The sequence below is a fragment of the Oncorhynchus kisutch genome, linkage group LG2 (genome assembly GCF_002021735.2).
Source record: "Oncorhynchus kisutch isolate 150728-3 linkage group LG2, Okis_V2, whole genome shotgun sequence".
In the NCBI taxonomy this organism is placed as follows: Eukaryota; Metazoa; Chordata; class Actinopteri; order Salmoniformes; family Salmonidae; genus Oncorhynchus; species Oncorhynchus kisutch.
Window position 1 is genome coordinate 28,730,370 of NC_034175.2, and position 55,684 is coordinate 28,786,053.

The following is a 55,684-nucleotide window of genomic DNA, read 5'->3' on the forward strand; positions in this document are numbered from 1 at the left end:
TTAAACATCACACAATGTATAAACCTATTACAGTTGTAGCAGGCCAACCCTGCTTGAGATCTGCTGGGTGTGCAGGGTTCTGTTTTAGACCAGCAATAAAACACCTGATTCAATTCATCAAACCTAAAGAGTTTTATAATCAAGTGTGCTATTGCTGGGGTGGAACATAAGTCTGCTCCTTATTGTCCCTAGAATTTCTAAGCAAACAGTTGGAGGCAGAGCTTTCTCCTATAGAGCTACATTTTTATGGAATGGTCTGCCTATCAATGTGAGAGACTCGTTGTCCTGTTAGGGTGCAAAGGTGAAAGGCAAGGCACTGGAGTGACAAACCACCCTTGCTGTCTCTGGCTGGCTGGCGCCCCTCTCTCCACTGGGATTCTCTGCCTCTGACCCCATTACAGGGCATAGTCACTGGCTTACTAGTGCTCTTCCATGCCGTCCCTAGGAGGGGTGCGTCACTTCAGTGGGTTGAGTCACTGATGTGATCTTCCTGTCTGGTATTGCGACCCATCGGGCTCGTGCGGTGGAGATCTTTGTGGGCTATTCTCAGCCTCGTCTCAGGTAGTAGTCTGTTGATATCACTCTAGTGGTATGGGGGCTGTGCTTTGGCAAAGTGGGTGGGGTTATATCATGCCTGGTTGGCCCTTTCCGGGGGTATCGTCGGGATAGCGCCACAGTGTCCCCCTCCCCCCGTCTCAGACACCGTCTCAGCCACCAGTATCTATGCTGCAATAGTTTATGTGCCGGGGGGCTAGAGTCAGTCTGTTATTTCTGGTGTAATTCTCCTATCTTATCTGGTGTCCTGTGTAAATTTAAGTATGCTCCCTTGAATTCTCTCTCTCTCCTCTCTCCCTCTCTCCCTCTCTCCCTCCACTCCCGGAGGTCCTGAGACCTAGGACCATGCCTCGTGAATACCTGGCCTGATGACTCCTGGCTGTCACCAGTCCACCCGTTTGTGCTGCTGCTCCAGTTTCAATTGTCTGCCTGCGGCTATGGAACCCTGACCTGTTCACCAGACGTGCTACCTTGTCCCTGACCTGCTGTTTTCGACTCGCTCTCTCTCTCTCTCTCTACCGTACCTGCTGTCTCGACCATCTTTAATGCTCGGCTATGAAAAGCCAACTAAGGTACTGACCTGTTGCATCCTCTACAACTACTGTGATTATTAATTGACCCTGCTGGTCATCTATTAACCTTCTGAACATATTGAAGAATAATCTGGAATTAATGGCTATGTACTCTTTTAAATCTCTACCCGGCACAGCCAGAAGAGGACTGGCCACCCCTCAGAGCCTGGTTCCTCTCTAGGCTTCTTCCTAGGTTCCTGTCTTTCTAGGGAGTTTTTTCTAGCCACCGTGTTTCTACATCTGCATTGCTTTCTGTTTGGGTTTTAGGCTGGGATTCTGTAAAGCACTTTGTGACATCTACTGATGTGAACAAGAATTTGTTCTTAACTGACTTGCCTAGTTAATTAAAGGTTAAATTAAAAAATATATTTAAAAAATGGCTTTATAAATACATTTGACTGATTGATTGATTGCTCACCCAGTAGATCAGGCATCAGTAGAGCAAGGTTGGACACTGCTGGTATGGAGTTTTTTTTGTTCACCTAAAACGATGCTTTAGTAATACTAGCCTTGCTTACTACACATCTTTACATACACTACCATTCAAAAGTTTAGGGTCACTTAGAAATGTCTATCACGGATCCCTCCGGAACTGTGTCATTACGCACACCTGGTCCCCATTCCCACTGAATGTATTTGCATAAATGTGCCCTTTGTTTCACCATTGGGTTATCGATTATTGTTCCAATGCCCGTTGGTTGTGTGAGTACCGGTGCTGTGTTGTTTTGGCTTTCGTGCCAAGTGTATTGCGCAGATGATTACGGGTCTCGTCTTAGTATTGAGGGAGAGAGTCTCCTAATCTCCAAAAATGGGAGAATTAAACAATATTTCTATTTTTGAGAATGTGGGAACGGTCTGTAGACACTTAAGGGACAGTCATGTCGAGTGAGTTTCATTTGGTGATCTCATGAAGGACAGGAAACACACATAACTATATCTCTTAATGTGTACATTTCCCAGCTGTCAGGTGTTTCCTCCAGCACCTTCACAAGGTCCTTTGCTGTTGTTCTGGGATTGATTTGCACTTTTCGCACCAAAGTACATTCATCTCTAGGAGACAGAACACATCTCCTTCCTGAGCGTTATGATGGCTGCGTCGTCCCATAGTGTTTATACTTGCGTACTATTGTTTGTACAGATGAACGTGGTACCTTCAGGCATTTGGAAATTGCTCCCAAGGATGAACCAGACTTGTGGAGGTCTACAATTTTTTGTCTGAGGTCTTGGCTGATTTATTTTGATTTTCCCATGATGTCAAGCAAAGAGGCACTGAGTTTGAAGGTAGGCCTTGAACTACATCCACAGGTACACCTCCAATTGACTCAAATTATGTCAGTTAGCCTATCAGAAGCTCATAAAGCCATGACATAATTTTCTGGAATTTTCCAAGATGTTTAAAGGTACAATCAACTTAGTGTATGTAAACTTCTGACCCACTGGAATTGTGATACAGTGAATTGTAAGTGAAATAATCTGTCTGTAAACAATTGTTCAAATAATTACTAACCGACCTGCCAAAATTATAGTTTGTTAACAAGAAATTTGTGGAGTGTTTAAAAAACGAGTTTTAATGACTACAATCTAACTGTATGTAAACTTCCGACTTCAACTGTATCGGCTATGAGTTTCCCGCTCTTGAGTGGTCCACACCCCCTTTCCTTTGTCTTCATATCAGTCATATCAGTCATATCAGTTTTGTCCGCTACGGGACTTTTTCTTTGCGTCATGTTAAGTTAACCATGTATGAACTAATTGTGTGTGTTTTAAGTAATTCCGTGATTGATTAAGTTAGTTAGAAAATAAATAAATGAGGCCAATTTGTTTTTTGCTGGTTCATGATTTTATGCTAGGGTTCGTGCAGATATCCAAGGGTTTGCGACGTTCAGTAATGACACTGATGAGGTAATACAATTCATTAATAAGCAACTGTTTTGATAAGATAAGAACATCTGAAGAGTTATATTTTGGGAAATTGTCACTATATGTGACAATTATGTGCCCCGACTTCCTAGTTAATAAAAGTTACATGTTTAGTTTAATGGCGTAATTAAAATACACATTGATTATTGATTTGATAATATACAGTCTTCACATCCCAGATATGACAAGATCATTGGCCATTTTAATAAATGGACCACTAGTCACTTTAATAATGCTACTTTAAAGAACATTTACATATCTCACATTACTCATCTCATATGCATATACTGTATCCTTCACTATCTATTGCATCTTAGCCGCTCTATCACTGCGCATCCATATATTTTATACAATATGTATTCTCATCCCAGACCCCGTTCTGGTGCAGTGATCGTCTCCGGACTCCGTCGCTGGAGGCTCTTGACTGGGGACCGTCGCTGGAAGCTCCGGACTGGGGACCGTCGCTGGGGGCTCCAGACTGGGGACCATCGCTGCAGGCTCCGGACTGGGGACCGTCGCTGGCGGCTTCTTTCCCTGGCTCATCACTGCAGGCTCCGTGCCATGGATCATCACTGCAGGCTCCGTGCCATGGATCATCACTGCAGGCTCCGGGCCATGGATCATCACTGGAGGCTTTGTGCCATGGATCATCACTGGAGGCTTTGTGCCATGGATCATCACTGGAGGCTTCGTGCCATGGATCATCACTGGAGGCTTCGTACGTGGAGCCGGAACAAGTCTCACCGGACTGAGAAGACGTACTGGAAGCCTGGTACGTGGAGCTGCCACAACGCATCCTGGCTGGATATTCACTTTAGCTCGGTGAGTGTGGAGAGCTGTCAAAGGACGCACTGGGCTATGAAGGCGCACTGGAGGCATAGTGCTTAGAGCCGGCGCAGGATATACTGGGCCGTGGAGGTGCACTGGAGGTCTGGAGCATAGAGCTGGCACAACCCGTCCTGGCTGAATACCCCCTGTAGCACGGCAAGTGCGGGGAGCTGGCACAGGCCGCACTGGGTTGTGCTGGCGAACTGGGGATACCGTGCATAGAGTTGGTGCAGGATATCCTGGGCTGAAGAGACACATCGGAGACCAGGAGCGCTGAGCCGGCACAATCCGTCCTGGCTGAATGCCCACTCTAGCACGGCAACAGCGGGGAGCTGGCACTCCTCCTGGCCACGCTGCTTGGTCCGTTTTTGGTGGGATCTTCTGTAACGGCTCTCGTTGGTGGTAGAATGAGTATACCAAGGGGCAGCGTGGAAAGTGTTCATGATTTTAATATCCAAAAACACTCAAACAAAATAACAAAAGTGAAAATGAAAGCGCACAGTTCTGTCAGGTGAAAAACACTAAACAGAAAACAAGATCCCACAAAACCCAAAAGGAAAATAACAACTTATATATATGATCTCCAATCAGAGACAACGATAGGCAGCTGCCTCTGATTGGGAACCATAATCGGCCAAAAACAAAGAAATAGAACACATAGACTTTCCCACCCGAGTCACACCCTGATCTAACCAAACAGAGAATAATAAGGATCTTACCTGTTAGATACTGCTGCACTGTCAGATCTTGAAGCATAAGCATTTCACTCCACTCACAATAGCATCTGCTAACTATTTGCATGTGACAAATAAAATGTTATTTGAATTAACAGGTGTACCGTGTTAAAGGTTCATTTGTGGAATTTCTTTCCTTCTTAATGCGTTTGACTTGTGTTGCGAGAAGGTAGGGGTGGTATACAGAAGATATCCCTATTTGGTAAAAGACCAAGTCCATATTATGGCAAGAACAGCTCAAATAAGCAAATTGAAACGACAGCCCATCATTACTTTAAGACATGAAAGTCAGTCAATCCGGAAGATTTCAAGAACTTGAAAGTTTCTTCAAGTTCAGTCGCATCGTCTTGTGAGGATGACCACAGGAAAAGGAAGACCCCGAGTTACCTCTGGTGCAGAGGATAAGTCCGTTAGAGTTACCAGCCTCAGAAATTACAGCCCAAATAAATGCTTCACGGAGTTCAAGTAACAGACACATCTCAACATCAACTGTTCGGAGGAGACAGGGGGAATCAGTCCTTCATGGGCGAATTGCTGCAAAGAAGTAACTACTAAAGGACACCAATAATAAGAAGAGACTTGCTTGGGCAACGAAACACAAAGAATGGACATTAAACAGGGGAAAAATCTGTCCTTTGGTCTGATGAGTCCATGAATCCACATGATTTGAATGGCACACACCTGTCTATATAAGGTCACTCAGTTGACAGTGCATGTCAGAGCAAAACCCAAACAAAGAGGTCGAAGGAATTGTCAATTTTTTTCCCACAAAATGTGGAAAAATTCAAGGGGTCTGAATACTTTCCGAAAGACACTGTATATATTGTTTTGTTTCTCTGTAATACTACTAGCCACCTAGCAATTTTATGAAGTTGGCTTTCGCTAACTCAGATAGGTTCCCAAATAAGCATGCCCCGTAAAAAAAATTTAGAACTAGGAAAAAGATATAGCCCTTGGTTCACCCCAGACTTGACTGCCCTTGACCAGCACAAAAACATCCTGTGGCATTCTGCATTAGCATTGAATAGCCCCCGCGATATGCAACTTTTCAGGGAAGTCAGGAACCAATATACTCAGTCAGTTGGGAAAGCAAAGGCTAGCTTTTTCAAACAGAAATTTGCTTCCTGTAGCACTAATTCCAAAAGGTTTTGGGGCACTGTAAAGTCCATGGAGAATAAGAGCACCTCCGCCCAGCTGCCCACTGCACTGAGGATAGGAAACACTGTCACCACCGATAAATCTATGATAATTGATCATTTCAATAAGCATTTTTCCACGGCCGGCCATGCTTTCCACCTGGCTACCCTGGCCAACATCTCATCACCCCCCCCCCCCTGGACTGTCTCTTTCTGAAATTATCTGCCAAAATTGTTGCAACCCTAATACTAGCCTATTCAACCTCTCATATCGTCTGAGATGCCCAAAGATTGGAGTCTGCCGCGGTCATCTGCCTCTTCGAAGGGGGAGACACTCTAGACCCAAACTGTTGTAGACCTATATCCATCCTGCTCTGCCTTTCTAAAATCTTCTAAACCCAAGTTAATAAACAGATCACCGACCATTTCGAATCCCACCATACCTTCTCCACTATGCAATCTGGTTTCCAAGCTGGTCATGGGTGCACCTCAGCCACGCTCAAAGTCCTAAACAATATCATAACCACCATCGATAAAAGACAGCACTGTGCTGTTGTCTTCATCGACCTAGCCAAAGCTTTCGACTCTGTCAATCACCGCATTCTTATCGGCAGACTCAACAGCCTTGGCTTCTCAAATGACTGCCTCACCTGGTTCACCAACCACTTCTCAGATAGAGTTCAGTGTGTCAAATCGGAAGCCTGTTGCCCGGACCTCTAGCAGTCTCTATGGGGGTGCCACAGGGTTCAATTCTCGGGCCGACTCTTTTCTTTGTATATAAATATGATGTTGCTCTTGCTGCTGGTGATTCTCTGATCCACCTCTATGCAGACGACACCATTCTGTATACATCTGGCCCTTCTTTGGACACTGTGTTAACAAACCTCCAAATGAGCTTCAACACCATACAACACTCCTTCCGTGGCCTCCAACTGCTTTTAAATGCTAAAACTAAGTGCATGCTCTTCAACCGATTGCTGCCCACACCCTCCCGCCCGACTAGCATCACTACTCTGGACTGTTCTGACCTAGAATATGTGGACAGCTACAAATACCTAGGTGTCTGGTTAGACTGTTAACTCTCCTTCCAGACTCACATTAAGCATCTCCAATCCAAAGTTAAATCTAGAATCGGTTTCCTATTTTGCAACAAAGTCTCCTTCACTCATGCTGCCAAACATACCCTCGTAAAACTGACTATCCTACCTATCCTTGACTTCGGCAATGTCATTTACAATATAGCCCCCAACACTCTACTCAGCAAACTGGAAGTAGTCTATCACAGTGCCATCTGTTTTATCACCAAAGCCCCATATATTACCCACCACTGCGACCTGTATGCTCTCGTTGGCTGGCCCTCACTACATGTCCGTCACCAAACCCACTGGCTCCAGGTCATCTATGTCTTTGCTAGGTAAAGCCCCGCCTTATCTCAGCTCACTGGTCACCATAGCAACACCCACCCGTAGCACTCACTCCAAAAGGTATAATGCACTGGTCATCCCCAAAGCCAACGCTTCCTTTGGCCTCCTTTCCTTCCAGTTCTCTGCTGCCAATGACTGGAACGAATTGCAAAAATCTCTGAAGCTGGAGTCTTATATCTCCCCCTCTAATTTTAAGCATTAGCTGTCTGAGCAGCTTACCGATCACTGTACCTGTACACAGCTTATCTGTAAATAGCACAACCGACTACCTCATCCCCATATTATTACTTACCCTCTTGCACCCCAGTATCTCTACTTGCACATCATCTGCACATACATCACTCCAGTATTAATGCTAAATTGTAATTATTTTGCCTCTAGGGCCTATTTATTGCCTACCTCCCTGCTCTTATACATTTGCACACACTGTAGATCGATTTTTCTATTTTTTTATTTTGTGTTATTGACTGTATGTTTGTTGTTTATGTGTAACTCTGTGTTGTTGTGTGTCAAACTGCTTTGCTTTATCTTGGCCAGTTCGCAGTTGCAAATGAGAACTTGTTCTCAACCAGCCTACCTGGTTAAATAAAGGTGAAATAAAATTAAATTAAAAATTAAAATTAAATCCAACCATATGTAAACAAATCCAAAGTGCAGGTGTTGCCATTAAAGTAACAACACTAAATATATAAACAAATCAAATGAACAGCACTGATTGTATGTCCGTTCTCTCCTTCATAAAGAAACAAGGTGCTGCTGGCCTAACATCCTGTATGGATGCATCTTTGTTCACTTGAGATATAAATGTAAAAATGTCATCATCAAGTAGTGATCTGCGAGGCGAGACAATGTGCCTGCTGGCATTGAACACTCTCTCTGATGGCACGCTGGGATGCACAAAAGCTTCCTGGCAACCCTGGCAAGGTGAGGCAGCTCTGATACATGGCCCCTCCACCACACCAGTGGATCCTCTTCTGCTGGAATGGGAGGCAGAGACAGGTAGACCTTGTCTCTTCTTTCACTCTGTCTTCTGGGGTGGTCGGAATCTGACCCTCTTCACCTCTCTGCTGCCTTGTTGGGGTCATCTTTCTCAACAACCCAGCCAGGCCTTTCCCTTCCGATGCCGCTGTGGGGGTGTTGGTGGTGGAGGTGCTGCTGGTGCTTTGTGGTTCTTCCCTGACTTGTGCAGCTACCAGCTTCAAGGCCTCCTGGACACAGCTGTCAGTTAATTATATTTTTTTTACCTAGGTTGAGCAAAACTAAACATGGCGGTGTTCGCCTTAGCAATCTCACTAGGATAAAGACCTCCTCCATTCCTGCCATTATTGAAAGAGATCGTGATACCTCACACCTCAAAATAGGGCTACTTAATGTTAGATCCCTCACTTCAAAGGCAGTTATAGTCAATGAACTAATCACTGATCATAATCTTGATGTGATTGGCCTGACTGAAACATGGCTTAAGCCTGATGAATTTACTGTGTTAAATGAGGCCTCACCTCCTGGTTACACTAGTGACCATATCCCCCGTGCATCCCGCAAAGGCGAAGGTGTTGCTAACATTTACGATAGCAGATTTCAATTTACAAAAAAAATATGTTTTCGTCTTTTGAGCTTCTAGTCATGAAATCTATGCAGCCTACGCAATCACTTTTTATAGCTACTGTTTACAGTCCTCCTGGTCCATATACAGCATTCCTCACTGAGTTGCATGAAATCCTATCGGACCTTGTAGTCATAGCAGATAATAGTCAAATTTTTGGTGATTTTTTTTATATTCACATGGAAAAGTCCACAGACTCACTCCAAAAGGCTTTTGGAACCATTATCGACTCAGTGGGTCTTGTCCAACATGTCTCTGGACCTACTCACTGTCACAGTCATACTCTGGACCTAGTTTTGTCCCATGGAATGAATGTTGTGGATCTTAAAGTTTTTCCTCATAATCCTGGACTATCGGACCACCATTTTATTACGATTTCAATCGCAACAAATAATCTGCTCAGACCCCAACCAAGTGCTATAAATTCTCAGGCAACACAAAGATTCCTTGATGCCCTTCCAGACTCCCTCTGCCTACCCAAGGAAGTCAGAGGACAAAAATCAGTTAACCACCTAACTGAGGAACTCAATTTAACCTTGCGCAATACCCTGTGCTTGGCCCTCCTATGTTGAACATAATAAAAGTCTCTCTATCCACCGGATGTGTACCAAACTCACTAAAAGTGGCAGTAATAAAGCCTCTCTTGAAAAAGCCAAACCTTGACCTAGAAAATATAAAAGGCCGATAGTTTATGTCGAATCTTCCATTCCTTTCAAATGTTTTTGAAAAAGCTGTTGCGCAGCAACTCACTGCCTTCCTGAAGACAAACAATGTATACGAAATGCTTCCGTCTGGTTTTAGACCCCATCATAGCACTGAGACTGCACTTGTGAAGGTGGTAAATTACCTTTTTAATGGCGTCAGACAGAGGCTCTGCATCTGTCCTCGTGCTCCTAGACCTTAATGCTGCTTTTGATACCATCGATCACCACATTCTTTTGGAGAGATTGGAAACTCAAATTGGTCTACACGGACAAGTTCTGGCCTGGTTTAGATCTCATCTGTCTGAAAGATATCAGTTTGTCTCTGTGAATGGTTTGTCCTCTGACAAATCAACTGTAAATTTTGGTGTTCCTCAAGGTTCTGTTTTAGGACCACTATTGTTTTCACTATATATTTTAACTCTTGTGGATGTCATTCGAAAACATAACATTAACTTTCACTGCTATGCGGATGACACACAGCTGTACATTTCAATGAAACATGGTGAGGCCCCAAAATTTCCCTCGCTAGAAGCCTGTGTTTCAGAGATAAGGAAGTGGATGGCTGCAAACTTTCTACTTTTAAACTCGGACAAAACAGAGATGCTTGTTTTAGGTTCCAAGAAACAAAGAGATCTTCTGTTGAATCTTACAATTAATCTTGATGGTTGTACAGTCGTCTCAAATAAAACTGTGAAGGACCTCGTCGTTACTCTGGACCCTAATCTCTCTATTGACGAACATATGAAGACTGTTTCAATGACAGCCTTTTTCCATCTACATAACATTGCAAAAATATTAAACTTTCTGTCAAAAAATGATGCAGAAAAATTAATCCATGCTTTTGTTACTTCTAGGTTAGACTACTGCAATGCTTTACTTTCCAGCTACCCAGATAAAACACTAAATAAACTTCAGTTAGAGCTAAATACGGCTGCTAGAATCCTGACTAGAACCAAAAGATTTGATCATATTACTCCAGTGCTAGCCTCCCTACACTGGCTTCCTGTTAAGGCAAGAGCTGATTTCAATGTTTTACTGCTAACCTACAAAGCATTACATGGGCTTGCTCCTACCAATCTTTCTGATTTGGTCCTGCCGTACATACCTACGCGTACACTACGGTCACAAGACGCAGGCCTCCTAATTGTCCCTCGAATTTCTAAGCAAACAGCTGGAGGCATGGCTTTCTCCTATAGAGCAAAATTTTTATGGAATAGTCTGCCTACCCATGTGAGAGACGCAGACTCGGTCTCAACCTTTAACCTCTAACCCTATTACAGGGGCTGAGTCACTGTCTTACTGGTGCTCTTCCATGCCGTCCCTGGGAGGGGTGCATCACTTGAGTGAGTTGAGTCACTGACGCGATCGACCTGTCTGGGTTGGCGCCCTCCCTTGGGTTGTGCCGTGGCAGAGATCTTTGTGGGCTATACTCGGCCTTGTCTCAGGATGGTAAGTTGGTGGTTGAAGATATCCCTCTAGTGGTGTGGGGGCTGTGCTTTGGCAAAGTGGGTGGGGTTATATCCTTCCTGTTTGGCCCTGTTCGGGGTTATCATCGGATGGGGCCACAGTGTCTCCTGACCCCTCCTGTCTCAGCCTCCAGTATTTATGCTGCAGTAGTTTGTGTCGGCCGGCTAGGGTCAGTTTGTTATATCTGGAGTACTTCTCCTGTCTTATCCGGTGTCCTGTGTGAATTTTAAGTATGCTCTCTCTAATGCTCTCTTTCTCTCTTTCTTTCTCTCTCTCGGAGGACCTGAGCCCTAGGACCATGTCTCAGGACTACCTGGCATGATGACTCCTTGCTGTCCCCAGAGCACCTGGCCGTGCTGCTGCTCCAGTTTCAACTGTTCTGCCTGCGGCTATGGAATCCTGCTACCTGTCCCAGACCTGCTGTTTTCAACTCTCTAGAGACAGCAGGAGCGGTAGAAATACTCTTAATGATCAGCCAACTGACATTTACTCCTGAGGTGCTGACTTGCTGCACCCTCGACAACTACTGTGATTATTATTATTTGACCATGCTGGTCATTTATGAACTTTTGAACATCTTGGCCATGTTCTGTTATAATCTCCACCCGGCACAGCCAGAAGAGGACTGGCCACCCCTCATAGCCTGGTTCCTCTCTAGGTTTCTTCCTAGGTTTTGGCCTTTCTATGGAGTTTTTCCTAGCCACCGTGCTTCTACACCTGCATTGCTTGCTGTTGGGGGTTTTAGGCTGGGTTTCTGTACAGCACTTTGAGATATCAGCTGATGTAAGAAGGGCTATATAAATACATTTGATTTTATTTGAATTTTTGCAGCCTCAGGCTCATCTAAAAAGCTCCTTTTGAAGTGGGGGTCAATGAAACAAGCCATGTGCATGACTCTCTTTGCCTTCTCTGTGGATCTGTTGTTAAGGTCTTCTCTCATTACCCTTTTCATCTCCTTGGTCAGGGATGGCTCCGTATCCTTTTCCACCAGAATATCACGGGTGATGTGGTCCAGGACAGGCTTGATGGCTGACAGTGTCACTCATGTCTCTGAGGCAAGTGCATCTGTAAACTTGCTCAGAGGTTCAAGGAGCTGGCACAGTTTCTCCATGACAATTATGTCGGCATCCTTGGGCATCAAGTTCCTATTTTTCCACCAAGTGTCGCACAAACTGGCTGCTGTTGGCTGAGGAAACGCTCAAGCATCTTGTGTGTAGATCCCCATCGGGTCACCACATCATGGATCAGAGCTTTCTGTGGTATGTTGAGGGCAGCTTGCTTTTCTCTCAGTTCTCTCCTTCTCTTCCAGCTCCGTGAGATGCCTTGGACCAGATGACGGCAGACCTTGACAGCTGTGTCAACTCTCTGAATTTTCAAAACCTTTGAGATGGCCAGGTTCAAATTATGGCCAACTTAAAAAATAAAGGAGAGCCGCACACTCTAGGAGCTCAGATGCAAAAATATTTATGTCCAACGTTTCGACAGACAAGCTGTCTTCATCAGGGTATAATGACAAACACTGCGGGATGACTCATTTATATAGTGTCAAAAGACACACAGGTATCTGTAATCATGGCCGGGTGTGGCCTGTATCATTGGTTAATTCTCATATATTAAAATAGCATACAAAAAACATAAATGGATAGCGTACGATCATCAAATTATGGCCAAAGCACCTAAGCCACAGATCTGGGAACTCTTCAAAAGCCTTGATCATGTTTGTTGCATTGTCTGTGGTTATGCAGACCAGGTCTTTCTTGTTGATCCCCCACTCTTCCAGCATATTCTCAAAAAACTCTCTGATGTTGTGAGCCGATTGATCTTCTGGGAAGAACTGTGTTTCCAAGCAGTTTGATTCCAGTTGCCAGTTTGGGGTGAGGAAATGGATAGTGAAGATGATGTAGGGTTGTCCACCCCTACATCAGCTTGTGGTGATGTGGGTCCATAAGCAGCCTGCCTTTTTAAATGCTTGCTGGAGTGTCTGTGTCACAACTGTAGATGAGGAGGGACCAGTAGCATCACTGGGTTTGCCTGCTGCACACAAACAAAGGAATAGCAAATGTATTATTTATTATTATTATTATTGGTGATGTTAAATTATAATTATAATTATTTCTCTCACACACACACACACAAAATATGTTGGTAGTGTGACTAAACTACATAACGTGTGCAATGGGCGAATAGAGTCTGCAGACACACGACACATACAGTACAGCATCAGAACAACGTGTGGTGTTTTTACAAGAGTAGGTAACACTGAAAGCCTTAGTTTCCATTACTGACAAGCTATTAGCAAGTAAGACAGTCAAACCATGACGTTTTCCCCCATTCCGAAGTTCCCACATCATGCCACTTACCTTGCATTCGCTATAAAGTAGTGGGTGGTGGTCACGAAGATGACTCAAGAGATTTGAATTGTTGCCCCCTTTCACAGCGATTTATTTATTTGTTATTATTTTTGTATTTTTTGCATGTTCTGCAGACAGGGTGACCATCTTCGATTAAGTTTCCCTCAGCACTCTTGTAAAACCCAAAATACGACCACATTTCAGATTTGATCCTCTCAGAAGGCTGAAAAATCTCCCGAGCGCTGTCACTGCCTTTTGCCATGTTTTCACACAAAACAAAACACACGTAGCATGCTGCGCCTGCGTCAGACTGTTGCTAACTTTGGTTGCTGCTGGACAGTATTTTTACCATGACTTTTAATGATAATTAAAATTTGAAATGGTAATACTGATCGTCGGGAATTTTTCTTTGGTTTATCTAGAAACCGGTAACTGTTTCATCCCTAGTGCCAACAGCTCAGCGCATATCTGCCTTTACTTACCCACTATGGAAAGTTCATGGAGAATCTCTCTACTCTCATCAAACCTATGACAGAGTTCTTACAGAAAGAGAGACCTTGGGTGTGATCAGAACAATGTCAGCAGGCATTTGAAAGAACAAAGACACGGCTGTCTTCCTCCCCAGTGTTAGTGCACCCCGACCCACACATGCCAGTAATATTGGCTTGTGATGCCTCACCATATGGGGTGGGTGCTGTCATCTCACACACAATGCCTGACGGTAGTGAGAGGCCTATTGCATATGTTCACGACACTCACTAAGTTGAACACGACACTCACTAAGTTCACGACACACAGAGTTGAAGTGTGCCCAAATAGGGAAGAAGGCCTTAGGGATCATATTGGGGTAATGAAGTTCTCTGACTACCTATATGGTCATAAGACCAATCCAAACTATCAAGTGTCATTTTTAGATGTACTTTCCATTTTACCTAAGGACATAGCCAGGGAAACTACCAAGGACAAGGGTTTGGCAAAAGTGAAGCACTTCGCACTTACAGAGTGGCCTAACCATTATTGGGTGAGAAGGGATGAGCTCACTGTAGAAAGAGATTGTGGGTTATGGGGTAAGAGAGCGATGGTGCTGGCTACTGAAGGAGCTACTGAAGGAGCTACATGAAAACCAATGGTCAAAATGAAAGCTCTTGCAAGGAGCCACTTTTGGTGGCCCAGGTTAGACTCAGACATAGAAGACATGGTAAGGGGATGCCAGGTGTGTCAGTCTAATAGACATATGCAGAACCTTGCACCAGTGCATCCTTGGAAGTGGCCTGAGCGGGGCCCTGGCAGCGCATCCATATATATCTTCTCAAAAGGGAAAGCACCCTGTTCTTAGTAGTTATGGATGCATGCTCACGCTGGCCAGAAGTAAAGTATATGAGTAGTACCGTAATTTCCGGACTATAAGCCGCTACTTTTTTCCCACGCTTTGAACCTCGCGGCTTATACAATGACTCGACTAATTTATGGATTTTTCCCCGCTTTCACAAGAATCATGCCGCCAAAAAACTGAGCACCGTCACATAATGTGACGTAAATCGAGCGCGCTCAAACTTCCCATCATTCAGATTACGGTAGTCATTTTGTCACCCTCATCATGGCAAAGACACTGAGAAATGCATATGATGCATCTTTCAAGTTGAAGGAGATCGATCTGGCTGTTGGAAAAGGAAATAGAGCTGCTGCCCGGGAGCTTGGCCTTAATGAGTCGATGAAAAGACGTTGGAAACAGCAGCGTGAGGAACTGACTCAGTGCAAAAAGACAACAAAAGCTTTCAGAGGGAAGAAAAACAGATGACCCGAACTAGAAAATGAGCTTGAAGACTGGGTCAACACACAGAGAGCAGACGGCCGAGGTGTTTCAACTGTGCAGATCCGACTGAAAGCCAAAACAATCGCCACCGCAATGAAGTTTGAGGATTTTAGAGGTGGATTTTCAATTCTGAGACTATTCAACTCCGACACAGAAGGAGATGACTTCAGTGGTTTCAGTGCACAGGAGGAGGAAGATAGTGACCAATGACTTTCTTGGTAGGCTACTGTTTACTGCTATTTTTTTCCATTTTTGTTACAAGCCGTGTTTCGTTAAAGCCTATTTATTTTTGTTACAAGCCGTGTTTCGTTTAAAAGCCTATTTATTTTTGTTACAAGCGGCATTTCGTTAAAAGGCCTATTAATTTTTGTAACAAGCCGTGTTTCGTTTAAAGGCTGTGTAAAGTTAATTTGTTTCGATGTACCGGTAGGCACCTGCGGCTGCACTTAATAGTCCAGAAATTACGGTACTTCAGATACACTCCGGGGAATGTTCTCAGCCTACGGGTTAGTTGAGGAGTGTGTTTCAAACAATGGGCCACAGTTGGATTCAAAAGAGATGGAGACATTCTTCCAGTTGAATGGGGTGAAACACATCCAGTAGTCTCTGTATCATGCAGCTTCAGATGGCGCCCAGTGCGACTTGTACAGAATCTAAAACAGGCTCTAGAGAAGGACAAGTCATCAGGACGGTCTGTACAGCATAGTGTGGACAACTTTCTGTTTACCTACAGGAATACGCCACATGCCACAAATGGAAAAATTCCAGCCGAGTTGTTCCTAAAACGACAGGTTAGAACAAGGTTATCACTGGTTAAACACAGTTTTTCAGCTGGCATGCAGTCGTTGGGACAAACAGTGCTTGTCCGATATTACTTGGGAGTAGAGAGAAATGGGTACCCGGGGTTGTGAAAAGGGTACTTGGTCCTGTAACCTACTTAGTGCAGACTGAGGGGAAACTGTGTAAGACGCATGTGGGTCAAATGATGATGCAACACAATGAAAGAGAAGACCTGAATGTGTCAGAGTGGAACGTTTCTGATTGGGACTTGGGAACTACGACTGTGACAGGCACACATACAGAGACACTGATTGTGCCAGGCCGTGAGCCTGAGGGCCCAGAGCGTCGAGAGGCCAAAAAGAGTAAGAAGGCCTCCGGACCAATTGGATCTGTAAACAGGTTGTATATGAGTTGATAAGTGAAAAACTGTTTTAGAAAACCCATGATGTTCATCAAGGATGTTTTCAGAGGAAGTGAGAATTTGTGGAGAAGTGTGGTGTATTGAGAAATGTGTTAATGAGTTTAGAGGAAGTCACAGTGATGCCCGTTTCGGTAAATATCCATTAAATTACTGGGAGATGACACAGTGGAGTGTGCGAATTTCTTTATTTTGATAGCTTAATGAGTTTATATGTAAAAATGGTTGCAAATAGTCAATGGGATTTGCATGCAGGGGTTGAGTTATTTGAATGAACAAATGATAATGGGGTTTCTGGTCTTGCATTGAAGTGTTTGGATTAGGAGATGAAAGGGCGGTAAAAATTCAATGATGTATTGGAGAGTTGGGCTGAAGACACTGTAGAGAGTAGTCGACTAATGTGTTAAGGAAATAAATAATTAAATCTGTTCCGTTTATTATAAGTACGCTTCGGAGTCTTCAGTAAAAGAACCCAGCATCTTAGGATGCAACAGTATTGTCCTTCAATAAACTGTAGCCTAGTGAAGCGAGTCACACCCTGAGTTGGAGGCGCGCCAGAGAGGACAGGAGAACTGAAAGTATAGCTGTCACGTCAATTTATATGGTTCCCATGACTTGCTATCAGCAGAAGTGCCTGTGAGTCCTGTGCGTCTAGAAAGATGGATATGTTCAAAACTGTTCTTAAAATTGTTCAGAAACAGCAGACTAGTCTCGGGTTTGGTTTAGTTGCGTTGTTAACTGCAGGCGGGGAACAGATATTCTCGTCAGTGGTGTTCAAATGTCCTTGCAGTGGCTGGAACTTTTCCTACGGCATGGTGTTTCTCTTAGTGCCTGCTCTGGCGCTGTTGGTGTTAGGTTACGTCATGAGCAATAAAACATGGAAATTGTTTACAGGTTTGTGTTTACGCAAATCCAAATTGTGTCGTTTTAAATATTTTTGCGCCTGTGGGGTGGTCTTCTTTCAGATCACCACAACAGCAGTCGTTGCACCTGTGAGTTGGATTTCAGTCGCTTTGCTCAATGGCAATTACTTTGAATGCGCCGTGACTGGTATCAATGTAACTGTTTTCACCAACCACCTTTGCGATGGGAAGAGTCCGCAGTGCCAGGATGAACTTTATAAATTCCCCTGTGGGAGAGCCACCCACGTGCCACAATCTGACAGCAATGATGTGCTGGCAACCCTCCACGCTGAGTCGCAGGTGAGATAATATTCACTCTAATAGAGCCAAGTTATGGTTTGATTTATCATTTTTTATCATATCTTCTTTGCCCCACTTTACACACTTCAATATGTTTTAATGGGCTATCTTTGTTTTTGTCGATGGCCTGTTGGAGTGTAGGTGATTAGACTGACAGGTATCAGGTTTCTGCTAACAGTAATTGACACCCCTGGATGTGTTCTGCCAGCTAAGGGAGTTGTATATTTTTAAACTGAGCCTCTGACATTATGAAGTACACATTTTTGCTTTGAAGGCATTTGTTGCATCACATTTCATTTGGAAATTCCAACATTACAATTCCCCAAAGCAAAAGTTCCCCAAAGCATAGGCTACTTCCATTGTTATAAAATAGCAGTTCTTCTTCAGTCTGACTCAGTTTCTGTATGACTTGTTCTCCTTAATGTACAAAACTTCCCAGTTTTTCCCCTATATTAATTTAGCAGTGGCAGGCATGGTAAAATGTTTTCAGTGTAAATTTAAAAGGCGTAAATCAGATATAAAGTATGTTGAAAAGATAATGGAGCCCCCATTGATTTCGATAGAATGTTTGAGTCACTCCGATAGCATAAGAACACGGCACAAGCCCCATGACAAAATGTGTAGAATTGCACGAAATTAGCTTTAAAACAGCAAAATTGTTTCTCTGCGGCCAAGAGGAGGGCCTCTAAAATGTATGGTCGGAGATCTCACCATTGGCCACACCAACTATCACGCCCTCTCCCCTATGCTAACTTTGCCCCTGCTGAAAAAAATCCTAAGGGAAACACTGCTTCCTATGTAAAGAGGTGATGGATGAATTGCTGACCAACACACACCTCTGAAATGAATCTACTGTTCCTTATACAGTATTTTTTTATTTTACTAGTTAAGAACAAATTATTATTCTCAATGACAGCCTAGGAACAGCAGGTTAACTGCCTGTTCAGGGTCAGAATGACAGATTTGTACCTTGGGGGTTTGAACTTGCAACCTTCTGGTTACTAGTCCAATGCTCTAACCACTAGGCTACCCTGCTGCCCCAGTATGCTTCCCAAATACATTCTCCTGCTATATTTATAGATATGGTTTGAGTTTGAGCAGAATACTGTATGTGGGCAATTATAACTGTGACATTAACTCAGGCATTCCAGGTAAGGGGTTAAGCAGAATAGTTGAATATTGTGTGGAATGTTTTGGTTTTGATTTCAGGTCCTGGGTTGGCTACTGATCGCCTCCATCATGGTCTTCAACCTCCTGCTGACCTGTGTTGCCCGGTGTAACTCCCCAGTCAGCTACCTGCAGCTGAAGTTCTGGAGGGTCTATGCCCAGCGGGAGAGCGACCTGCTGGAAAGCTACACGGCAGATCACGCCGAAAAGCTTGCAGAGAGGAACCTGAAGAGCTTCTTCCAGCAGATGCCTCCAGAGCCTGTCACGACCCCACCTAACCAGGCCTGGGAGAAGATCTCGTCCCTCTACAGGTTCAGCACCAGAGACCACTACTACAGCATCCTGCACAAGTACGTGGAGAAGTGCCAGGACCCTGCAGAGGCCAGGGACCACAGAATGTCATCTGTCAGGTCAGACGGTCCAGACACTGCTAATCCGTCTGTGCTCACCTTTGTGGATGAGGGCAAAATGTTGCTGTGAATGGGCATGCATATGATCATAGGAACAGCAGTGACAGCATCACTATCATGACCCTATCTGTAACCATCCTCATTACTTTTAGCGTCAAAGTTATGACTCATTATAGAGGATTGTTGTCATGATTATACTCTATCGCTGTGCGTCAGGGGATTTTTCAGTAGAAAGACAAATCACATCTGATTAACCACTCTCAGGTCTTTGCTTCAATAACAATGCTTCCCAATTTTATATTGTGCTCTGGAGGGATTTTTATTATTTTTTAAAATAGTTTATCGTACTTTCTTTCACTTTTCTGTTTAGTATTTTTATGCTCCTCAGACTTTGCCTACATACAGGTGGTCTGTGGCATTAGACAGGAAACGCATGGTTTGTTTCTATTAAATAAGGAGCTAGTTTGTGCACTGCAAAATACTTTCAATAAAAGCCTGTTACCAGTGTACATGTAGCATCTTTATGACGGTAACCCACAATAACATTCAGTTTGACCTTACAAGCTCGGTCTCCAAAGTATTTATGCGTTATTGTTCTTTATATTATTGCACTGTAGACCGACCATTGCCACAAGTGAACTGCGATGAACATCAGCTCTGAATTGAATGCAAACTTAGCGTAATTGTTAGATTCGTATCTCTGTGTAAAGCTTAAGTAGTACTAGTCAGAGAGATAGGCAGTATTTCTGTTGCATGTATTTGACATACATATTTCAATTACATTTGTGTATTACAGTGGGGCAAAAAAGTATTTAGTCAGCCACCAATTGTGCAAGTTCTCCCACTTAAAAAGATGAGAGGCCTGTAATTTTCATCATAGACGACATTCATCACTTCAACTATGACAGACAAAAGGAGAAAAAGAAAATCCCGAAAATCACATTGTAGGATTTTTTAATGAATTTATTTGCAAATTATGGTGGAAAATAAGTATTTGGTCAATAACAAAAGTTTATCTCAATACTTTGTTATATACCCTTTGTTGGCAATGACAGAGGTCAAACGTTTTCTGTAAGTCTTCACAAGGTTTTCAAACACTGTTGCTGGTATTTTGGCCCATTCCTCCATGCAGATCTCCTCTAGAGCAGTGATGTTTTGGGGCTGTTGCTGGCCAACACGGACTTTCAACTCCCTCCAAAGATTTTCTATGGGGTTGAGATCAGGAGACTGGCTAGGCCACTCCAGGACCTTGAAATGCTTCTTATGAAGCCACTCCTTCGTTGCCCGGCCAGTGTGTTTGGGATCATTTCATGCTGAAAGACCCAGCCACTCTCAGGATTTTTTAAATTTTATTTCACCTTTATTTAACCAGGTAGGCTAGTTGAGAACAAGTTCTTTTTGCAACTGCGACCTGGCCAAGATAAAGCATAGCAGTGTGAGCATACAACAAAGAGTTACACATGGAGTAAACAATTAACAAGTCAATAACACAGTAGAAAACAAAGGGGGGGTCTATATACAATGTGTGCAAAAGGCATGAGGAGGTAGGCAAATAATTACAATTTTGCAGATTAACACTGGAGTGATGTACAGGTAGAGATATTGGTGTGCAGAAGAGCAGAAAAGTAAATAAATAAAAACAGTATGGGGATGAGGTAGGTGAAAAGGGTGGGCTATTTACCAATAGACTATGTACAGCTGCAGCGATCGGTTAGCTGCTCAGATAGCTGATGTTTGAAGTTGGTGAGGGAGATAAAAGTCTCCAACTTCAGCGATTTTTGCAATTCGTTCCAGTCACAGGCAGCAGAGTACTGGAACGAAAGGCGGCCAAATGAGGTGTTGGCTTTAGGGATGATCAGTGAGATACACCTGCTGGAGCGCGTGCTACGGATGGGTGTTGCCATCGTGACCAGTGAGCTGAGATAAGGCGGAGCTTTACCTAGCATAGACTTGTAGATGACCTGGAGCCAGTGGGTCTGGCGACGAATATGTAGCGAGGGCCAGCCGACTAGAGCATACAAGTCGCAGTGGTGGGTGGTATAAGGTGCTTTAGTGACAAAACGGATGGCACTGTGATAGACTGCATCCAGTTTGCTGAGTAGAGTGTTGGAAGCCATTTTGTAGATGACATCGCCGAAGTCGAGGATCGGTAGGATAGTCAGTTTTACTAGGGTAAGCTTGGCGGCGTGAGTGAAGGAGGCTTTGTTGCGGAATAGAAAGCCGACTCTTGATTTGATTTTCGATTGGAGATGTTTGATATGAGTCTGGAAGGAGAGTTTGCAGTCTAGCCAGACACCTAGGTACTTATAGACGTCCACATATTCTAGGTCGGAACCATCCAGGGTGGTGATGCTAGTCGGGCATGCAGGTGCAGGCAGCGACCGGTTGAAAAGCATGCATTTGGTTTTACTAGCGTTTAAGAGCAGTTGGAGGCCACGGAAGGAGTGTTGTATAGCATTGAAGCTTGTTTGGAGGTTAGATAGCACAGTGTCCAGAGACGGGCCGAAAGTATATAGAATGGTGTCGTCTGCGTAGAGGTGGATCAGGGAATCGCTCGCAGCAAGAGCAACATCATTGATATACACAGAGAAAAGAGTCGGCCCGAGAATTGAACCCTGTGGCACCCCCATAGAGACTGCCAGAGGACCGGACAGCATGCCCTCCGATTTGACACACTGAACTCTGTCTGCAAAGTAATTGGTGAACCAGGCAAGGCAGTCATCCGAAAAACCGAGGCTACTGAGTCTGCCGATAAGAATATGGTGATTGACAGAGTCGAAAGCCTTGGCAAGGTCGATGAAGACGGCTGCACAGTACTGTCTTTTATCGATGGCGGTTATGATATCGTTTAGTACCTTGAGTGTGGCTGAGGTGCACCCATGACCGGCTCGGAAACCAGATTGCACAGCGGAGAAGGTACGGTGGGATTCGAGATGGTCAGTGACCTGTTTGTTGACTTGGCTTTCGAAGACCTTAGATAGGCAGGGCAGGATGGATATAGGTCTGTAACAGTTTGCGTCCAGGGTGTCTCCCCCTTTGAAGAGGGGGATGACTGCGGAAGCTTTCCAATCCTTGGGGATCTCAGACGAGATGAAAGAGAGGTTGAACAGGCTGGTAATAGGGGTTGCGACAATGGTGGCAGATAGTTTCAGAAATAGAGGGTCCAGATTGTCAAGGCCAGCTGATTTGTACGGGTCCAGGTTTTGCAGCGCTTTCAGAACATCTGCTATCTGGATTTGGGTAAAGGAGAACCTGAAGAGGCTTGGGCGAGGAGCTGCGGGGGGGGGCGGAGCTGTTGGCCGAGGTTGAAGTAGCCAGGCGGAAGGCATGGCCAGCCGTTGAGAAATGCTTATTGAAGTTTTCGATAATCATGGATTTATCAGTGGTGACCGTGTTACCTAGCCTCAGTGCAGTGGGCAGCTGGGAGGAGGTGCTCTTGTTCTCCATGGACTTCAGTGTCCCAGAACTTTTTGGAGTTGGAGCTACAGGATGCAAACTTCTGCCTGAAGAAGCTGGCCTTAGCTTTCCTGACTGACTGCGTGTATTGGTTCCGGACTTCCCTGAACAGTTGCATATCACGGGGACTATTCGATGCTATTGCAGTCCGCCACAGGATGTTTTTGTGCTGGTCGAGGGCAGTCAGGTCTGGGGTGAACCAAGGGCTGTATCTGTTCTTAGTTCTGCATTTTTTGAACGGAGCATGCTTATCTAAAATGGTGAGGAAGTTACTTTTAAAGAATGACCAGGCATCCTCAACTGACGGGATGAGGTCAATGTCCTTCTAGGATACCCGGGCCAGGTCGATTAGAAAGGCCTGCTCACAGAAGTGTTTTAGGGAGCGTTTGACAGTGATGAGGGGTGGTCGTTTGAATGCGGCTCCGTAGCGGATACAGGCAATGAGGCAGTGATCGCTGAGATCCTGGTTGAAGACAGCGGAGGTGTATTTGGAGGGCCAGTTGGTCAGGATGACGTCTATGAGGGTGCCCTTGTTTACAGAGTTAGGGTTGTACCTGGTGGGTTCCTTGATGATTTGTGTGAGATTGAGGGCATCTAGCTTAGATTGTAGGACTGGTGGGGTGTTAAGCATATCCCAGTTTAGGTCACCTAACAGAACAAACTCTGAGGCTAGATGGGGGGCGATCAATTCACAAATGGTGTCCAGGGCACAGCTGGGAGCTGAGGGGGGTCGGTAGCAGGCGGCAACCGTGAGAGACTTATTTCTGGAGAGAGTAATTTTCAAAATTAGTAGTTCGAACTGTTTGGGTATGGACCTGGAAAGTATGACATTACTTTGCAGGCTATCTCTGCAGTAAACTGCAACTCCTCCCCCTTTGGCAGTTCTATCTTGACGGAAGATGTTATAGTTGGGTATGGAAATCTCTGAATTTTTGGTGGCCTTCCTGAGCCAGGATTCAGACACAGCAAGGACATCAGGGTTAGCAGAGTGTGCTAAAGCAGTGAGTAAGACAAACTTAGGGAGGAGGCTTCTGATGTTGGTCAGGGTTGTTCTGGTTTTGGTCACTAGATGCCCCCATTGTGCTTTTTGACCCTTTTGTTTTCCCCTTGTTCCTTGATTGTATTTAAACCCTTGGTTTTCCTCAGTTCTTTGCTCTGTGTTTGAATGTTAGCACCCAGCCCCAGTGATGCTGTGAACGTTTGTTGCTCCAGTTGGATGCTCTTGTGGTACTCTGTTTTTGGTTATTTATTTTTGATTAGCTTTTGAGGCTTTTTTTCTGCTGTACCTACCACCTTGTGGATTTACCTTTTTGACTTGGAGGATTACCTTTGTTCTCTTGGAATTACTTTTGACGTTGTGGATTTGTATTGTTGCCTGAACTTTCCTTTTACTTTATTAAAACACCATCAAGTACTGCTGTGTCTGCCTCATCTTCTGGGTTCTGCCGACTATTCGTGGCTCAGTTTGCTAAGTGACTCTTTCTCACACTGGAGACCCAGGTTCGTAACCGGGTCCTGACAGCCACGTTTCATCTTCAATGCCCTTGCTGATGGAAGGAGGTTTTCACTCAAAATCTCACGATACATGGCCCCATTTATTCTTTCCTTTTGTCGTGGAAATGTCCTCTATTTACCAAATCATGGGAGCAAACCACACACACACACACGTCAGAGTTAGTTATAAAAGTCCATCTTTAATTTAACGTGTTTCACCCAGACGGAGATAATCCAATATGCGTTCTATAGTTACATCGTTAGGGTAAGATAACCAAAAGTGGACACACTCTAATCAGTTTCTAGAGCTCAATTTCCCAGATGTTGTAGATTATTTTAATAGTGCTTAAAAAACGTAATCTTTATCAAATTATCCATTTAAGATATCAACTCAAAACCTACGTACGTCTACGAATGGGTGGTTTAAATTGTATCTAATCATTCTCCGCATTACTTTATACACACATACCATTTATCATCATTTCAAATCATTCACAGAATCCATATAAAACTTTAAAAATCTTAGGTACTCACACGGAACTTTCAGGTTCAGATTTTCACATAGAACTTTTCAGACGTCCACACAGGGCATCGAAAGGTTTTCCCACACAGAGTCAACCCTATCCCGCTACTCACACAGAGTAGTCCTATCCCGCTCACACAGAACGGTCCGACAACTATTACATACTCACACAGAGTAATCCTAGCACATTTAAAATAATTGGAATTCACCACATCTGAGGGTCACTTAGACAAATCACACAGACGCACAGAATGAGGTCCTTCTTCCAATAGGGCTTCACCAAGTGCCGTGTTTCACCTAGAACACACAGACCCCCTGGCCCATCACCCCGACAGACCTCACCAAATCCCCACTGTGATCAATTCAGTGTCAGGAGGGCTCTTGGTCACTGGCAACCGGACAGCGCAGAGTATCTTTTGAGTCCACTAAAACCCCCAGATTACTCTCCTCTGACTCGGCCCTGCTTACGCCGCCAAGGTGCCTTCCTTACAAAGGAATTCACGCTCAGAGTATACGTAACAGGCATAATTTAAAAAAACTCGACTTCAAATCTGTGTGTGGTTCGCTCACCTTTTTCTTTAAAAAAAAACTCAGTTCGAGATGTGGAATCCACTCGGCTCGCTTCCTCTTAGATCAAAGGTTGGTCCATCTGCTTCGTTCCCGAAGTGTGGTTCTCCCTGAGATCCCAAGTTTAGGGGATCCCTCGTGCACGATTTATTTACCTAGATCGTAGGAACGGTCACCGAGTGAAGATTCACATCCCCTCCTCGTCGCCAAATGTCGTGGAAATTTCCTCTATTTACCAAATCATGGGAGCAAACCACACACACACACGTCAGCGTTAGTTATAAAAGTCCATCTTTAATTATATGAGCTCTTATCACAATCCTGTGACTCTCAGATAAATTCAGTTTCTCTCCAATGAATTCTCTGAGAGCCCCCTTACAATGCAACTGAGTTCCTTTAATAGCAAAGACACACATAGTCAGACAGCATAGACATAATTAATCGTTCAGCTTTGTCTCCTTTCCCAAACCTCAGAACCATAAACCAAATCCCCCATATCAACAGGCATATATCAAATTGTCATTTAGATACAACCAACTCAAAATACAACCTCCTGGACAAACTCACGGAGAGGAGGGTGAGGCTATAGGTTAAGATAGAAACAACACTGCAACCCTTCTTTCCCCACTAGAAAAGGTAGGGAGTAAAAGTCCGGCACTGCAGGATTTGAGTCCCTGGCGGCGTAGTGTGTTACTGATGGTAGGCTTTGTTACTTTGGTCCCAGCACTCTGCAGGTCATTGACTAGATTCCCCCCGTGTGTTTCTGGGATTTTTGCTCACCGTTCTTGTGATCATTTTGACCCCATGGGGTGAGATCTTGCGTGGAGCCCCAGATCGAGGGAGATTATCAGTGGTCTTGTATGTCTTCCATTTCCTAATAATTGCTCCCACAGTTGATTTCTTCAAACCAAGCTGCTTACCTATTGCAGATTCAGTCTTCCCAGCCTGGTGCAGGTCTATAATTTTGTTTCTGGTGTCTTTTGACAGCTCTTTGGTCTTGGCCATAGTGGAGTTTGGAGTGTGACTGTTTGAGGTTGTGGACAGGTGTCTTTTATACTGATAACAAGTTCAAACAGGTGCCATTAATACAGGTAACGAGTGGAGGACAGAGGAGCCTCTTAAAGAAGAAGTTACAGGTCTGTGAGAGCCAGAAATCTTGCTTGTTTGTAGGTGACAAAATACTTATTTTCCTCCATAATTTGCAAATAAATTCATAAAAAAATCCTACAATGTGATTTTCTGGAGAAAAAAATTCTCATTTTGTCTGTCTTGAAGTGTACCTTTGATCAAAATTACAGGCCTCTCTCATCTTTTTAAGTTGGAGAACTTGCACAATTGGTGGCTGACTAAATACTTTTTTGCCCCACTGTATATACATTTTTATTTGTAACAAGATACTTCAGAGAATGGTATTTTGTATTTTCAAAATAATAAAAATACTTTTTTCCCCCAAGAAAATGTATAGCGGTTCAGTTTTGTGGCCCAATATCACCCCAAATTTGCTGCATTGGTATCAGAAGTCTTATGGTGTGAGACCATGGGAGCTGTTGTTGGATGAGTGGAAGAACTTGAAAGAAAGTTGAAGCACAAGGATTCACTTTAAGTATGAGGATAATGCAGTGAATTTGGTCCAAAAGGGGATAGTAAAACTTGACTTTGAAAGAGAACAAACACACTATGTTATTGCCACACTGTCACTGCACTCACTCTCATTCAGGTAGTGGATCCTGTGCCTCGACTTTCTTTCACACACCTTTTCACCTCCTCCAGCACATCTGATTACGTCACGCTCACAGTATTTGAGGTAACGGGGCCACAAAGTCCCGAAGACAAACATAAACTATAAAGATAATTCTGAAAAATCCAAATAACTTCACAGATCTTCATTGTAAAGGGTTTAAACACTGTTTCCCATGCTTGTTCAATGACCCATAAACAATTAATGAACATGCACCTGTGGAACGGCCTTTAAGACACTAACAGAGTATGCAATTAAGGTCACAGTTATGAAACTTAGGACACTAAAGAGGCCTTTCTACTGACTCTGAAAAACACCAGAAGAAAGATGCCCAGGGTCCCTGCTCATCTGCGTGAACGTGCCTTAGGCATGCTGCAAGGAGGCATGAGGACTGCAGATGTGGCCAGGGCAATAAATTACAATGTCCGTACTGTGAGACGCTTAAGACAGCGCTACAGAGAGACAGGACGGACAGTTGATCGTCCTCGCAGTGGCAGATCATGTGTAACAATACCTGCACAGGATCGGTACATCCGAACATCACACCTGCGGGACAGGTACAGGATGGCAACAACGACTGCCGAGTTACACCAGGAACGCACAATCTCTCCGTCGTTGCTCAGACTGTCCGCAATGGGCTGAGAGAGGCAGGACTGAGGGATTGTAGGCCTGTTGTAAGGCAGGTCCTCACCAAACATCACCGGCAACAACATCACCTATGGGCACAAACCCACTGTCACTGGACCAGACAGGACTGGCAAAAAGTGCTCTTCACTGACGAGTCGCGGTTTTGTCTCACCAGGGGTGATGGTCGGATTAGAGTTTATCGTCGAAGGAATGAGGGTTACGCCGAGGCCTGTACTCTGGAGCGGGATCGATTTGGAGGTGCGCTGCCGTTTGCCTCCTGTGTCTGCATTTGGGTTTCGCCTTGTGCCCTTATAGCACTCAGAGGCCGTTTAGGGTGAGGAGACTATAGCTTCATCCTGTGTGAATTGTAGAGCACAGAAACTCATCACAGGCTTCTATAGGAAGTGGGAGAGGAAACCCTTCTCTTTACCAACCACTAACTCAGAACACATGTTTGATCTGCCCTTTTCTCCTTTTTCTGAAACACTAGTAGGTCTTATGCAAGTCTAATGTAATGTCTAGCTAGCTATATGATTGCCTATAAAACTGTCGTGCTCCGTGTTATATTTTTGGGTATTGCACGACACGCATCTACGTGAGCTTGCATAGCTCAGTATGAACATTTTTGCAACTGCTTATGAATGCACTGCAGCTTTTGTGCCGAAATACCACGTTGTGTGGTGTTTTGTGCATGAAAGGGAAAAAGAGGGCGAGAGAGAGCAAAGAGTGATTTCATATACTGTATAATGTTGTATCTGGGTCAAGCTGTATGTGCATTTAATACAGACAATAAATCATGGTGCTGAAATCACTGTGCTGAACTGCTCAAATAACTATCCAAGTGAATCTGGTTAAAGTTACGTTTTTGTTTTTTTGACAGACTGCATGACCCTGTGGCTGCTTGTCATATGACATCACTCTGAGAGGACAAAGGCAGCTGCATGGCCTGAAGTAAAAAACCAGATCTGCAGGATCTCAGCCAGTTTAGTCACTTTTGTTTTATTACCTACGCCTAGGAAAGGAGGGGGGAGTGGGAGAGAAGGACATTTAGAAGGAAGAATCAAGGTGGGGTTTGAGAGTTGGAGAATACAATCTCATTGGATTAAGAGTTAAAGTGAGGAAAAGAGGGAGGAGTTGGTGAGAGAGGAAGATTGAAAGAGAAAGAACAGGAGGGAGGGAAAGGGAGGGGCAGAAATAGGCTCCGAAGAGCTTCAGTGTGTTTGTGCTCAGACAGCACAGGAAGTGGAGTGCGTGTTGGAGACGCAACCCTTTCACTGCCTTATTTTTCCTCTTCTAAATCTTCATTCTCTGTGCGTTATTTTGTTTTTTGCTGAGCGTGCGTGCGTGAAAACTCCTTGTCGACACCATGGATAACTTCCAGACCGTCCTGCGCTTTTTCATGAACCAGAAGGCCACCATTGGCTACAGCTTCATGGCCCTCCTGACCATCGGGGGAGAGCGGATCTTCTCCATGGTCTCCTTCCAGTGCCCCTGCAACCACGACCAGAACTTTGCATACGGCCTGACCTTCCTGTTGGGCCCAGGCCTGGTGCTTCTGGTGCTGGGTCTTTTCTTCAGCAGCAGGCTGTGGCGCCTCTACACTGGCTGTTGCCTCAACCCCGTTAAGCTCTGCCCCGGTGGCAACTGTTTCACCTGCCTCAAGGTGTTTGTCAAAATCTTCTTCGGTGCCTGTGTGGCCCCTATCATGTGGCTGTGTGTGGCACTGTTGAACGGGACCTTCTACGAGTGTGCCGTCAGCGGGCTGGATAATAACCTGGTGCTGGATATGTTCTGTAAGAACAGGACTTTGATTTGCCGGGAGGAGCTGGCCCGTGTGCCCTGCAGCAAGTCCAAGCTGCCCAGTGACTTGAACATGGAACTGTTGCTTATGTTCCGGGCTCAGTCACAGGTGAGTGCAAGCAGCAGTCAGACCCTGTTTGTGACTTTTGTACGGTGGAATGTCATATTTTTCAATGTCATATTGTACAGCTGCAAATGCTGGTGCGAGTCGTTGATATACTTTACTATCTGTAATTCAGTTGACTGTAAGCAACACTATTGAAATTTATTATAAACAATTATTATTATTATTATTTTTAAAAACTGTTGGCATTCTTTATTCATTTTATGTGAGCGTGAGTTTTGGTTCCTGGTTGTACATCCGCAGATACTGGGCTGGTGTATCATCATCATTTCAGCCGTTCTAGGGCTCCTCGGGACCTGCTACACCAACTGCCGCTCGAAGGTGAGCTACCTGCAGCTCACCTTCTGGAAGCACTACGTAGAAAAGGAGAAGGAGCAGTTCGACACATTCTCTATGGAGTACGCATCCAAGCTGGCCGAGAGGAACCTGAAAAGCTTTTTTGAGAACCGTGAACCGGAAATATTCCCTTTCCCCAACCACAAGGCCTGGGAGGAGATCTCAGGCCTCTACACCTTCTCCAAGAGTGAGCAGTACTACAGCACCCTGCAGAGGTATGTGGAGCGTGATGACCAGAGACTACTGCCCTGACAAAAGACCAGTCATGGAGCTGGACCACGGCACAGAGATGAGCTGAGAGAGCGGTGGATAATGGCATATAAATGCATATCCATATTTCACGAACACTAGATTGGGACATTGTTTGACACTTTTTCTATTGACAGTGTATGAATGATAGTATATCCTATTTGTTTTACCTTTATAAACGACATGCAGTATATACTATAGGTTTAACTCACAGACTGAGGAGAGGTGTTGTTTCCTGCATTTCCCCCAAAGCACTGACATCTACACAGAACACCATTCAGAAGGTTACTACCAGTGGCACAGCAGTTATTACCAAAGAATGCAGCCATTGCAGATGTGGTGAAACAGCAGGGCTTCTTGTCTGATAATTTGAAAAAAGTCTCCTCTGCCTCTCTTTGACAAGCCTTTGAGGCATTTCATTCACTTTACTGGTCGATAATGGTAGGAGAGATATTGTAGTTGTATAGTTTTAATATGGAATTTTGTATGTAATATTGCACCACGATAGAGTTGTAACATGCAATTTGCTTGAAATGTTTACACAACTCAATGCTTATAGAATTTTGTCAACTTGAGCACAACCTTAAAGTGTCTTTCTATGACGGTACAAGTGAAGCAGCTCACTTTATGTTGCATGGTAATTTGATGATAACTAGTCTTGTCCAAGCAATACATTTAGGTCTGCCATTACTGCCTTTCTGTTCAGTTATTAATGTCCATAGTAGTCAGTAACTCACAAATGAAGAGGTAATAAATCATGTATGACATATGGGATATTCTCACTGGATTCTACAAAAGATTTAGTGGCCCCTGTTTTTTTTCTTCCTCTCCTGTCTAACATCTGTAAAACCATGTAATGTGTAAAAGCGCTAAATTAACCTGTACATAGAACCTTATTTGTACATGTTGCATTATGCCCGATTAAAACCATTTCAGGGTGGTGAGTTTGTGTGTAAAACCTGTCCACGTTCCACCGTGTTTGACTAAGGGGAGAATGCAGCCATATCGGTGTAGTTGAAGTGCCTTCAGAAAGTATTCATACCCCTTGACTTGTTCCACGTGTTGTGTTAAAACCTGAATAAAACATTTGTTTAACATATTTTGTTTCTCACCTGTCTACACACAATACCCCAAAATGACATGTTTTTATGCATTTTTGCAAATTTATTAAAAATGTAATATAGAAATATTCAAATTGTCATAAGTATTCATACCCCTGAGTCAAGACTTTGTAGAAGCACCTTTGGCAGCGATTACAGCTGTGACTTTATCTGGGTAAGTCTCGAAGATTTACCCACCTGGATTGTGCATCATTTGCCCATTATTTTCAAAATTCTTCAAGCTGGTTGTTGATCATTGCTAGACAACAATTTTCAGATCTTGCCATAGATTTTGAAGTAGATTTAGTAGAAAACTGTAACTTGGCCGCTCAGGAACATTCACTGTCTTCTTGGTAAGCAAGTGTAGATTTGGCCTTGTGTTTTAGGTTATTGTCTTGCTGAAAGGTGAATTAATCTGCCAGTATCTGGTGGAAAGCAGACTGAACCAGGTTTTCTTCTAGGATTTTGCCTGTGCTTAACTCCATTCTGTTTTTTTTTTTATCCTGAAAAACTCCCTAGTCGTTAATGATTACAAGCATAACCATAACATGATGCAGCCACCACTATGCTTGAAAATATGGAGAGTGGTACTCAGTAATGTGTTGTATTGGATTTTCCCCAAAGATAATACTTTGTACTCAGGACAAAGTGAATTGCTTTGCCGCATTTATTTGCAGTATTACATTAGTGCCTTGTTGTAGACAGGATGCATGTTTGGAATATTTATATTCTGTAGAAGCTTCCTTCTTTTTACTCTGTCACTTAGGCTAGTATTGTGGAGTAAATACAATGTTGTTTATACAGTACATCCTCAGTTTGATCCTATCACAGCCACAGTGACTGGGTGTATTTATACACCATACAAAGTGTAATTAACAACTTCACCATGCTCAAAGGGATATTTGTCATTTTTTTGTACCCATCTATCAATAGGTGCCCTTCTTTGCGAGGCATTGGAAAACCTCCTTGGTGTTTGTGGTTGTATCTGTGTTTGAAATTCACTGCTCAACTGAGGGACCTTACAGATAATTGTGTGTGTGGGGAACAGAAATGAGGAAGTCATTCAAAAGTATTGTTAAACTCTATTATTGCACACAGAGTGAGTCCATGCAACTTATGTGACTTGTTTAAGTACATTTTCACTCCTGAACTTATTTAGGCTTTCCATAACAAAGTGGTTGAATATTTATTGACTCGAAGACATTTCAGCTTTTCATTTTGAATTGATTTGTAAAAAATCGAATAAAAACATTATTCCGCTTTGACACTTTCCGCTTTGACACAAGTATTGTGTATAGGTCAATTCAGGCTGTAAACCAACAATGTGGAAAAAAGTCAAGGTGTGTGAAAACCTTCTGTCACGGCTGGCTGAAGGACTGGACCAAGATGCAGCATGGTAAGCGTACATTTGAACTTTAATTAAAAATGACGCCGACAAAACAAAGAACAAAAACCAAACCGTGAGGCTTTGGGCTATGTGTCCTGAACAACTACAAAGTTAATTTTCCACAAAACAGGTGTGGGAAAAGGGTACCTAAGTATGGTTCTCAATCAGAGACAACGATAGATGTCAATTAGCCTATCAGCAGCTTCTAAAGCCATGACATCATTTTCTGGAGTTTTCCAAGCTGTTTAAAGACACAGTCAACTTAGTGTATGTACACTTCTGACCCACTGGAATTGTGTTACAGTGAATTATAAATTAAATAATCTGTCTGTAAACAATTGTTGGACAAATTACTTGTGTCATGCACAAAATAGATGTCCTAACCGAAATGCCAAAACTATAGTTTGTTAACAAGAAATTTGTGGAGTGGTTGAAAAACTAGTTTTAATGACTCCAAACTATGTATATGTAAACGTCCGACTTCAACTCTATATAATCTTGGTATGAAACTCTTCATATGCTTTTTGCAGATGAGGCCGCTTTGAGATATTCTGTCCTGACATGTCTCCATTTATATACTCCATTTAGCAATGGTGAATGAGTTTATCTCAGTTTACGTTGTGTGTCCATGATGAGAATTTGATCTAGGGAGTTTTTCCTAGCCACTGTGCTTCTACACCTGCATTGCTTGCTGTTTGGGGTTTTAGGCTGGGTTTCTGTACAGCACTTTGCGATATCAGCTGATGTACGAAGGGCTATATAAATACATTTGATTTGATCTCAGATATCAATATCAGTTTCCTATCTTGAAATGTAACTCCATTTGAATATAATATGAAGCAGTGATATTATCTCTAGACATGATCTTTGTGTTTCATTCTCAGTCCAAACAAGAGTGATATTCTCGTGGCATCTTTAAGTTCTTCATGGGGTGCCATGTGTTGGTTTGGTTGTCTCATGGCCTGATTTGGTATTTTTCATCTCACTCATCATGCAATCATGTTCCCACTGGTAGCTACCTACTGGCTTGGCCTAGCTGCCAAAATACCCTTTCATTTAGTTCATCTGGTTCCTCTCACCTAGCTGGATATGGTTCGGCTGACACGTGGTCAGCTGATTATAAAACAACAGTGTGTTTTGGAGTGTTTGTTTTTGTATTTCACGTGTATTATGTGAACGTGCGAGTTACTCTTATCTTCAAGTATCTATAAGCCTACTGTAGAAGTGAAGTATAAGCCTACTGGTGAAGTGAAGGACACTGGTACTGAAGGAGCCATCTCTCTCACATTTTCACAAACCATTGAATCCATAATATGCTGTTCCTCTCTCTGTTTTTCTCCTAGTTGGAGTTGGAAAAATGAGTTGTCAATGTTTTGTGTTCAATATAACACTAGCTTCATGATTTCCCCATGTTCCAATGAGGATTAGAGTAAAGTGGCATTGACAGAGCATGGCTGCCTGTTAAATGCAGGGCTGAGTTTGCATAACTAAATAAGTCGTTGTTCCATATCATTGTCATTGACGGATAGCTGGAGTATGCTGTGTGAGCAAGGAGAGAAAAAAAGGGAGTTGACTCAGTAATGAAACAAACAGATTAAATTGGGTTTACCATTGACTTTATACATTTAGCAGATAAGTAGCTCAGTATAATAACATTTGGTTAAAAAGAAAAAGTCATTTACAAATGTACAAATGTTTTTTGCAAATAAAAAGGCATCTTCATTTCTTGTGTATAGAAATATAATAATGCCCAGCTTGTGTTCACAGCCTTCATAGACTGGCCAGGTCTGGGCTGCATGGCGCCTCTGATTCAGTGAGTCATTGTTTACTCAAATGCATAGCTAGTAGTCACATCAGTGCTCTGTAATTAATTACAGTTCTGTTCACATTACCTTTGCAATTCCTTCTAAGTATGACAATGGTACTGCTACAGTATTTAGCTATGACTAAAACATATATGTGCAGTGCTTTTTAGGGAGGCCAAATAGTGGACTGAGTTGTGTAGAACAATGTTAGTATTTAGTTCAAGGTTTATTTTATGAATGAAATGTATTTAAGCACTTTTAAACAAATCTAAAATGTTTCATATCCCTGATATTACACATGCTCAGTCGTTTCTGAGACATTAGGTTCATCAAATTAAGACACAACCCTTTGGATATGAGTAGCTCGATCTTACTTCAGGGTCAAAAGAAGTAAGGCCCCCTATCGTCCAAAAGGCTGTTGAAGTCAGCCACATACAGTAGATGCAACGCTAGAATGTATGAGTATCTTTCTTATGATTTTGAGTACTGTATTTTACACTGCACTTAAAGTAAAAACAATAAAACAATACCTGAAGTTGTCAAATACACAAGGTTTGTGAAATCACCATGCTCAACACAGAGAAAATAAAACTGAATGAGGTATAAAACATCTATGGGGTGTTACACAAAAAGGAGCAACTTGAGGTAAAATACCATGCATCCTAAAGAATCAATTCAGTGTGCTTATGTTTTAATTTTTTATACACTGAGTGAGTCCTCTTCATTTTGCTTGTTGACATTGAAACCAGATCCCTCACCTCGTTTCCAAAATGTCCGTTATCGTCCTTCCAGTCTATGTTGGGCAAAGCACTGTGGAAAAAACACAGTCTCAGCCATACTCATTAATATGTTGCCAGTTAGGCAACTACGGGAAAATACAAAGTAAGAAATAGAACAGGCTTGGGTGGAGAAAAGGGAATGAAATAGTAAAACTGGAGAAATAAAATAACCAAGTACCTGTATCTATCTAGGTTTGATCAGGAAAACAGTCTCAAGGAATCCAAACACACTTGAAACAGCAACGGCAAAAATACACAATATGCCAATACAGCCATTTAGTATTCAGTGAGCCCAGAAAGAGAAATAGGTTCCAATGGTTGTAAGAGCAGTGATTCCCAGGGAGCGTTTCAGGGGAACCCATCAGGTCCATTTGGGATCACTTGAGGATGTGAAGGGATATGCAATGCAAGGTCATGGGTCAGGGATAACTTTGTGACACCAACGGGAGCAGCAATGGGGTCTACCATACCCTAAACAGCAGCAGTGTGACAGTGGGGGGGTGAGGGGCAGTGACAGGACACAAGGGCAGGGTACGGTTACATTACACTAAAGCTCTCCCCGCAATGAGTGAACTACACTACACAGTACAGTGTCTGTGAATGTGTGCCACAAACCTCTCTGTCCACAGCTCTCACACCAGAGCTGGCAAGTACAATGCAGCGAGACATTGAACAGAAAATGAAGAATGGAGAGACATGTTTTTAAAGAAATTAAAAAGGAGATCACTCAACTGTAAATTGCCCTGTACCATACACACAAAAGAAAAGGCACAACAACTTAAACAGTAGAAAAGCCTAGCTTAAAATAGACTAAAATAGCCGGTTATCAATAACCGTTGTGCTCTTGAATTCTACAAAAATGCAGAGACAACAGTATGCCAATAACACATACCTCCCTGTAATATAGCCTACTAATGTTACAATGTACATAGAGAGAGGCTGAGTGTATTCACCTTTGAGAATGTAGTCTGTCAGAAGCCTGGGCACCTTGTCACTGTCGTCTCTCATAGCTTGCAGGACTGCAACACAAACCAATCAGAAAAATATATTTATTCCAGGAATTTATTTGACCACAGTATGTCAACCATCTATAACACCAGATAAACAACTGTACCCTGTACTTCAAGTAGCACAAATGTTTTTATTTATTCAAGACTCATTTGATGGGCGGGGGATAAATGCTCTGCACCTGAGAGGTGCTACTTTCTAAGGTGCCACTTACTTTGGGTAAGGATCTGAAGATCTTCCACCGATGGAGGGCCTCCTTTCTTCTCATATGGAATGACTGTGGTCAGATACTAAGAGAGGCCATGGGGTAGAAACAACAGAGAAAAAGAGAGAGAGTATAAGTACAGTGCCTAGTGATAGTGTAAACACCCCTTGTACACTTTTTCACATTTGTCTGCCTTAATTCAATTACACGTTATATTGTTTTCCTACTGATCTACACAGCCTATCCCACATTTTCAAAGTGAAAGAAGAATTATAGAACATTTTTCAAATGAATACCAATAAAAAAAACAGTCTTGATTGCATATGTCTTCACACCCCAGAGTTAATACTTGGTGGAACCACCATTGGCAGCCATTACAGCTGTGAATCGTTTTGAATGAGATTGAATGTGAAGACATATGCAATCAAGGCATCTTTGTTTTGTGATCTAATTAATTAAGAACATGTTCTATCATTTTCCTTTACATTGAAATTGTGTAGCAGGTTGTGTAGACTGGACGGGGAAAAAATCTAATGTAATTTGCATTTACATTTCATTTTACGGCAGAACATTTCGAAAACTGTGCAAGGGGTGTGAAAACCTTCACTGGGCACTGTACATGCTAAATACAATTTTTGAATTGCTGCTCCATGAGAGTAGAAGTGGGCAACCATTGTAGACAGGAAATTAACATAGTGATGTTTGTTAAGACTACTTCGTAACTACAGCGGGGGGGGGGGAATCAGCATTCTTAGGTGGGATTTGCGAAGCAAAAGTCCAGACTTTAAATCTTTGTCCTACTTCAGACTTTTTGTTATTATTATTTAGCACTGTTCAAGCTAGAAACGCCGTGGAAACATTACAACATGTTGACAACCTTTTTTAAATATGTTTTATACTTTTTAAGTTCTACATTTCTTTTGTCCTCCATCCACTTTCATGGCAATTTTCTCAACATTCTAAAGGCCCCATTGTGACATCTTCAATTCCAACATTCCATTCACTGTAAATTAACTTTTTACACAAATCATCTAATTTAACCTAACTTTTTTTGAGCAATGTATTTCACTGTGACCTGCTCCTGAATGTCAGACAGTGAGACAGGCTGGTCCTGAGTGACTGAGTAGTGGGGAGAGCCAGAGGGGTGTATGTATGTGTGTGTGTTGAGAGAGCACTACAGTTATTGGCTGCGTCAGGTGAGCGAGAGGAGCGAGAGCAGCACACGGGTACGTTGTGACAACTTTTCACCAGTTGTAGGTAGGCTATTTAGATTGTCATTATGGAGACACCTTTTTCCAAACATTAGAACTGATGCACATCAATAAATAATTGACTTGTCTAGGATACTGTAGACTATCTGAAATGAGATGTAGGCCTATCAGGGGCTATAAGCTACCTGCCTTTATCTCAGCAAACTATGGTAAAATTGAATTAGAATCAAAAACCCTGATTTTAGTCTAAAGCCTATGTCTATTGAAATGACAAGTCAATGACAGATTGTAGTCTTAACATCTGTCACACAATAACAGACCAATTGCCAGAAAAGAGCCTAACATTCGTTTTTTCATGTTTGTCCAAGTGTTTCTTGCTCAGAGATTTCGAGATCCTCTGTCCAACTTTCATCACTCAAACTATCCTGTAGGATTTATCTATTGTTATGCACATGCACAAAGGGGATTTATTTACAATTATAAACCTGATTCGAGTCCTGAACGCTGATTGGCTGAAAGCCGTGGTATATCAGACCATATACCAACGGTATGACAAAACATTACTTTGTACTGTTCTAATTACGTTGGTAAACAGTTTATAATGACAATATGGCCACTATACCACAGCTAACGGACTTTTCTTTTCTTTTGGCACATATTCCTATTCCTTTATTACGTCATGTCATACATAGCTTGCAATAATTATTATTTTGAGGAAACCTGGATTTTACAAGTAAGTATGATATTCCTTCTTGTCTCAATAACGTTATGGACATTTTTTTGTCTATGTATGGCAACTCCTCTCTTGCCTGATTAAAAAAAAAAATGGCTAGTTTTCAGGCCTTTTGGGCGGGTTTTGAGAGGTCATTGGGCTAGAAATTTAAGCTAGGCCTGGCAACCCTGCTTCTCATTGCACTTCTTTCAGTTTTCACATGCAACAACTGTAGTTTAGACACTGACCACAACCACACAACTACTGACCACAACTACTGCTCTTGTCTGCACTAGCTCTGGTACAGCTCTGGCCCTGGGTGTGCTCTGGTTCGCACAAGCTTTGGTCTGCACTATAAATTTGAAAAACTTAAATGAGCATAAGTTAGCATATAATACCCACCAACAATAATTGTAACTCTTGAACTGTTCAAGCTAGATACTCCAAACCAACTTTCATATTTTCAGACTATCTTAGCTTTTCAACTACCTACTTTTTCAACTATAACCAGTCACCACCATTAATACTGCAGGCACTACCACTACTATAACATATTTCAAAACCATACATACTTTAAAACAAGTTAGCAAACAAACCACATTTATTTCAGGAAATTTACTTTTAGCAATAAAGAGTTCATTTATTAGCTAGACTTAAAGCTAGCTATCAGTAGGTCTACAAACAAATCTATTCTACATACAGTGTAGGGCTGTCTCCGAATAAAACAAATCTTAGTTGACCAAGAGTCTTCTGATTAGTATAATAAAATGTACTTGTATTTTTCCACGTCCTATGTTTGAATAAAATTACCTATATGTAGGCTACTGAGCTTGTCTGATGCTTTAAGGACTGCGATTAAAAATGAAGACACATAAATTACTAAAGAGAGAGCCAGAGATCAATATAGCCTAACCAGAAGAAAAACACCTGCTCCCGACCTTCCTCCTCCCGCTGCTGCTGGCTTTCGCAGATTTGCCTCGGCTGTTAAGCTCCTGAATTTGCAGGTAATAGGCTAAACCAGCGGATGGCAACCTTTTCCATTTGGAGTGCCAAGTTATCACACCATTTCTACGGATCTGCATGTCAGTTATGATTTTCATATGCACATTTTCATGGAACAGTTTAATTTAATTTATAATAAAGCCTTCATATCTCAAAATCAATGTTATGTGGTAAATCTAAATGATATGTAAATGAAAATGATACAAATCTAAAAGTAACTTTTATTTTCATTTCCAATATGTAAAAATAGTCTCTACATAAATACATAAAGCCAAACATTTTGAACATTGCAACCTGCAGGTAGAAAATAAATATAATCTAAATCACATTGTCTATGCATGACCTGTCTGCAAGGAACTTGAAACATTGTGTCAACTATTGTATTAACTTGGTCAGGCCTGAAGCTCCTGCTAGCTAACTTGCAAATTTGTATGAAATATTCTGGGTCCTCAGAGTTTTCAGCTCCAGTGAGCTCTAGACAGACAGACAGACACAGCTGCAAGCTATTTTGCAAGGGATAAGACGTAATCAGGTAGACCTATTTTATGACGCTTCCACCGGATCAGAGCATGACATTCCTTCCCCCTTTCATGCTGAGCGTTAATCAAAAGGGAGCGAGCTGTAAAGATTTTTCAAATAGGCTCCGTTGAGGAACAACTATCATTTTCAATGGATGTAAAAACAGACTTTGTCTACTCGCTGCTTGAGGCGAAGAAAAAATAACTTTCAGAAATTCCACAGTGACAGTAAATTAAGACAATCATAAATAGTATTAGATCCTCAAATGGGCACAATTATAGGCCTACATTTGCTCGCAGACTAAGTAGACTAGTCCTACTTCTATATGCGTAATCAGTTGCGTGTCCTTTACTCAAGATTGACAGGAGTGCTCCAAACAAAAGACAATTCATAAATTGACAACTTGTAAATGGAATGAAATAAACCAAAACTTTTTTTTCTCACAGCCTAGGTTGTGTGCTCTGCAAACGTGTCAGATCCTACAGTGACAACAGTAAGACTGTAATAATAATATATTGAGTGCATTAACAGAAATTACCGTAAAACAAACAAACACTAAATGTACTACTGGAGATACTGCTGTGCCTTCCCTGCGGCCTCCGCAATGGATTAGTCCACTGGGACAAGCGTGAATCAGACAGGTGTCTTGTGTGACATAAGTTATTAATGCACGCTACATGGCCAATAGTATACGGACACCCCCTCAAATGAGTGGATTCAGCTATTTCAGCCATACCCGTTGCTGACAGGTGTATAAAATCGAGCACACAGCCATACAATCTCCATAGATAAACATTGACAGTAGAATGAAGAGCTCAGTGACTTTCAATGTGGCACCGTTATAGCATGCCACTTTTCCAACAAGTCAATTGGTCAAATTTCTGCCCTGCTAGAGCTGCCCCGGTCAACTGTAAGTGAAGTGGAAACGTCTAGGAACAACCGTGAACAAAGCCTCAGCCGAGTGCTGAAGTTCGTAGCGTGTAAAAATCCTCTGTTCTGGATTGCAACACTCACTACCGAGTTCCAAACTGCCTCTGGAAGCAACATCAGCACCAGAACTGTTCATCGGGAGCTTCATGTAATGGGTTTCCATGACCGAGCAGCCGCACAGAAGCTTAAGATCCCCATGCGCAATGCCAAGCATCGGCTGGAGTGTAAAGCTCGCTGCTATTGGACTCTGGAGCAGTGGAATTGCGTCCTCTGGAGTGACGAATCATGCTTCACCATCTGGCAGTTCGACAGACGAATCTGGTTTTGACTGATGCCAGGACAATGCTACCTGCCCGAATGCATAGTGCCAACTGTAAAGTTCGGTGGAGGAGGAATAATGGTCTGGGGCTGTTTTTAATGGCCCCTTAATTCCAGTGAAGGGAAATCTTAACGCTACATCATACAATACCATTCAAGATGATTATGTGCTTCCAACTTTGTGGCAACAGTTTGGGGATGGCAATTCCCTGTTTCAGCATGACAATGCCCTATACACAAACCAAGGTCCATACAGAAACGGTCGGTTAAGAACGGTTTGGAATAGCTTTACTGGCCTGCACAGAGCCCTGACCTCAAGCCCATTAAACACCTTTGGGATGAATTGGAATGCAGACTGCGAGCCAGGCCTAACCGCCCAAAATCAGCGCCCGACCTCACTAATGCTCTTGTGGCTGAATGGAAGCAAGTCCCTGCAGCAATGTTCCAACATCTAGTGGAAAGTAGGGCTGGGCGATACATAGAATTAATTTGAATTCATGTTTTTGAACAATATTCCAAATGCCTGTATCGCAGAATCAAGGTTTTTGTATTTTTGTTTTGTTTTTATGCGCATTTATGTCTGCTTGTTCTCATGTTGTCTTTTTGGTCTCGTCTCGTTCGCTCCTTCTGTGCTCTGCACCTTCCCATTTACACCAGAGATCTGTATATAATGACAAGATGCTCATGTCTTCGCCATAACAACAGGTGTCGTTGTTCGAAAGGCGGGAAGGCAGGCAACAAGCTTAGGTTCAAAATAAGCACATAGAAACGCACTTCGCCTCTTTCTCCCAAGACCCTCCCCCTACAACTCACAAAAAAAAGATGAGAGATCAGTTCTTCCTCTCTGACAAACGGTTTCAATTTTCTATTTGCATTTGAGGTTTGGTCCAACAGAATTGATCATATGGACACCGAAACACATGGAGACATTATTTTTACTGTAATAGAGGAGAAGTTAACCTTTCAAACCATACCCTGTTTATGTTTTAACTCCTCAAATTTCAAGCAGAGCAGACACTACTAAAACGGATGTCCCAATGAACATTCATTCTGGAAAATGAATGATCAGTTTGTAGTGCACGCATTAAGGTACAATGTATGGTTGGCAGCATTTTTGTTGAATAAAGATAGTTATACTAGCTGTTTAGGCTGTGTTTTATAAATGTGCAATAAGCATAAAACAATTATATAAGGAATTGGCAACTCGTTCTCATTCTGAGAAATAAGGTAGGCCACTTTATTTCAACATCTGTTCAAGATGTTGGAGATGGACAGAAGAATGTGTTCGGTAAAATGCAACTGTTTTGCTTTGTTAGCTGAATTCAGAGCTTGTGAAATTATACCTAGATCCAAGTTGGCTAAACTTGAAAAATAAACATTAGCTGGCTATTTACTAGCACGTGTGCTTGTGCTTGAGAGATTGTTTATGAGACCGGTGTTCATTTTCTATGCCTGATACATTATTAGTTGATGTGCATTATACATGGTTCTGGTAAATTTGTAACAAAAATATCATTTTTATGGACAAACCTGAAAGCCAGATCAGTGATTATAAAAAAAAAACAGGTACAGGTATTTTGATAAAATAATTAAATTATTAGTGGGTCTGGTCTTATGGCTGTTGAAGGCATATATTTAGCCTAGGTATAATTTCACAAGCTCTGAATTCATTAGATTATTGCTGACTGTTTTAAATGCAGTGGAATTTACCTTTAAATTGTACAACAAAGCTTATTTAGAGAACACATTTAGAAAATCTATATATACAGTTGAAGTCGGAAGTTTACATACACTTAGGTTGGATTAAAACTAGTTTATCTACCACTCCACAAATTTCTTGTTAACAAACTATAGTTTTGGCAAGTAGGTTAGGACATCTACTTTGTGCATGACACAAGTAAATTGTCCAACATTTGTTGGCAGATTGTTTAATTTATAATTCACCATATCACAATTCCAGTGGGTCAGAAGTTAACATACACTGAGTTGCCTGTTTTTTAATTGTTTTAATTTTTAATTTCACCTTTATTTAATCAGGTAGGCTAGTTGAGAACACGTTCTCATTTACAACTGCGACCTGGCCAAGTTAAAGCATGGCAGTGTGAACAGACAGCACAGAGTTACACATGGAGTAAACAATTAACAAGACAATAACACAGTAGAAAAAAAAGGAGTCTATATACATTGTGTGCAAAAGGCATGAGGAGGTAGGCGAATAATTACAATTTTAGCAGATTAACACTGGAGTGATAAATGATCAGATGGTCATTATACTGGTGTGCAAAAGAGCAGAAAAGTATATAAATAAAAACAGTATGGGGATGAGGTAGGTAAATTGGGTGGGCTATTTACCGATGGACTATGTACAGCTGCAGCGATCAGTTAGCTGCTCAGATAGCAGATGTTTAAAGTTGGTGAGGGAGATAAAAGTCTCCAACGTCAACGCTGTTTGCAATTTGTTCCAGTCACAGGCAGCAGAGAACTGGAAGGAAAGGCGGCCAAATGAGGTGTTGGCTTATTGTGGGAAGCTTGTGGAAGTCTACCCGAAACGTTTGACCCAAGTTAAACAATGCTACCAAATACTAATTGAGTGAATGTAAACTTCTAACCCACTGGGAATGTGATGAAAGAACTAAAAGCTGAAATAAATACTTCTCTCTACTATTATTCCGACATTTCACATTCTTAAAATAAAGTGGTGATCCTAACTGACCTAAGACAGGGAATTGTTACTAGGATTAGTTTAAAGGGAATTGTTACTAGGACTGAGTTTAAATGTATTTGGCAAAGATGTATGTAAACTTCCGACTTCAACTGTATATATTGTGAATCTCCCATAAGCTGAGAAAATTCGAGATATGAGTTTTAGGCCATATCACCCAGCCCTAAGCCTTCCCAGAAGTGTAAGAGGTTGTTATAGCAGCAAAGGGGGGACCAACTCCATATTAATACCCATGATTTTTGAAAGAGATGTTCAACAAGCAGGTATTCACATACTTTTGGTCATGTAGTGTATATTTGCCACAGATCGACTAAATACATCTCGGTCGACCAACAGCCTATCGACCAAACAATCAACCAGTCGACTAACTAGAGTCAGCCCTAATACAGTGCTATTCATACCCCTTGACTTAGTCCACATTATGTTGTGTTACAGCCTGAATTCAAAATGGATTCTGAATTCTACACACAATACCCCATAGCAAAAAAGTGAAAACATGTTTCTGGAAATGTTAGTAATTTAAAAAAAATGAAATACAGACATATCTCATTTACATAAATAAGTATTCACACCCCTGAGTCAATACATGTTAGAATCCCCTTTGGCAGATATTACAGCTGCAAGTCTATCTAAGTAAGTCTCTAAGAGCTCTGCACACCTGGACTGTACAATAGTTGCACATAATTTTTTTTAAAATTATTTTTTAATTCTTTAATTCTAGAACATTCAATGTCGTCTTTGCAAGCACCTCCAGTGTAGATTTGGCCTTGTCCTGCTGAAAGGTGAATTTGTCTCCCAGTGTCTGTAGGAAAGCAGACTGAACCAGGTATTCCTCTAAGATTTTGCCTGTGCTTAGCTCTGTTCTGTTTCTTTTTATCCTAAAAAACTCCCTAGTCCTTGCTGATGACAAGCATACCCATAACATGATGCACCACCCTGATGCTTAAAAATTATGTGTTGTGTTGGATTTTCCCCAACCATAACATGTGTATTTATTGAGGACATAAAGTTAATTTATTTGCCACATTATTTTCAGCTTTACTTTAGTGCCTTATTGCAAACAGGATTCATGTTTTGGAATATTTGTATTCTGTACAGGCTACCTTCTTTACACTCTGTCATAAAGGTTAGTATTGTGGAGTAACTACTATTGTGTGTAGACCAGTGACACAAAATCAAAATTTAATCCATGTAAAATTCAGGCTGTAACACAAAAAAATATGGAAAAAGTCAAGGGGTGTGAATACGTTCTAAAGGCACTGTAGTTCATCAACTACCACACAAATACTTTTAAAGAGTTGTCACCACTAGATATTTCTCTCCAAAAATAATAGCTTACAACTTTCTAATCATTACATCATCATTCACCTAAAATCAAACTTCCTTCACACTGAACGTTTTACAAATCTATTTATCTGAAACCCATAGCGTGATTGATTCCGTGTTTCTTTGCTTTCCTAAGAGTGTTGTCAACTTGATCCTGCTTTTTATTCCCATCTTCTAACAAAATATTGCTTTGTTCTTTGTCTTTCTTCTTTTAGTTTTCACACGCAACAACTGTAGTTGAGACATTTTTGTGATCTAACTGCCCCATAATCCAATGAATATGGTTGATATAGTAGTTAATCAAAAATAATTATTTTACTACAATAAACTTTGACTATATGCAACTGCTTTGCTTTAAATAGTAAAGTAAAAAGTTTTAAACTTCTACCACTACCACACGAATACTTTAATTCCACCTATTGTACTTCATGTACAATTACCATTTAGTTGACCAACAAAAACACACACACAGCACCAATGAAGAGGGCAACAGACAGAGAGAAAGAGAGAAATATAGGCACCTGTCTTTCACTCCCACCACTTCCAAAAGTTTGCCGGAAGCCATTTTGAATGGCAGAGGAGAGCCCCACCATGCTAAAGCGCTAGAGAGGAAGGAAGTGAAGTAGAGATATGGGAAGTAAGAGGCAAACAAACAGGAAACAAGCAGATGAAAATCGAAGGAACCATGTCCAAGGTTTAAAAGGTCAATATCCCCAAAACAATAAACCAGTAAATTAGTTTGTAAAAAGAGTGGAGTAATAAGGTATCAAGATAGTAATACAGGGGGACATCTGTACAAGCAAGAAATAAGTTGTATAAGGTTTGAATACATTAAAAGGTTACTAAGCAATGCCATTAAACAGTGGATCCGCAGGAATTGTGTGTGTGTGTGTGTGTGTGTGTGTTTGTGCGTGTGCACGCACAGCATGGATGGTGTCACTCACTGATCCTAGTGCTTGTGTTCTCTCTGGTCGGCCCTGCGGGGCCCCGGCACCACTCTTGAGTTTTTTATTTTTCTTCAGTAGTTCCCTGTGTTCCTTCTGTCTGTTCTGCACATCTATCAGGATAGAGATGAAGCTGTTCTTCACCTCTTTTTCAAAGTCCAGCTCGTCCCTGAGGGCCAGGTGTTGAATCAGCTCCTCACTGTAATGTCTGATGGCCATCTCCACCTCCTCTAGCCGCTCATTCAGTTCTGCTACACACAGGGTCATCTCTCCTGCACACACACACACACACACACACACACACCACACAGAAATGTAGCATAACAATGCAAACACACTTTCAACCTCCCCCTCCCTCACACCATTTACACACACATGCACACACACACACCTAACTGACAGAGATATACTCACGCTCTTCATAGCTGTGGTTTGTTCTGGGGCGCTGGATGTCCAGAGAGAGCATGGAGAGGTCTGACTGAGAGGGGTGGTTCTGCTCTGCCCCCAAGTCAGGAGAGTCCTGCATCATCTCCTCTATCTCCTCAATAACCTACAATACACACGGTAACACCACACATTTGGGATCAGTTCCATTTCTATTCCTGTCTGTTGCATTGGACATGTAGTGCAATTCCAATCCTTGGAATTAAATTGTATTCCTGAATTGACTGGAAATGTCAATCGAATAGACCCCAACTCTGGTTAACACACAAACACCGGCTCAGTTCACCTGTCATCTGTCTATGTGAAGCACATTCAAGCAACAAGCACAAGCCCCATACCCAGCTCTGCTACACTGTATTCTATCTTTGATAAAGTGCAGGTCAGTCTTGGGCTATTCCAGGCAGAGCTGTGGGTTGGTAGGTTGGTAAATTGGTGGGTAGCCCTACCTGTTCTGCGGTGAAGAGGGGTTCGTCATTGAGGCAGGAGACGATGATGGTGTGCATGTCCATCTGTTCCCTCAGCTCATCGTCGGACAGCTCCAGTGTTACATCATCCACCCTCTGACAGGTCAGGGGGAGGGGATTTAATCAAAAACTAAATCCTGGCACAATGAATTCTGAATTTTAGATTGGAGCGATAAACAGATTGGACAGGATGGTAGGGGCAGGAAGAGGGGGAGTGGTAGGGAATAGGGATAGAGGGAGAAAGAGAGAGAGACAGAGACTGGGGATGAAAGGAAAGGGGCAAAGAAAGAGCCCTCTATGAAGCAAGAACTTGACTCACTGGTTCGTCTTTGAGGATTAGATTGGGGAGATGGAGGGAGCGCGTTCGAGACTGTTTCCAATCCACTGCCATGACATTACCATAATTATCTGTGAGAGCATCCCAGATCCTGTGGGGGAAATGAGATGAGAGACACATAAAAGTGAACACAACCACCTCTAGGACCAAAAGCTCATGTAGATAAGTGATAGCTAACTTCTAATAATGGCCAACAGTGGTTATATTTGCCATATTGACACTGCACTTGGAAGCAGTAAGATGTAACGAGAACTAATCGGCCAGCTGTGCGATATGTTTGGGCTGTTGATAATGCTACAGCCGCACCGCTTTAAAACGGTATTATGAATAGTGAAAAGGGGAAGGGCGAGACATTAATAACTAATCTATCATTTATAAACAGCATAGTATTGGGCTAACTATTTATTAACCACAAACAGATTAGAAGGATCAACTATCTCTACCCAAGACATGAGCCAAATCTTTCATCTTTTAGGAGGGGATAAATGTGAATTGTCCGATTTATTCTGAACTCCAGGGAAGGGTATTTGGGTCAACATTCTAATCTAGAGTTTAATGGGATGTCGTTTTTAGGCACATTTGGGAAACCATGCACTGACATGTCAACCTGAGATTATGTGACAGTACTTGCAGAGCAACAATAATGCATGGGGGGAAAAGCATCATTATAAACGTAAACTTCTAGTGAAGTGAACGTAGCATAACTGTAAGCCTATAGAAATATTCTCGAATAGGTGTAAATATGATATAAGCTTATCTGATACAATGTTGAATGCCGGCAGCTTGCATCACCCATCAATACTCGTGACAGCATTTATGAGTTGGACGCTATTTGTTATGCAGGGCGCGACATTGACATTTGATACTGTGTTGCAAGGGAGGAACGGTGTTGTTACAAACTAACTTTGGCCCGGAGTCACTTCGCATACTCACTCGTCGTTCCTCAACGTTGTGTCCTCGGCGATAATGTTTACAGGGGCAATGTTCTCCGTTTGGGTGTTGACATTTCGGAAACACACTGCCAATTTCTCGTCGAAATCAGTCACCAGATCTTCCATGGACTTGAAGCTGCCTATTTCGCCCGAAAAGCTATTGTTGAGCTCTGGAAGGACCCTCAGAACGCCTGTCAACTGCTCGGCAACCAAGTTTACTCGGTCCATCCGAGTCCCCTGCTCTGAGACCGGCTCAAATTCCTTAAAATCGTGCCACTCGTCATCGAAATGTGCAAAGGGCGCCGCCATGGCTGCACCCAAAGTGCCTCTGATGAATGATGTATGCGACGACGGAATGTCAGGACACAGCATCCTCCGGTGGGAGCTGTGTCTCTTTGGACCGGTCCGAACACTATTTTGTCACCACCTCCAATGTCCTAACCTCTTGGCGTTTGCACATCTATTAAAACGGGATAGGCGCAAGCAATATGGTAATATAACAAGATTCGGGGAGACAACGCCTTATTGCTTACACCTTTCTGGGTTTTACAGATCTGCAATCACTGAACACTAAAGGTCAAAGCAAAATGGTGCCAGGGGTTCCTTTCAGGCCTGGGCTCCCCTCTCACAAAATGACCCTTTGACACAAAAAAAGCGTAACCAAATGTATTCACAGAGATTTGTTTTCAATAATCTAGAACATTAAATCATTTGTAGTCCCAAGACCCAAACTATGGCATTTAATGACATTTACACAATATTAGTAGTTTAGCTAGGCTACAATCAAATTCAGACCAGTCACCAGAGAATGACTAGACATTTTGATGCTTCAGGGACTCATTTTACATTGGTTTGCAAACATTCTGGGTCAACACCATTTTGCTCTTGTATAGCAACACTACAAAGCGGCACCCCAACATTTGAAACAGAATAAATAGGTTTCCTTAGAAAGAATAACAGAATGTTCAACTGCACAAAACATAATTCTTTCACACTAACACTTTCCTTGACACCCAGCTTCATAACACGTTATGACAGTCATAACCCTGTCATAATATGTCATAACAGCTGACATAACTTGTCATAACCTGTCATATTATGGTCATAACACTGTCATAACCCATATATTTACACCTGTTGTGACATATATTGCGTTATTTTATGTTAGGAGATGACACCTACATAAGAGTGTGAAAACCCACATTTAATCAAATGTCTTTTTTCCCCGTCAAGAAGTTTCCTTTCATTTGAAAATGTGTTTCTTATGTCCGTTGTTGTTGTCATGAATTCTTTAAAGTCATGTTTTTTTTTCTCATCATATTTTAAATAACTTGTAGAAAATACACTTTATGACACTGTCATGAAGCATTATGACCATCCTGTGCCACTTTACTTGGACTAAGAAAATGCACTTTATGATACTGTCATGAAGCATTATGACCATCATAATCATATAGGCCTATCACATACATGCCGTTATGTCAGTCATCAGTCAAAAAAAAGGAGGTCTTGTCCTGCTTCTGAAATCTTCTCCTGCATTCATCCCAGTCATCAGCAGCAGAGCATTGGGGTAGGTGCATGTCTGACATCAATTTGTGCGCAATTACAAAAATAATTGAACATGGTCAATTTCAGTAAATGTTACATAACATAAACATAATATTGAAAAGTAGGCTATGGTTTAATGGAAGTCGCTCTGAATCAGAGCGTCTGCTAAATGACTCAAATGTCAAATGTAAATGGAATGTTTTGTCTTGTGTGGTAGGTTTAGTGAGTTTTGAAACCTTTATGTAGGTGTCATAAGCAGCCATAAAATAACTACCGTGGCAGCTTTTGTGGGTTTTAACACTCTTAAGGAAGTGTCATAACCAGTCATGAAACAACGCAATATATGTCACAACAGATTTCAATATATGTGTCCTGACAGTGTTTTGACCATATTATGACAGTTTAGGACAAGTTATGTCAGCTGTTATGACCGTGTCATAACGTGTTATGATGCTGGGTGCAAAGTTAAGTGTTACCTATTGTTATTTATGTTGTCCTATAGGCTATTACTGTGTTAGTCTGGTGCTATTATAATTGAGTAATCTTTGCAGTGATAAACACTCTACCTTCATTTTCACCATTGCTTTATCAGTGCCAGACAGAGGAACTATCTTTCTGCACCTCTCCCTTTTTGCAATTGGTTAGTCTGATCCGTGCATTCAAGATGAATTCCTTTCCAATCATGATCTGTAATGGCAAGAATAAGTTCACTGGTTCACTAACAATCATACAATTAACAACAACATACAGTAGGTTACAGCGATCCCTGACAACCATTATCATTACAACATGACCAATGGAAAACACAAACCGCAGAACCTTAGAGAATTTATATAACAATATAACCAAAAGGTGTGTGCTCAGCATACACTCCCAATTTCAGGGGAAACTCTGGTGAGCTCACCTGAAGCAGTTTGTACTTGAAGTTAAGAACTTTGTAGAGATACTCCTCATTAGATTTTTGGTTGAATGAGCCCAGACAAAAGGCCATAGCTTCACTGGCTTCTAGCTGGACATTATACCCCAGTACGCATATAGTTGCCAACACTAAACAAAGCAGTACCAATATCTGGTACTTTGGCCGTGCCATGTGTCATTTCTATTCTCAAATCACCTTTACTTTGTAACTCAAGCAAGGCTGCATACTACTCTGCAATGGAATCTCTTACCTCCGAAATACACTAAAGAGTAAGGGAGAATGGGTGTGGTGGCAGGAAGTTTCACCGTTCACTTCCTTAATAAAACATTTGAATCAAACAATGCAATCATGGTCTAATATTTGTACTACTGCGACAGGTATTGGTTGATATAAATGTTACAATGGCATTTGTGATGCATATGAGAGTGAAAAGTAGCCAAACAATATGACTGAGAGACTTGTCTAGATAGAGTGTGGGAAATAGAAAGATTGCGTGGCCAGCCAGTGTTGAGACCAATATACGGGCAACGACTGAAGAAACCTTTCAGAGAGAAAATTCTGTATTTCCTTGTTCATAAAGCTGAAACTATATTTAGGATATATATTTAGGATATATATTTAGGATATGTGTAACTCGGCAAAAAAATAAACATCCTCTCACTGTCAACTGCGTTTATTTTCAGCAAACTTAACATGTGTAAATATTTGTATGAACATAACAAGATTCAACAACTGAGACATAGACATGTGACTAACAGAAATGAAATAATGTGTCCCTGAACAAAGGGGGGGGGGGGGTCAAAATCAAAAGTAACAGTCAGTATCTGGTGAAGCCACCAGCTGCATTAAGTACTGCAGTGCATCTCCTCCTCATGGACTGCACCAGATTTGCCAGTTCTTGCTGTGAGATGTTACCCCACTCTTCCACCAAGGCACCTGCAAGTTCCCAGACATTTCTAGGGGGAATGGCCGTAGCCCTCACCCTCTGATCCAACAGGTCCCAGACATGCTCAATGGGATTGAGATCCGGGCTCTTCGCTGGCCATGGCAGAACACTGACATTCCTGTCTTGCAGGAAATCACTCACAGAATTAACAGTATGGCTGGTGGAATTGTCATGATGGAGGGTCATGTCATGATGAGCCTACAGGAAGGGTACCACATGAGGGAGGAAGATGTCTTCCCTGTAACGCACAGCATTGAGATTGTCTGCAATGACAACAGGCTCAGTCCGATGATGCTGTGACACACCGCCCCAAACCATGACGGACCCTCTACCGATCGATCCTGCTCCAGAGTAATGCACGGTATAACGCTCATTCCTTTGACGATAAAAGTGAATCCGACCATCAAAAACAAAAACGCGACTCGTCAGTGAAGAGCACTTTTTGCCAGTCCTGTCTGGTCCAGCGACAGTGGGTTTTTCCCCATAGGCGACGTTGTTGCCGGTGATGTCTGGTGAGGACCTGCCTTACAACAGGCCTACAAGCCCTCAGTCCAGCCTCTCTCAGTCTGAGCACTGATGGAGGGATTGTGTGTTCCTAGTGTAACTCGGGCAGTTGTTGTTGTCATCCTGTACCTGTCCCGCAGGTGTGATGTTTGGATGTACCGATCCTGTGCAGGTGTTGTTACACATGGTCTGCCACTGCGAGGACAATCAGCTGTCCGTCCTGTCTCCTTGTAGCGCTGTCTTACGGACATTTGCAATTTATTTGGCCACATCTGCAGTCCTCATGCAGCATGCCTAAGGCATGTTCACGCAGATGAGCAGGGACCCTGGGCATCTTTCTTTTGGTGTTTTTCAGAGTCAGTAGAAAGGCCTCTTCAGTGTCCTAAGTTTTCATAACTGTGACCTTAATTGCCTAAGCTGTTAGTGTCTTAATGACCGTTCCACTGGTGAATGTTCATTAATTGTTTATGGTTCATTGAACAAGCATGGGAAACAGTGTTTAAACCCTTTACAATGAAGATCTGTGAAGTTATTTGGATTTTTACAAATTATCTTTGAAAGACAGGGCCCTGAAAAGGGGACATATATATATATATATATATATACATACAGTGCTTATAGAAAATCTACACCCCCATTGAACTAAAAATAAATAAATGTGAGTTACAAAGTGGGATTGAAATAGATTGAATTGCATCGTTTTTGTCATTGATCTACAGAAAATGCTGCAGAATGTCAAAGTGAAAAGAAAATTCTACAAATTAAATAAATCAGTCATTGTCTAAGTATTCAACCCATTTGTTTCGGCAAGCCTAAATTATTTCAGAAGTAACACTTGGCTTAACAAATCACATACGTTATATAGACTCACTCTGTGTGAAATAATAGGGGTTGACATGATTTCTTGATGACTACCCCTTCCTCTGTCCATCAAACATACAACACCTGTAAGGTCCCTCAGTCAAGTATTGAATTTCAAGCACAGATTCAGCTACAAAGACAAAATGATCTTTCGAAAGCCTCATAAAGAAGGGTAGATGGGTAACAATAACAAATCAGACATTGAATATATCTTTTTGCATGGTCAAATTAATAATTATGCTGTAGATGATGTATTAAATCAGCCAGACACATCAAATATGCAGTCGTCCTTCTGAACTGAGCTGCAGGACAGGAAGGAAACAGCTTCACCATGAGACCATTGGTGATTGTAACGTTGATTTCAATGGCTGTGATTGGAGAAAACTAAGGATGGATCAACATTGTAGTGACTCCACAATACTGATTTAACAGAGTGAAAAGAAAAATATGCATATGTATGCAACAAGGCACTAAAGTAATATGCAAAAAAACACAGCAAAGTAATACACTTTTTGGACTAAATGCAAAGCGTTATGTGTACTTCTTCTTCTTTGGTATCTTGGCGTTTGCCCATTTTGTTTGTGCATACCGCCACCTACTGTGTGGTCAATCAATTTACATTTTGTGATAAAACAATAAAAAAGGAAGGAAAAGGAAAATACTGCACCACCAACTAACCCTACACATACAGTACCAGTCAACCAGCTTCATGAGGTAGTCACCTGGAATTTCAATTAACAGGTGTGCCTTGTTAAAAGTAAATGTATGTGTTTGAGCCAATCAGTTGTATTGTGACAAGGTAGGGTTGGTACACAGAAGATAGCCCTATTTAGTAAAAGACCTAGTCCATATTATGGCAAGAATAGCTCAAATAAGGACAGCGAAACGACAGTCCATCATTACTTTAAGACATGAAGGTCAGTCAATCCGGAAAGGTGCAGTTGCAAAAACCATCGAGCGCTATGATGAAACAGGCTCTCATGAGGACCGCCACGGGAAAGGAAGATCCAGAGTTACGTCTGCTGCAGAGGATAAGTTCATTAGAGTTACCAGACTCAGAAATCGGCAATTAACTGCACCTCGGATTGCAGCCCAAATAAAATGCTTCACAGGAAGCAGGAAGGGCAGAGTAGGTGAACGGATGATCTCTGCATGTATGGTTCCCACCGTGAAGCATGGAGGAGGAGGTGTGGTGGTGTGGGGGTGCTTTGATTTATTTAGAATTCAAAGCACACTTAACCAGCATGGCTACCACAGCATTCTGCAGCGATACGCCATCCACACCACCAGGCTGCGAAAGGGCTATTTGACCAAGAAGGAGAGTGATGGAGTACTGCATCAGATGACCTGGCCTCTACAATGACCCGACCTCAACGCAATTGAGATGGTTTGGGATGAGTTGGACCGCAGAGTGAAGTAAAAGCAGCCAAACAAGTGCTAAGCATATGTGGGAACTCCTTCAAGACTGTTGGAAAAGCAATCCAGGTGACTACCTCATGAAGCTGGTTGAGAATGCCAAGCGTGTGCAAAGATGTCATCAAGGCAAAGGGTTGAAGAATCTAAAATATAACATACATTTTGATTTGTTTAACACTTTTTTGGTTACCACATTATTTAATTTGTGTAATTTCATTGTTTTGATGTCTACAATGTAGAAAATAGTACAAATAAACAAAAACCCTTGAATGAGTAGGTGTGTCCAAACTTTTGACTGGTACTGTATATACCACTATTTAATACAAATCTACATCACCCCATTCCACTACTTTGACCCTAACTGATCCTACACCAGGCCAATGGACTGGGAGAAAGGGACTCTTTTGTTCAACACACTTCGTAAAACCTTGTACACCCAAGTACTTCTCTGCAGATGCCACCATAACATCTATTTTCTGTGATTTCCCTTCCATTTCTGTGGTACAGCTGATAACCATGGGAATGAACGCTAAGAAGCAAACCTTACTGAAGAACAAATTTGTATCACTCTGTATTGGCCTAGGCCTAGTACTCACCCTTGATCAATCATCCTCTACTCTCTTCACTGTCTCAGTATACAGCACCTTCTGTTCTACTCTGACCCTGGCAACTTCAACCTTTCTCTCTCTCATACCTTTCTCTCTCTCTCTTCTGATCCCCAGCAACATAAGCCCCCCCACACTCAGTTTTTCCCGCCGATACTACAAATTCCTTCGTCCCATGATCTCCTGGACACTTCTCACATATCCTAATCTCCCTCCTACACACTTCTGCAACATGACCATAAGCTTGGCATCTGAAACACCTTAGTGGGTTCGGCACAAGTTATTTGGACTCACTGGATATCTGACATATCCTAACATGACTTTATCAGGTAAAGGTTCTGTTTCAAAACTCAAAAGGACAGACAATGTCTCCTCAGTTTCACCAAGCTCACTACCTGGTCTGCGTCGCACCAATCGGAGGGTGTCACAGACACAGAGAATTTTCAATTTCAGTTGCTCCACCTCAATGCCACTGCAGTAATCACTCCTTTCAAAGTCTTCCTGCTCTGAATAAGAAAAGCAAGTCACAGGTCTTGTCCCTAGTCACGTGAAGCAAGACATCCGCTCCTCTGAACAGAAAAACATCACAAGTCCACTTCGAGCTACCTTTACAGATTTAACAGTTCCCAAATTATTTTCTACCCAGCCTGAGACTACAGCCAAAAGGCAGGGATCCACTTTCTCCAATAATGTCCCTCCCACTGTGTCGCTTTACTTGTTACAAAAGGCCACAGAGAATAAA

General features: G+C 42.3%; 3 protein-coding genes across 7 annotated transcripts; 2 read left to right on the forward strand and 1 right to left on the reverse strand.

The window, feature by feature from the left end:
- Positions 1 to 16,920: 16,920 nt before the first annotated feature.
- LOC109864777 (calcium homeostasis modulator protein 6-like) lies at positions 16,921 to 19,593 on the forward strand. Its single transcript, XM_020452728.2, has 2 exons — positions 16,921 to 17,507; positions 18,717 to 19,593. The coding sequence occupies exons 1-2, from the start codon at positions 16,965 to 16,967 to the stop codon at positions 19,152 to 19,154; spliced, it is 981 nt and encodes a 326-aa protein (XP_020308317.1). The 5' UTR covers positions 16,921 to 16,964; the 3' UTR covers positions 19,155 to 19,593.
- A 3,887-nt stretch (positions 19,594 to 23,480) lies between these two features.
- Positions 23,481 to 31,097, forward strand: LOC109864792 (calcium homeostasis modulator protein 5). Its single transcript, XM_020452746.2, has 2 exons — positions 23,481 to 29,398; positions 29,657 to 31,097. The coding sequence occupies exons 1-2, from the start codon at positions 28,856 to 28,858 to the stop codon at positions 29,999 to 30,001; spliced, it is 888 nt and encodes a 295-aa protein (XP_020308335.1). The 5' UTR covers positions 23,481 to 28,855; the 3' UTR covers positions 30,002 to 31,097.
- Positions 31,098 to 34,084: 2,987 nt separating this feature from the next.
- LOC109864799 (fasciculation and elongation protein zeta-2) lies at positions 34,085 to 49,193 on the reverse strand. Of its 5 annotated transcripts, XM_031792643.1 has the most exons (10): positions 48,145 to 49,193; positions 47,194 to 47,302; positions 46,857 to 46,970; positions 46,381 to 46,516; positions 45,967 to 46,238; positions 45,544 to 45,624; positions 36,292 to 36,367; positions 36,023 to 36,088; positions 35,685 to 35,712; positions 34,085 to 35,100 (listed from the first exon to the last, which is right to left on the reverse strand). In XM_031792643.1, the coding sequence occupies exons 1-9, from the start codon at positions 48,513 to 48,515 to the stop codon at positions 35,702 to 35,704; spliced, it is 1,236 nt and encodes a 411-aa protein (XP_031648503.1). In that variant the 5' UTR covers positions 48,516 to 49,193; the 3' UTR covers positions 34,085 to 35,100; positions 35,685 to 35,701. The 5 variants fall into 5 exon arrangements, with proteins under 5 accessions (XP_031648503.1, XP_031648494.1, XP_020308346.2 ...); XM_031792634.1 differs by having other exon boundaries at positions 34,085 to 35,712; XM_020452757.2 differs by lacking the exon at positions 35,685 to 35,712 and having other exon boundaries at positions 48,145 to 49,191.
- Positions 49,194 to 55,684: the final 6,491 nt, after the last annotated feature.

Bases quoted from the DNA above. Each gene is read 5' to 3' on its own strand.
- LOC109864777 (XM_020452728.2), top strand. From the start codon at position 16,965: ATGGATATGTTCAAAACTGTTCTTAAAATTGTTCAGAAACAGCAGACT. The intron at 17,508-18,716 runs GTGAGATAATAT...TTTTGATTTCAG, and splicing joins CCCTCCACGCTGAGTCGCAG to GTCCTGGGTTGGCTACTGAT.
- LOC109864799 (XM_020452757.2), bottom strand. From the start codon at position 48,515: ATGCTGTGTCCTGACATTCCGTCGTCGCATACATCATTCATCAGAGGC. The intron at 45,625-45,966 runs GTGAGTGACACC...CTTCCTCTCTAG, and splicing joins GAACACAAGCACTAGGATCA to CGCTTTAGCATGGTGGGGCT. The intron at 36,368-45,543 runs GTGCCTATATTT...GGCCTCTCTTAG, and splicing joins GTGGTGGGAGTGAAAGACAG to TATCTGACCACAGTCATTCC.
- LOC109864792 (XM_020452746.2), top strand. From the start codon at position 28,856: ATGGATAACTTCCAGACCGTCCTGCGCTTTTTCATGAACCAGAAGGCC. The intron at 29,399-29,656 runs GTGAGTGCAAGC...GTACATCCGCAG, and splicing joins TGTTCCGGGCTCAGTCACAG to ATACTGGGCTGGTGTATCAT.